The following is a 72,089-nucleotide window of genomic DNA, read 5'->3' on the forward strand; positions in this document are numbered from 1 at the left end:
GTCTGTAGCTGCGCAGTTCGACAGCTCTTCCGAGTGATTCAAAACGCATTGTCCTGTTCTTGTATACATGCTTTTCAAGCAAAATGACATGTAGGACTCCATATTGATTGCTTTTATATCTTTTGGCAACATTTTTGGTCAGTTTCGGGCAGAAATAAGCCAGTTCAAGAAATGTTTACATTTTTATACTCAAATGTATAAGATGACCACACATCCCCCTTAAATACTAGTAGTATACAGAGAGGCTGTTGCTAAACTGAGATGTCTTGAAATAATAATGATAAAATTTGGTGATTGAAACGTTCATATAAATAAAATTCATTAATGAAATTATGCATGCAACTCAAGGAATAAATTGTATTTCATGAAGTATATTGCACTCTTAGAAATCTTTATTTCATTTACCACTGTATTTGTTCCTGTACAAACAATATAATGATGTTGTTTGAATGCATTCAGTTGTAACCATAAAATTGGTAAGGACTTGAAAGTCCGTGCGGTTTGAAACATCCATGTGATCTAACACGTACGATTTTTTTTACAATACGCAGCACTGTAATTGATTTTATTATATGAAACGTGTAATGTATTTGTGATAACTTACAGCTAATGGTCTTTTCTTTGTCAGTTTTCTCATGTTTGGAATTTGTTAATTATTGAAAATTGTTTTTGTGCCAATAAAAAAGTATTTGTATAATGTAGTATTTTGTAGGTCATTGCTACTTTGAAAGAACGAATTCTATAAAAATATGATGGCAATACATCGTCACAAGTTTTCTTCACAAATACTTTTAAACCACTTTTGTAAATGAAGAAGCAAAACAACCTTTGATCTTATTTGATTTTTTCTATGAAAATTTTTTCAAGTTTAAGAAAAAATATGTTGAGGTAATAAATATCTACAATAATAAATATACAGCATCGAAAATACTATTTGTTAAAGTCAATTACATTTTCAATTTAATATAATGGCAGTGAATAATTGATGAAAATCTAATAAGAATGTATATGAAATGTATAAAAAAAAAAATACTAGTGCATTGCCTGTCAGAATAACCATGGCAATAAACTGTTTCTATGAGAACGCATTTGGTATTTTAATTCAAATAATGATAAAATCGCAATTTGAATCTATTCATTCGAAATATTATTTAAATGTCGATTTGCTAAATCATATTGACATTAAAATATAGAATAAAAGTTTACCTTTCCAGAGCATATACGTGTGTAGTCAGTTATATCACTTCAGAGTAACCAGGATTTTTTTTATTTTTTTATGTCGTCGGTGTTATCATGGATACGCCTAGCAACAATGTGTCAGTGTCTTGCAGTTATATACAATTAGAGAATACGCCTCCTGGGACCATTGCATAAAAAAATTGGTTTTGAAGCAATCCATTGTTTACTTTATATTTTCAAACTTTTCTTGATCAATCATTACATTCAGAAAATTCAGTTCATTTTTCATACGACGTTTTTAAATTTGGGAATAATGAAGAAATTGATTTTAAAACCACCAGAAGCGCCAATAAACACACTACATGTATGGGTCAATTTAAGTGTGAAGATTCAATACAAAATATTGAATTGAGATTTTCATGCTGATTAAATTAAGTAAGGAGGAAGCCTAGCAACAATGTGTTGGTGTTTTCCATTAACGAATATCCATGTATACAACAGACATTCAGAAAATATACCCCCTCGGAGCATTTCAATAAAAGACTGGTTTTTAAGGGAATCCGATATTTTGATTTATCTTTTCAAACCTTTCCCAATCATTGTATTCAGGCAGTTTAATTCATTCTTATACAGTAATATAATTATACATTTTTAAAAAGCAATATGAGCTGTATTTTTTTTTAGAATTTTATTTTGCTGCAAAAACCTGCTAGTGTGATAAGTCTGCCTGTAACTTAAACTTTTATGATAAATAAGATTTGAAAAAAATCAACAGATTTTGTCTTTTTTCTTTAAAAAAGATTCAACATGAAAATTGCAGCTCATATTGCTTTAAATTAGAATTTGGAATAATGAAGAAATAAATATCAAATCCTTTAGAAGTGTCACTTAAACATACTATTGGGAAATTTGAATGTGAAGATACAGTACAAAATTTTCATTCTGATTAAATGGAATAGATTATTCGAATTCAGAGGAGACCATGCATTATAAAAGAAACTAAATTTTAAAAAATCATTTTTTGAGTATTTTGAGGTGATCAAATACGGTCAGGTGGGACCAAATATAATCAAGCCCGAAACACAGTTAAGTTCATTATTAAAACACAAACAATGCAAAATCTTGAATTAAGATTTTTATACTGTTTTAATGAAATATATTCTTCGAATGCAGAGAATATGCATAATAAAAGAATAATGTAATTTATGAAACTATGTTATCTTTATGTATAAACAATGTTTACATTCGTTGGAACAATCATCTTACACTGCTTTTCATCGGCTCAACACACCTCCAAAAAAGTTGATCTTTTAAGTTTAATTTGTAACACTTGTTTATACCAGACACAGACTAAAATTGTTGTTAAAAGAAAATAAATGGGTTAAATGTTGTTTTTTAATGAATATTGTGCACAAAAGTACAGAATAATGCCTTTTTATCATTTTTAATTGCTTAGCAGCAGACTTAAACACAATATCTAAAAATCTTAAAAAATAAGAAAGGTGGTCACTGGAGTTCACTTCACTACCACTTGTTGTAAAATCTTGCAAATTTTAGCTGTAGCTTTATTCTAAAAAAATAGCGTACGTTATTCCTAAAATGGGTAACCTAACGTACGTCCTTAGTGCTCAAAATGATACACGATAATGGAATGTAGAGAAGTCCGCTGGCGGTACACAAAGCGTAAGACCAAGAGAGGTTGTACAGGCTGGTAGCATCCTCGTCTTGTGAAGCACTGCCATAAATAATTACGGCAAGTATAATGAGAAAAGCTGAAACAGAGAACAAAACAAAACAGTTATGTCGCTGGTTATGGGTATAAAAAAGGTTTAATTCAAACGTTTTTATGTACCTGATAGGACACCATTATAAACTTCACAATTGACCGCCAAAATCTTATCACATCTTATAATTCCACAAAAAACTCCGCGTAAACAGAGGAACTGTGAAATGAGACTCATGACAAGGAAGGCTCTAGTTGCGTGTAGAAAAGCTGAAAATATAAGTACTCGTGTCTGTATCAATTTCGATATCATTAAAATAAATTCTTCTTTCAAATCAAATTGCTCGTTTTCGTGGTATTTTGTTTTCTTTCAAAAACTAGATTGGAGTTATAAAAAACAGGGTAACATACGCTCTATGTACATAACAGCGTTGATATATCCACAGCAGGTAATCCCTTGAGAGTCGTAACAGAATCTCCACAATCCTTGACTTCTGTATTCATACTCAGACACGACGGTGAACGACTCTAGCCAGTGATCAGAGCAAAATCCGGCCAAGAAAATTCCAATAATCAAAACCTGGAAAACAAATGACCCTTTCAAGTTGCCCGGGGCACATTTCCAGTTTTCAATGTATTTTTTAATTGTATCTTTGACAGCCATCTGAGTCGATTAGACTACACCCATGGGTTTGTCAGACGGGTTTCGGTTTACCATCAGGCCGCAGTAAAAACGTTTATTCAATCAGTCAATTTTGATTTCCTAACCCTATGGTGTCCAATTAGGACCACTTTTCTTGAAAAAAAATTCACAACTTACTGTTGTTTTTGCTCTTATAATTTTCCATTCATATCTGTATTATAAAAAAAACGTTCTCTTACGTAAGAACACGTAAGAAGCACTCAAATGATAATTTTTGTCATGACGCCCATGCCTATGTCGACAACGTCAAGAAAAAAATTCCGAAAGCGATATCGAAGATGAATCAGATGATTACAGCTGTAATGTTTAAGTGTGTGCTAATACCAATAGTGGGGAAACAAAAAAAGTGATTACCCCTTGTTACGCCCGTACAGGCTACCATAGGTAGAACTCTTTTGTCAAGTGAGGTAATTTTATATCTTGTTACATTATTCTGTTTATTTGGCGGTAAGCTTGCACATGGTGCAGCAAAGTCAGGAAAACCCTCATATATTACGAAAATAAGGCACAAGGAGGTAAATACATTTATATTTTGTGTAAAGATCATTTGCTTATTCCAATATTAATTTTCAATACAAGTATATTGAATTCTGTGTAATTGTTTACAGTTTCACGGTGAAGTTTGGTACTGTTTGTGACTGCGGCGGGAATACCCGTATTTTTGTTCTACATTAAACTTCATCAGTCAAAACCAAGTCAACCTTGTTTTATCTACGAGAGGGTCGATCCATAACCGCACATCTCTGCCGTAACAGTGAAACTCCTTCCGAGGAATCGTAAAACGGTGAGTGTGACCTATGGAAGCCTGAAGACGCCATTACCGATGCTGTGATTGAACGTAACTGCGACATGTGATGTTTCTTTGATGATGTGTAACTGTGAACGAAATATTTGCGATTTATAGTGATAACATTGCGATTTATATTGATGATATTGACTGGTTTAAAATTGTATGGCGGCACGTTTGCGTTATAAGGTGACAATTTTTAACATAACATTTTGTGTTTGAATGTGCAAATAACTGGTTAAACTTTATTGCTATAGCAATAATATCTGTGCATATGAACAATCATCAGAACTGTTCTGTAGATCTGAACTGCATTGACACTTTAATGCAACCGTTTATTTTACATGTTTTACAATTTACATGTTTTGTAGTCAGTGTTTATGCATGTGTACATGTATTTACCTCATGTGCTAAGGGAAGGTTCAGATATTTTATTGCAACACTTTATTGCATAATAGCTACAGGTATTTAGCATTCTATTGTTTGTAAGTGCAGTCTTACTCTCTGTGTTACAAATATGTCGGACGACGGGACGCCTTATACAGATGCATTTTCATTTATTTCTCCCGAATCAAGGAACGAAGCGAACACAGATCACGACAAAGAAAATACTGAAGAAACCTCTGAAGGAGCTGCCAAGGACTCTGAACAAGCAAACCAGACCTACACATTAAGGCCGCGTGATCGCAAGATGACCCCGAAAGGTTTAGATTGGCAAGTCGATAAGATATGCTCAGACTTTAAGCTTCATGTTTCAAGATGGCGGAAGTGTGCCTCTTCTATTGAAATTCTTATCTCGGATTCGAGTGATACCAAGCACATTAGACGAGAAAGAGACATTCTTATGAACATTATGACTACTCTAAGTGAAATTTATGATAGGCTGAAACAAACACTTACCAATGAAGAAGATGTGAAGTACAGAGACTTATTAGATCAGTATCAGGGAAGATTAGAGATTACTTCTGGAGATAATCATACATTAATGAGAGACATCTCAAACTGTTTAAGAGAACTAGAGTGTGACTCGGTTTCCAGGGCTTCGAGTAGATCACACAACAGTCGTACATCAAGGTCATCGAGGCATTCCAATACGTCCCGGGGTTCTAGAGAGTCGATAGATACAGTCATAGAGGCAGCGGCCCTGAAGACAAAACTGAAGTATATTGACACGGAGGCAAAACACAAAGCAGACCTTGAAAGGATCAGAGTCCAGAAAGAGCTTGATATAGCCCAGGCTAAGTTAGAAGCACTTGAGACTTTGGAGGATACTGGACCATTCTTATACAGTGACTTTAAACATTCCGTCCCGGAGCTTGACTCCAAGGAGCATGTTAAAAGATTTATTGATACTCAGGTCAGGCCAGAAGAGGATAAGGCCAAGATAGAACCAGTGTCTCAAGCGCCTCCAATTCTGCATAGGAACCTCATGCTGCCTACGTTCACTTCTCCACAAACACGGCAGGAAAATGTTGCCACCAGTAATGCATCAAGAGTTCCGCTAAGCAACGTAGACTTGCAGTCACTTAGTAATCCTACACCGCCTAGTAGTGGTCTTAGACCTACGGAGCAAGGCTTATTAGATCTGGCTACTTCACTAGCGAAGCAAGTTAGTCTAGGTCGTTTACCTCCTCCTGAACCTACAATTTTCCTAGGAGATCCTTTGAAGTACCCTAGCTGGAAGGCATCATTTCAGACACTCATAGAACAACGTCAGATTCCAGCATCAGAAAGGATTCATTACTTAAAGAAGTATCTGGGTGGATCAGTTAAAGATGTTGTAGAAAACTATTTTCTACTGTCGACAGATGATGCATATGAGGAGGCGAAAGGACTATTAGAACAAAGATATGGTAATGCGTTTGTTGTTGCCAATGCATTCCGAGACAAACTGGAGAAATGGCCGAAGGTAGGACCAAGAGATGGTGTTGGGCTGCAGAGATTCGGCGACTTTCTCAAACAGTGCTACACAGCTATGCAGAGCATTGGGAGCTTAAACATCCTCAACGACGAGAGAGAAAACAGACGATTACTAAGCAAACTACCAGACTGGCTAGTAACAAGATGGGGTAGAATTGCCACTCAATACAAAGAAGAGAGGATGGAATTTCCTCCATTTAAGAACTTCATGGACTTCATAGTTAAAGAAGCTAAGATTGCAACAGATCCTATAACCTCGATAGAGTCTGTGAAGAAGTCCGAACTCGCCCATACAGAGCCGAGTAAACCACGACCTGATTTCAAGGCACGACAGCGAGGTACAGCTGACTATGGGAAACGGTCTTTCCTGACAGATGTTGATGAGGATCAGGTTGCAAATGTGAATGTTGCAAATAGGAGTGACAGAAGAAGAAATTGTGTTTTGTGTGAAGGAAATCATGAACTAGATGACTGTAAACAGTTCTTAACGAAGAGTTTGGAAGGAAGAAAACAGTATGCGAAACAGAAAGGTCTTTGTTTTGGATGTTTACATGCGGGTCATTTATCAAGGAAGTGTCGTCAGAGAAAAAGATGCAGAACTTGTTTCAAGTTCCACCCGTCATCCTTACATGGGGACGTATATCAACGAGGACAGCACCAGATGGTGGAGGATATTAAGACAGTAGTGTCAAAGGAGAGTTCATCAGGAACAACACTCATGAATCACTCTGGAGCATCTAGTAAAAGTACCATGATACTTCCAGTGTATGTTTCACATAAAGAGAACCCAGATAGAGAGAGGTTAGTTTATGCACTACTCGACACACAGTCGGATACCACCTTTATTCTAGACAAGACTTCAAAGGCCCTTGGACTTGAAGGAAAACCTGTGAAGCTCATGCTTTCTACCATGTATGCAGAGAATAAAGCTGTAGATAGTTGTAAGATTGGAGGACTTCTTGTGCGTGGTTTCAACAGTGAACATAGGATACCATTACCGGAAACGTACACAAGAGAGATCATGCCTGCCAACAGATCTCATATTCCGACACCGGAAATTGCAAGAAGATGGCCTCACTTGGAGGTTATTGCAGATGAACTTCTACCTCTTGCTGATTGCGAGGTTGGATTACTTATTGGCTACAACTGCGTGAAGGCTTTGACGCCTAGAGATGTTATCGTTCCATCCGTAGACGGACCTTATGGTCAACGCACTGACTTGGGGTGGAGTGTAATAGGCATAGTAGAGAATGACTGTTCAACGGAATGGGATGAGGACCCCATAGGAATTAGTCATCGTATTGTTGCGTGCGATGTGCCTACAGAACTTTGCAGATCTGAAGTTTCAAGACCAGACCATGTTGTATTTTCCTTAAGGAACAAGATAAAGGAAGTAATCAACCCTGAAGAGGTAGTTAGGATGCTTGAAGTGGACTTTAGCGAGAACTCAAATAGTTCTAAACACATTTCCTATGAAGACAGAAAATTTCTGGATGCCATGGAAAAGGGGATTCATAAGCTAGATGGGCATTATGAAATGCCATTACCTTTCCGAGAAGCTATGCCATACCTGAGCAATAATAGAGACATGGCATTACAGCGACTGCAACATTTGCGGAACCGATTTGCAAAGGATGCACAGTATTGCGAGCATTACATTTCCTTCATGAGAGAATTGATTTTGAAGGGTTTTGCAGAGAGAGTACCGGAAAAGGAAATCAACGTTGATAGTGGACAAGCATGGTACATTCCACACCATGGTGTGTATCATCCGCAAAAACCAGGAAAGTTGCGTGTAGTCTTTGATTGCAGTGCGAAGTATATGGGCCAGTCATTAAATGACCATCTGCTACAAGGACCTGATATGATGAATATGCTTGTAGGAGTTTTGTGTCGTTTCCGCAAAGAGCCTGTTGCCTTTGTTTGCGATATTGAGCAGATGTTTCACCAGTTCAAGGTGAATGTGGAGCACAGAAATTATCTACGATTCCTGTGGTGGGATGACGGCAATTTCAGTAAGGATCCTACTACTTACCGGATGACGGTACACCTGTTTGGAGCAGTGTCCTCCCCAGGATGCGCCAACTTTGGCCTGAGACAAGCTGCTACTGATGGAGAACTTCAGTTTGGATCTGATGTTGCGAACTTTATCAAACGAGACTTCTATGTTGATGACGGACTGAAGTCGGTCGCTACTCCAGAGGAAGCCATTAGCCTTATAGAGAGAAGCAAAGAGTTATGCTGTGGAAGTGGTTTGAGATTACACAAATTCCTCTCAAACTCGAAGGAAGTTTTGGAGAGCATTTCAGCTGACGATAGGGCAAAGGGACTAGCAGGTATTGACATACATCAGGACAAACTTCCCATTGAGAGAACTCTAGGTATCCAGTGGTGTATTCAGACAGATGCATTCCAGTTCAAGATTACCCCGAAGGACCGTCCCCTTACTAGACGAGGTGTTCTTTCGACGTTAAGTTCCGTATACGATCCACTTGGATTCATTGCGCCTTTTGTCCTAGTTGGGAAACAAATCTTGCAGGAAATGTGTAGAAACCAAACAGATTGGGATAGTCCTCTACCAGAGAACTTGCGACCCAGATGGAGATGTTGGAGGGATGATCTCGAGAAGCTTGGTTCCTTGGAAATCAAGAGATGTCTGAAACCTGAGAACTTTGGAGATGTCGTAGTGGCCGAACTACACCATTTCTCAGATGCAAGCACTATTGGTTATGGCCAGTGCTCATATCTACGTCTTATAGATGACAAGCAACAAGTACATTGCTCTTTAGTTATGGCCAAATCCAGAGTCACGCCACTGAAGCAAGTTACTGTACCTCGTTTGGAACTTACTGCTGCTCTCGTTTCTGTTAAAGTCAGCTCCCAACTTCTAGAAGAGCTCGAAATTAGCAATGTCGTTGAATGGTTCTGGACAGATAGTACTGTTGTCCTTGGATACATTGCTAATGATTCTCGGCGTTTTCACGTTTTTGTCGCCAACAGACTTCAACAGATTCGTGACCGCACGGAACCCTATCAGTGGAATTACATCAGTTCAGCAGAGAACCCAGCAGACATAGCATCACGTGGAATTACAGCTGCTGAGTTACGAAACAGGAAGGAATGGTTCAGAGGACCCAATTTTCTATGGGAGTCCAGTTTACCATTTTCTGGTCAACCTGTTAGCAAGCCAAGTATATCAGAGGACGATCCTGAGGTTAAGCGTTGCCAGGTGTTTGAGACGAAGGTGGAACCTACTGAATATACGTCACTAATTGACTATTTAGAACGTTGTTCTGATTGGAATCGTGCCAAGAGACTCATAGCAAACTGTCTTAAGTTCAAGAGGTTGCTTAGAAAGATTCCTTGTCAGAAGGCAACAGATGCAGTGCCTTCAAAGGAGCAAGGATTGCCTGTAGCTTTATTAGAGGAAGCAGAATTGGCCATTGTGAGATTAGTCCAGAAAGAGGCCTTTAGTGAAGAATTGAAAATTCTGAACAACACCAAGGGATGTGAAGATGTTAACAGAAAGAAGTCTGTTCGAAAAACATCCTCCCTTTACCGACTCGATCCATTTCTGGATAATAATGATGTTTTACGAGTTGGGGGTCGTTTGCAGAAGGGAGAATTTACGTCTTATGTTAAGCACCCAATCATTTTACCAAGGAAGTCGCATGTTACAAGGCTTATCATCAGACACTTTCATGAACGCAGCAGACACCAAGGACGAAGTATCACAACCAATGAGATTAGATCAAATGGTTATTGGATTATTGGCTGCAGTTCTGCTGTGTACAGTCTCATTTCAAGATGCGTGAAATGTCGTAAACGTCGCAGTCAAACACTGGATCAGAAAATGAGCGACCTACCTGCTGACAGACTTGCAGCAGAGGCACCCTTTACGTACAGTGGGGTAGACTTCTTCGGACCATTCTACATCAAAGAAGGGAGAAAAGAATTGAAGAGATATGGAGTTTTGTTCACATGTATGTCTTCAAGAGCGGTGCATCTAGAGACCGCAAACTCTCTCGACACCAGTTCATTTATCAATGCTCTGCGCAGATTTCTGTCGATACGTGGACCAGTAAAACAATTGAGATCAGATAGAGGTACTAACTTTGTCGGGGCTGAGAGAGAACTCAGAGAATCTCTAGAAGAACTAGACGACAGTCGCCTGAAGCAGTTTCTAACAGCAGAAGGATGTGATTATATCAGTTTTAAAATGAACATTCCGTCAGCGAGTCATATGGGCGGAGTTTGGGAAAGGCAGATCAGGACAGTTCGCAATGTGCTTTCTTCTCTCTTGCAGGACTTTGGATCTCAGTTGGATGATGAGGGTCTTAGAACCCTTTTCTGCGAAGCTATGGCTATTGTCAACAGTCGTCCACTTACCATCTCGAACTTGCATGATCCGTTTGCCCCTGAACCAATCACACCTAACCACCTTCTGACCATGAAGTCTAAGGTTGTCTTACCACCACCTGGTGAGTTCCAGACGCCAGATTTGTATTGCCGTAGGAGATGGCGCCGCATACAATACTTGGCCAATGAATTCTGGACACGTTGGAGAAAGGAATATGTTCAGATTCTTCAGACGCGTACAAAGTGGTCGTCAACAAGAAGGAATATCCAAATTGGAGATGTCGTTATAGTGAAGGATGATAACTTGCCCCGGAATCAGTGGCATCTTGGTCGTGTCATAGATACATATGCAAGCGAGGATGGGTTGGTCCGTAGTGTTAGATTAGCTATCGGAGACAGCAATCTGGACAAGAAAGGCAAGAGGAACGGTCAGCTTTCAACACTTGAAAGACCTATTCACAAGTTAGTCTTGTTGTTGGAGAACGAGACCGGGGAAGACCCCACCGAGGAGCCATATTAGGAACCTATTTGAGTGTTTCTTTATGGACATTTTATTAGTTGTGAGATTGTATATATGTTAAAATTAGTTATTCACTAATTTGGGGAGCCATGTTACGCCCGTACAGGCTACCATAGGTAGAACTCTTTTGTCAAGTGAGGTAATTTTATATCTTGTTACATTATTCTGTTTATTTGGCGGTAAGCACATGGTGCAGCAAAGTCAGGAAAACCCTCATATATTACGAAAATAAGGCACAAGGAGGTAAATACATTTATATTTTGTGTAAAGATCATTTGCTTATTCCAATATTAATTTTCAATACAAGTATATTGAATTCTGTGTAATTGTTTACAGTTTCACGGTGAAGTTTGGTACTGTTTGTGACTGCGGCGGGAATACCCGTATTTTTGTTCTACATTAAACTTCATCAGTCAAAACCAAGTCAACCTTGTTTTATCTACGAGAGGGTCGATCCATAACCGCACATCTCTGCCGTAACACCCCTAACAATGGCTTTTTTCGGAGGGTATAGCGAGATAGTTTTACTACAGGTTATAATGGCTAAAAGAGTATGTACCCTCTCTAGTACCAGTATTTCATTAATCATAATGGTGGTGGGGCGAAATGTAATATAGTCAGTAGAAGCCAATAATCATAAGGCAAAAAAATTCAAAGATGAACAGGTATCGAAACCAAAGGAGTAAGTCCGCACTTTACTGGAGGGGTCGACACTCAAGGTTGCGAAGAAGAATCTTAAACAGAATGCAGACTATCAGAAAAAGTATCATAGCCAATATAAAATTCTTTGAGGAGGGCCAAGAAAAGTGGTTATAAGATGCATTAAAGAAAGTAATGGAGTGCAGTATGTGGTTAAGGCATACGGGTCTTTTTAACATGCAAGTAGAAAGACCCTTATGTCATAACCACAATTATAGACGATATCACTTTCTTGGTAAAATAAATCTAAAAATCAAAGTATTGCGGTGTACCGTGATGACAGACTAAGGCACACCCACGTGTATGCAGTTAGTCTATATCTAAAATTTCGAGACGAGACTTATTGCCACAGATGTATTATTTTTTATGCATTTAGTAATTGGAACCAGCGAAGGGAGGTGATAGGAGTGCACAGTCATGGTCTGCACCAATGGGTATTGGGAGGTGACGGAGTAGACTATATGGCTAATGTTCAAGTGATGACAAAGGCGACGGGCGTTGACATCATATGGCCCTTACTGGGTCAACATCTATATGAACTAGGCCAATGCATCTTGGGAGTGTGATCTTTTTCTGTGTTGTATGAATAGAAAATTCTCGTTTTGTGTTGCTTTTGTATTATTATTCTTTATTAGTCATTTTACTTTAGTGACTTCAAATCGTCGACTATTTTTTGAGTGTATGCTACTCTCTTGTTGATCGCATCAACACTTGGACCCCTTGTTCTTCCATACATATATAATGTAGTTTACCATCCTAAGCCCAAGTTCTAACATAAAGGTACTCTGTAACCTCATAAACAACAAATATTGACAAATGTTATCCTCCAGATATTATATCTGAAGTTTCACCCCTCTCAAAATCATCCTTTCATGAGACTAAAATAATTTTGTTTGATTACCAATGCGTTCCAAGATATTATGACTTTCCTTAAAGAAAACTGTGTCCTCCCAATGGATGTCATTCTTTTGCAGATAGGAAGACATGTAACCTCCGCTTTGACAAAGGATTTGACAAAGGACGAAAACTTAAGAAGCATTTGTTCCGGCTCCTCACTGTGCCATGAAGATTGTGTGTCTTTTCTGCACCACCAGGGATGCCACTTGTAGTAAGCATGCGCACCTTAAGTCATGTGCTGCAACGTTACTATGAAGTTACAGTACCTATCAATGTTCTTCTGGACCATCTCTATTCGGAGAAATGTGTTTGGATTGCCTGTCAGCCTGTCCTATATCGATCCTTAGTGGGTCCAACTAAAGGAAACCAAAAAAACTTAAATAAAGCTTGGATTTTTCTCCTTGACTGGACCAAAAAAAAATGTTTTCAATCTAAAGTGGTCCAGATAAGAGTGGCTGGAGAAATGGGAGACCCAGGCGTTATATTTCAGAGGGGAGTCACCTGTCCAGTACAGCCAAGGGTCCCCGGGACTTATCAACATCCTCTCCGTTTCATTTGTCCCCGACAACATGTTGGCAGTGCTGCAGAAGCTAGATCAGCTCTTCTTACCGCGTAGAAATGTTCAACAGCATATTGCTCGATCCTTAGGCCAGCATATCAATAACGATAGCAGTTATAAATCAACTTTACCATACCACCTAACCCCCTCTGAATTTACGAAACTGTATGTTTAGTATAATACTTACTGAACGATGCACTTTAGTAATCAAAATAAGAATACTGTCGCGAAACACTAACCAGGCTCGTTATTTCATACTATTTTGTAGTTCACTCGCAAAGTTTTCCTAATGCACTCGCCACCAATCGCCTGTTTTCGTATAGTATTTGCAACAAATCGAACCATTCCTATTCATTAGGATGACACTCTGGGAAGACTAGAGAAACAATCGCAGAAACACATAGAATACTCGGGTTAGATCGTTGGATATTTTTAACAGGATGATTTTATAGTCAATTCACGTGTTCAGCATTGCAGTTCTCAAAAAGATCCTAAAGCATTGTTTATATATGGGATATAAACCTTCATCAAACTTTGAACCCGTTGTGAGGCCCAGGAATCGTCCAGGGGCCAAAGTCTAACCAGTTTTAAAGCATCCGCAGTATGTCAAAATAACTGCATATACATTAAGTAAAAATATATATTATAATACATTTTAGTTTTTGTGAATATTTAAAAAGTTTTCCTTTGTAAAATTGGATCCCCAATGTGGTCCCACCTTACTCCTCAAGATTTTAATTTGAAAACATTTGAATCTACATTTTCTGAGATTGCTTTCACTAAAGTTACAGCTTTTCATTTTTTAGGCAAAATGATTTTACCCTATATATATATATATATGATATATTCCTATAGAAATGCCCCCCCCCCCCCAGGTTGTGACCCCGTCTTATCCCCGGGGGTAATGATTTGAACAAATTTGAATCTACACTACCTGAGGATACTTAAACACAAGTTTCATCTTTTCTAGCCAATTAATTTCTGATAATTTTAAAGATTTACTCAATATATTTCTATGTAAAGTTTGCCCCCCCCCCCCCCCAATGTGGCCCCACCATATCCCCGATGGGCTTGATTTTCACAACTTTGAATCAACACTACCTGAGGATGCTTCCGACAAGTGTCAGCTTTCCTGGCTGATTAGTTTCTGAGAAGATTTTTAAGATTTACTCTATTATAATCACCTTATGTAAAAGTTCGAACCCACCCCCCTCATTGTGGCCCTACCCTACCCCCAAGGATCATGATTTTCACCATTTTAAATCTACACTACATGAGGGTGCTTCCACAAAAGTTTCAGCTTATCTGGCCAATTGATTTCTAAGAAGAAGATTTTTAAAGATTTTCTCTATATATTCCTATGTAAATATTCAACCCCCATTGTAGCCCTACCCTACCCCCAGGGGTCATGATTTTTCCAACTTTTAATCTTTACTACCTGAGGATGCTTCCACACAAGTTTCATCTGACAAATTGGTTTCTGAGTAGAAGATTTTTGAAAAGTTATCAAAATCTTTTAACAATTCCTAATTATCTCCCCTTGAAAAAGGGCATGGTCCCTAATTTTCCCAACTTTGGATCCCCTTTGCCTAAGGATGCTTTGTGCCAAGTTTGGTTGAAGTTTGCCCAGTGGTTCTGGAGAATATATGTTGAAAATGTAAAAAATTTACAGACAGTCGGACGGACGACAAACAAAATGTGATCAGAATAGCCCATGGACTTGAACTTTCAGCTCAGGTGAACTAAAAACCGTACAATGGACACGATTGTTATGAACATGCTCAAAAAACTGTTTTGTTTGGCGATCTGATGCGATGAAGAAAGATAGCCGTAGACTATCTCTACGGTGAAGCCCGAATAAGACTTTTGTACGAAAAGATCTCGTTATTACGAGTTAATTATCTCCTTATTACGAGAAAAGATCTCATTTTTACGAGTTAATTATCTCGTTATTAAGAAAAAAGATTTCTTAATACCGAGAAAAGGTCTGTTTGAAATGCCGCGTTTCTTTGTTCTCTTTATGTAAAGTGTATGAACTACTGCAATGTCTTTTATTATTGCTAGCGCCCTCGAATCTTGTAAAAGATAAGCTTCTACACATACTTAGCATAATCATAGTTTAAAAGCGTACACAAAATTTGATATAAAATCGGACCAAGCGGTTTTAAAGATATTTCAGAAGAAGAAGCAACGCAGATTGGTTAATTTAATTGAACTATTTATTAAATAAATAAGAAGGATATAAAATGTAATTTGTTTTCAGATATATATATATATATATATATATATATATATATATATATATATATATATATATATATATATATATATATATATATATATATATTGTGTATATTTATTGTGTATGAACATATAAAACACAATTCAGGTAAATTCTGTTCAGTGTATATACATGATTGAAACTATATAGTCATTTACGACTAGGACTACCTGGTATTTACTTCGGAGTGGGATTATAATATTTAAAAGATGAAAAGTAGAATTACATGAAGTTCTTTCCACTTATTCAGAAAAGATAAAATGTCAAATCCGATCATTTTATGTTAAATTGAATGAATGGCCGTTGTTATTTAGGAGTTCATCAAAATTGAATTAACGTTTCTGGAAAGAAAAGATAAACTGATAGGGTGAAACACTTGACTTGGAGGTCGTTTCAGAAACGTGCCATTTTATATAAATCTTTTCTCGTAATAACAAGATATGTTCTCGTAATTATCAGGTCTTTTCTGGTAATAACGTGATAATTAACTCGTTATAACAAGATCTTTTCTCATAATTACGAGAAAATTCATTCGTAATCTTATTCAGAAAAGATAAAATGTCAAATCCGATCATTTTATGTTAAATTGAATGAATGGCCGTTGTTATTTAGGAGTTCATCAAAATTGAATTAACGTTTCTGGAAAGAAAAGATAAACTGATAGGGTGAAACACTTGACTTGGAGGTCGTTTCAGAAACGTGCCATTTTATATAAATCTTTTCTCGTAATAACAAGATATGTTCTCGTAATTATCAGGTCTTTTCTGGTAATAACGTGATAATTAACTCGTTATAACAAGATCTTTTCTCATAATTACGAGAAAATTCATTCGTAATAACGAGATCTTTTCTCGTAATAACGAGAAAATTAAATCGTAAAAACGAGATCTTTTCCCAGTTATTAATATTACGAAATCGTTTCTCGTTATTACGAGATCTTTTCTCGTATAATAATAATATAATTAACTCGTTTTAACGAGATCTTTCTTCGTAATTACGTTATAAAAATATTTTCATATTGCCCTATTCGTCTTTTGTAATTATGTCCCTCTTAACTTAGAGATGCTTGAAACAAAAAATGGTAACGATTGGCCTCTTAGTTTTCAAGATGTTATAAATGCAAAAATTGTTAAAGGATGACGCACGACGACGAACGAAGACCAATAGCAATAAGTCAACTGAGTGACTCGGGTGACCTAAAATTTAAAGACAGATGATGAAAGCCAATGACAAGTGATCAGAAAAGCGCACTCCAGCTGCTTATTCGGACGATCTGATAAGGGGAAATATACTTTCTATAAACTAAATACCATGCATGCAATATTAGACCTTCCCCCCCCCCCCAAAAGAAAAAAATATTGCAATTAAACCCAACAAGAGGCCCATAGGGCCACGTCGCTCACCTGAGTAACAATGGCTTTATATGGGTGTTCAAAGGATATTGTGCCATATGGCCCCTCGGTAGAAAAACAAAAAAAGAATACCATAAAATAAACTGTATCCAAATTTTACACTTATTCTATGACATTAAACCCTTATGACATACCATTTTTACCAAAAATAAGATCTTATGCAAGATAGAAAACAAAATTTTGGTAGGCCGGTACACTCTTAACTTCCAATTCTCTTTATTCTAGTTCTGCCCCCTCACTTTATAAAACGATCAAATTAAATATGAGAATGTGCACATAGGTACATATTCATCTTCAACTACATTGTACTTGCTAGTTATTGTATTTTATTAAAAAAGATTCCTATATGTGAAAGAGGAAAATTGTACATCAAGGTGCTCAATTAAAAACATTCAAATATTTAATTAGTCTTTTTGCAAAGTTAGACATAGCCATACTCAAAATCTTTTTTTTTTTTGGCTTGTCAAGATTTCTGATAGGGTCTAACCCCCCCCCCCCCTCCCCTCAATGAGCCTCAGACTGCAATGTATTGACAGGCATATCGCTCTATTTTACTAAGGCCCACACTTTATTTTCATCTTTATTCAAGATCATATTTAAAAATGGCTACAAATCAAGATGATTTTCCGCTGTAATTTTTTCTTCAGAATAGCGATAATAGATTTATCCCCGTAACAGAAATGTTTTAAACTGTTTTAAAGAGATCGTTTTAATTTAATTGTGTCTGAAAAACCATCAAAGTTGGTGTAGATTCATCGTATAAGAAGGGGGCCCCAAAAAGTTGTTATAGCATATTATCCTACAAGTATATAACGTTTAGTGAGACATTTCTAGTGATAAATCAAAATTTCAGCGTCAATCGTAGAATTATAGGCAAGATACAGAACTCACAATTCTGCTTGGTTTGAGTCAATTTTTTGTTCACAAGAGTTAATAACATTCAACATAAGATTTTTAAACTTGGTATTTCCTATTCAGAATGAACAAAAGCATGGCCTTAGTTCTGAGAGCAAAGCTCTGTATCTTGCTTATAAATCAAAACTTGACTCAGTTGAAAATGATTAGTAAAGAGAAAATTGTAAATAAACAATTAAAACAAGAAACATGCACTAAAACAAAGAAAGAGCACAATTTATTTTTCATAATATACATTTACCTATATATTTCTAGCAGCAAAAACTAGACTGAAAATGCAGAGCATCTTAACAAAACACGTTGCATTATAATCAACCTAACGTAGAGATCGTACCGAATTACCAATAAAATGTATAGTATTTATAATATGGTATGCTGTTAGTGCATCAGATTATGCTAATTTTGCGCAGGTGAAATATTAACTGTCTGGTTTACCGAAGTCTATATACGGTATTTGATTCAATACATAAAAATCCCAAAATACAGGCAATATTTCCTCTCAAATTAAAAAGCATAAACGAAATTCAAAACAACGTAAAACCACGGTCATGAATGAAATGGTCAACGCATCGAAAGATTGAATCTCAATTGACTTCACGAAATTGGCACAAATATATTTAGCACGTTTCAAGTATTCCTTCGCATGTAAACTGTTGCACAACAAGCAGTTTAATTTGCCATGCGTTAACATTCAAACTTGGCTGCCTTACACAATGAACTTTCGTTTTTGATATGGAATACCGAACCCGAAGACAGAGATTATCTCTTTATTTTTATTTTCGTTAATTACTCAAAATTGAAACAGAGTTCGCCAATAATTTTTGCAATTTATGTTTTCCTTCCATAAGGATTATTTTTGCAAAATTACGTTGAATTTGCTTCAATAGTTCTTGAGAAGAAGATTTTTTTAAATGCACCCCCCTTTTTCTACAGTTTCGAGGTTTTCTCCGTTTTAAATAAAGATCGGTCTTTCATTTCTGCAATTTATAATCACCTTTCTATAGGGATGCTTTGTGCCAAAGAACTATATATGATATTAGTCAAATTTGGCCCCCATAATTCGTTATTTTTTAAGTGATTCAGGTACATTAATTTGTTGTGTTATAATATTTTATAAAAGCGTTGACATAAAATATGTTGTTCACCTATTTATTTGATTTATATGCACTCACTGGCAGTATATGACGTCAGAAGTGACGCTGTTTTCATAATTCAATCAAAATCAGTCAAAAATTGACATTTTTCTTACCTTTTTCCGAGTGGGAAACATAGAGCGACTCTTTGAACAAGAACGAACCTTTTGTCACTTATAAGTACTAGAGAGATACATCTTTGGTAAAAATATTTTGTTTGTTCAAGCAGTCGCTCAATGTTTCCTTAAAGAAAAATTGCTTCAAAACAAGCCGTTTTATGCTTAAAATGCGAAAATGGCGGGAAAAAGTAAACTTTATGATGTCATATTTTTAAATCGTGGGCACTAAAATCAAAATGAAAATTATGAAAAAACTTCAAATGTATATCTGTACAAATAAAACAAAGAATTACAGTAAAATGACAAGGTTCATTTTAGGGGGCCATTTTAGGCTCAAACCACATATAGTCCTTTGGTTGAAATTGGCGAAGTGGTTTTAGAGAAGAATTCGAAGTTTAAAATGTGAAAAGTTTACAGACGGACGGACAGACAGACAGACGGACGACGGACAAAAGGTGATCAGAAAAGCTCACTTGAGCTTTCAGCTCAGGTGAGCTAATAAATATAGAGAGTATGAACAAAGTTCTTCATTTCAAAATACAGACATTTTATATTTAGCTCATTTGAGCTTATCTGATCACTTTTTGTCCGGCACATGTTTGTCTGTCTGTTTTTCCGTCCGTCTGTAAACTTTAACATTTTAACTTCTTCCCCAGAACCACTGGGCTAACTACATTTGATACAAAACATCCGTAAGTAAAAAGTATTCGAGTTTGTTTAAATAGAAGGGGTTTTTTTCTTTCAAAGCGTATTAATTTATAACTATAAAAATATTTTGACATTTTGAAGAAAAATCATTCTCAAAATCTATTAATCTAGAAAAGCTTAAACTTGTCTGGAATCATCCCCAGTTAGTGTATACTCAAGTTTGTTAAAAACATGATCCCCGAAGGAAGAGTGGGGCCACAAATTGGGCTTTAACTTTTGCATTAAAATAGTGAAAAAGCTCGATAAAAAATCTTTTAATAAAACTATTTGGCCAGAAAAGCTGAAATTTATGTAGAAGTATCCTCAAGTAGTGTAAATTCAAATGTTTAAATCATAATCCCAATAAGTAGGGTTGGACTACATAATTATGAGGGTTCAACTTTTCAGTATTGGATTAAATAAATAAATGATAAATCTTAGTAAATTGTTAAAAATTATTTGCACAGAAAAGCTAAACTTTTGTGGCTCTGAGGCCCATGGGCCACATCGCTCACCTGAGCAACACTAGCCATAATAAAATCTACTTTATGAATTCATATATAAAATATCGGGACAAAGAATGAGTAAAATTGACCCTGTTTTAAAATATTTTCAAAATTTTCTACAGATGTTTTTATACTTGGCACCTTTTGTAACTAGATAAATTCATAGTTATATCAAATATTGACGATTGCCTTTTCAAAATGATCTTAAACAACTGTTCATATAAATATAAACCCCATGTGTGGCACAAGAATTATCCTGGTCCACAGTCTTAGCAATTGAGAATTAACAAATGCAAATATGATAATTTTTTTCCTATGTAAAAATTTGACTCCTCTATTATAGTCTCATCCTTTTTTTTTTTTTTTTTTTTTTGATTTTTAGACTTTTCTATATATTTATTACACTACCTGAAGATGTTTCCATTCAAGCAACAGCTTTTCTGCTTGATAAACGTCCAAAAATAAGATATTTCTCTATACATTCCTTTGTAAACATTTGCCCCCCCCCCCCCCCAATGGTGGACCCACTCTGCCCCCGGGGATCATGATTTGAACAAACTAGAATCTACACTACCTCAGAATACTTCCACAGAAGTTACAGCCTTTTCTGGCCAAGTGTTTCTTGAGAAGATCTTTAAAAGCTGTTTCTCTATATATACTTGTGTTCTTATATATAAAATTACCTCCCCCCCCCCCCCCCCCCCCCATTGTGGCATTACTGTACCCCCAGGGATTATGATTTGAACATCTAGAATCTACATAACCTGAGGATGCTTCCACACAAGTTTCAGCTTTTCTGGCTGATTAGCTTTAGAGAAGAAGATTTTAAAAGCTTTTTCTCTATATACATGTATATTCTTATACAAAAATACACCCCCCCCCCCATTGTGGCATCACTGTACCGCTGGGGATTATGATTTACAGCTTTTCTGGTCGATTAAGAGAAAAAGATTTTTGAATATTTTCTCTAAATATTTTACGTAAAAATTCAACCCCCAATCATGATAGGCCCCCCGGGATCATGATTTGAACAAACTTGAATCAACACTACCTCAGGATGCTTCCACACAAGTTAAAAAAAAGTGATCAGAAAAGTTTACTTGAGCTTTTAGCTCAGGTGAGCTAAAAAAGCTTTTCAACAAAAAAGTAAAACAACAAATGGGTTTGATATTTAAGGTATGCAGAAAACAAGAGGCCAATAAGCCTTAACGGTCACCCAAAAACCATGGTCCATACACAAACTTGTCGAGGAGTCTCATATATGCATTTAATTAAGTTTCATTCTGGAGTAAAAAAAATTATAATATTGTAATGACTACCTGCCTGAAATCTTTCAAAAAGGGCTATGAAACCTATAATTTTGGCGAAAAAATTATAAAGATCATGATAGAGTGCATGACCTGATATTGAAAAGGTGCAAGAAAATAGATGAATTAATTTTCCCATATTTTTTCACTTTCAAGATAGGTTTTATGTGTATATGTTTTCATAGATAAACTAAAACAAGGTGGCTAGTAGACATGTTTTATTAAAACAACCTCCCACTCCCCATCCCCAGGGGCAGACAGAAATTCTCCCTATTGGCATTAAAAAAAAACATACCGGTACTAGAGAACAGCTATTTAACATTAGATATTAAAAGTTCTCTTCACATTTGTTCCAATATAAGTACACCATTTAGTATTGATACCAATATCATTTTACATGTACTGTTTATCGATGATTTTGGTTAGCCAATTAATATTTTCCATTACATGTAATGAGTCTAAGTATTTGTATAAAGACTTCAAAAACTTATTTTGTTTCAATAAATAAAATACTTGCATACTTTTTTAAAAAATCATACAACTTCTTCATTACATTATATTTATTGATTAAAAACTCCATTATGGAGAAGCAAGGGAAGATAACTCAATTAATTTCACAATATCTTAACTTGAATACACAGCTTCATTCTTTCTTTTTTCTAAACACACTTGTATGTGAATTACCAGGGTATCTCATTTCTTTCATTGAAATTCCTGAGCAGAATAAAATAACAAGACAAATATACTCCTCCTTTCCCAGCCATAACACTTACCTTACATGTAGGTGGCATGAAATATTATAAAAGATGACAACTTACTGTTTTTTTCTAAATATGCAGTCGGTTTTTATTCAGTGTCAGTAGACCTTTCTTAAACATTCTCTATACATTAACACTAAATGACCATGCTTTTAGCCACACCCCGCATTTAGAATCCCAACCCTATATGAATATTTGTCCCCGCCCTAGATTTAGAACCCCTACCTCGGGGGACATGGAATTTAAAAAATTTGGTAGAGGACTTCCTGGTCTACAAAATTATGAATTCAGTTTTCCCTACAAGTGTGTGGGAGTAGAGAGGATAATCTTTAAACATTATATGCATTAACACTATACATCCATTTTGGCCCCGCCCTAGAGTCAACACCCATTATCTAGGGGACATAAAATTTACAATTTTAATAGATGACTTCCTGGTTAACATAATTATGAAGCAAGTCTTTCTTACAGATGTGTGAGAGTAGAGAAGATTTTTAAACATATGCATTAACACTATATGGCCTATTGCCCCCCCCCCCCCCCCCCCCAGCCTGAACCCCTGACCCACGGGCCATAAATTTCACAATTTAAGAAGAGGAGTTTGTGGACATCACAACCATGCATTCATTTTTTCCCCCACATGTGCGGAAGTAAAATAGATTTTCTAAGACTTAATACATTTTCACCATATGGCTGCACTGACCCCGCCCTAGGGCCTAAACCCTTGTCCCAAAGAAGATTTTCTAAGATCTAATACATTTTTACTACATGTATATGGCCATATTGGTCCACCCTAGATCGTGAACCCCTGACCAAGGGCCATTAATTTCACAATTTTGGTAGAGGGCTTCATGAAAATCATAACCATGCATTTAGTTTTTTCCTTACATGTGTGGGAGTAGAGAAGATTTTTGAAAATTTGCCTTTATTTGCATATTTGGCCCTGCCTGTGGTGCCCTGGGGATGATAGAGCCATGAATTTCACAATTTAGATTCTTCTTACCAAAAATGGTAACAATTAGCCTTGTAGTTTTCAAGAAGAAGTTAAAAATGTAAAATTGTTAACGCACAACGCACAATGACAGCATTAGGTCACCTGAGTGACTCAGGTGATCTAAAAATGAAGATCTTTTTACACAAAAATACACTCTACTAAGTTGTCAAGATAATTTGTACTTGATACCATGAAGTTGATTTCATCCGATTTTGGCTATCGACTCAGGTGAATGACATAGTCCTTGGGCCTCTTGAAGTCATCGGTCAAGGTCAAAACATATTTAAGTTATTATAGATGTACCACCTCTACTATAGCATCCACACTAGATCTTGCTTTGGATTCAATATTTTTAATACATATAATAAAATGTCAAAAATAATTAACATGTTCTAGTACTCATACAAACCAACAAAATTTATCAAATATATAATATCCCTTTAATCCTTTTATACATTAACAAGCAACAATAAACAAGTTCATAAAAGACTCAAGGAAACATTGCATAAATACATGTTCTCATTACAGCACTATCTTATTTTTGCCAAGATTGCTGACCGTCTGTCAGTATTCTGAAACAAAGCTCTGATCATCTGCTTCACTTCTGAGGCTGTGAGTTCATTAGCTAATGGCCCCTTGCCATCAGCCCACCGGTCATTAATCTCAAGGAGACTGGCATTCAGAACCGTGATGATTTCAGTAAATCGCAGCCATTTCGGCACATTGCGCTGAAGTTCAATGGTGACATTCACATCCCCTTCGTCATTGGTTGACTTCATTAAAGGACCAGCCCTTTTTTGAATGAGAGACATAAGTGAGGCCAGCTGTGAGGCATCAGAGGCAGAGATGTCCTCTAAACTCACAACTCTGTCACAGATTTCCACAACCACCATGTTCAGCAAGGTACCTACATTTAAAGAGCATATACTGATACATGTAAAGTGCTAACTAAAATCAAATAAAAGTACTGTGGTTTCATCAATATTGTTGAATACCAATTTTCGTGGATTTCGTTGATCCACGAAATTAAATGTTCATTGAAATGCAATTTCTATTAAGATTTGTATTGATAGGGTCATTGGCCTCGAATTTACGTATCCTTGAAACTGTGATTTTCACTTTATCCATGAAAATTGATACCCTTTAATATAAATGAAACCACAGTAACTGACTACTAGAACATGTATATTTAAAGTTGTTTTATTTATTTTAAAAAGCAAAAAACTTTCAACTTGATTTAACTACCACAGGTTGTCATTTATATTCAGTCAAAAAATCTCTAAATTCAGCAATGGATATCTTGGAAGGTTATTCTTTTAAAGCATGAAAAACATGTTTCTTGGCCCTCTTTTCCATTAATTTTTTTTTCTACTGGACATCGGATTTCAAATGCAGCATTGCCAGTTTTCTATTATTCTTCAACAGTGTTCTAATGCTACATACGTCATTCTTATTGACTTCCTATATTGATTGACATTTCGCTTTTTGGCCACACCTTACCTATTGACTTTCTGTATTGATTGACGGGAAGGATCTCCTGCCAGACTTTTTGAAGATGGCCCAGCTGGTGAAGCACCTGTTTGACTGCTTTCTCTGTACTGGTAGAGTTTGAACCCTCAGACACACTCACAAAACCTGTCAAAAACAAAACATGTGCTTTAAAGGGACTTGGACACAATTTGAGATCAAAAATTTTATTTATAATTTTTAGGTATAAAATGGTTCACCAGTGCATTTTTAATGAGTGGTCAAAATATTGAATGTTAAAAACAAGTTACAAGCGAGATACAGAGGTAAGAATTGGTTGTTATGTAAACAAAGCTAGAGTCTTATGGTTGTTTACAAAAAATGTAAAGTAGATAATTACGATTTCTTAGACAAAATGACTTGTAAAAAACAATTTAAACTAATTCAATATCTTCATAAATACTATTATCAACAAAAGAAAATTACCTTTGATTGAAACTTACACCAATACAACATATAAGTAAACAATAATAATATTCAAACTTTGTTAACAAAACAAAGAATTATGAACTCTGTATCTTGCTCATAACTTGATATCTGACTTTAAAATTTTGACATAGCATTATAAACTTCTATATTTATCATTATAAACGTTGAAAAGATGAATATTCAGTTATTTTACTCTGATGTTTCTTGTCAATAGCTGTCAAATTAAAAGACTTTTTTCTTCAAAATTGTGTAATTTTTGATGTCTTACAAATACTTTAATAAAGTTTAATTTTTAGAGTCTTAGAAATACTTTAATAAAGTTCAAATACCTTATTATTGTTTTGAGACTGCCTATTTAAATTCTCACTAAACTAATGATATGCATGGTAGTAAAATGTATTGAAATATCTTTCGACACCTGTATGATACCCTTCATAATTGAAAAGTTCAGTTACTAGAAGTACAACACTTTAACATCATTTTGCAATCATTCAAAAAAAATTATTTAGCCATAATAATCGGATTCTATCCAATTGAGTCATCAGCAGTCTGTTTATATTACATTTTCAATTAAAAGTGGTTTATCATTTAATATTCAAGGGTACAACAAGATGACTATTAATGCATTTTCTTTTCAATATAGAATCAAAGTGAAATATATGTATAAATGCATTTCCGTCTACCCTTTGCTGCCTGTAGATAGTCCAGCATGATGTCCTTTTGGGAGTTGAGTTGCTGTAACATTGTATCAGTCCCCAGTCGACGAATCTTCGGCATCAGGTCTACAAATGTGGCCTGGACGTCCTCAGGGAGGGACTTGTTGAACTGGTGGCCAATCATAGCAAGGTGATGACACACGTACATACAGTCATTGTTGAATACAGCTACAATATACATGCATTTTTTTTACAGTAATTTAAGACAGACCATTATAGTTTAACACATGTTGGTACCTTTTAAAGAGAGGAGAGAAAAAAAGAACAGAAAAAGCCAGAAGTTTCAGCACTGGTACTCCATTATGAGGGGATTTATATGAACAAAATAAGGGTTTGATCAAAAAAGCATAAACTTTCCTATCACTGACATAAACATTACATATGGAATCTAAAGGTCCTCTGATAGACCTCTACATCTGGTTTTAGCCTGATTTTAATTTGTCTTTGTCAAAAGCATAAGGTGGTAAGCAACTAATTGTTTTATTTTGCCTACCACTCATCTGTGGAAACAGTGATAAAGCCTTCTGATGTGCTGTAGGGTACACACTGCAGAACAGTTCAAACATGTTTCTGGCAGCAAAGAACAGTTGCACTGCACACTCCTGAGAACTGCTGGTAGCTTCTTCCAGTGTTTCATATGCTAGGGTCATCAACTGCTGTGTGCATGCACTGCAAACAGAAGAATTAGACACTATTCAAAAGATGAAAGAAATTTACAAATGAAAACTGTTCATTCATTATCATATAAGATTTACACTTTAAAATACATTGAATGATATAACTACCAAAAATTTGCACTGGCTTATTTTGAACTCTGAGTTTAACTCTAAAATCTGAAGATAGATGAAATATGTTTTCCTTACCTGATCTGACAAGCTGGCAGCTTAAATGTGTCTGAACTACCCTGACCAGAGCTGGCTAGCTCAACTTTCCTGGACTTTCTTTCTGAAGGGCCACCTGCCATTTCCCCTAGAGGATATTCATCTGACACCTTTACCGTATTGTGAAGCTCAGATTTCATCAGTTCTCTGGCTCGAAGCAAGATGTCCTTGGATTTCTTATTGACAAAGAGGACATCTATGTTCTTTACAAACTCTTCCAAAGCATTGTCATCTTCTGGTATAAACTTCAAGTTTACAAGTATGCCTTGAAAGGCCTTGGTTGGTTCAATACAGTTGGCTTCAAATTCTGCCATATCTTTGTTATTGTGAGGAATGGCTGGTGTTAGGCATTCTTTGACAATCAACTCCAACAGTTCTTGTGAAACTTGCCTGCCGACACACGATAGGAAATTCGTTCCATCCTGCACTGTCAAGTCTGAGAAATACTTTTCCAAGACTTGGATGATGGTCATAACATTCATATACATTTGTTTGGGAGGGGGTGGAACTGGGGTCTTTTCATTGTTTACAGTTACTATGACAATATTCTCAGGAGTGTTTTTGACTGTTGCTGTTGAGTTAACAACACAGGGTTTAAACAGGTCAGAAATCAATCTTTTTCCAAAATTTTTTAGGGTAGATTCCAGATCCCCAAGCGTTTCCATTGCTCCTATAATCTCAGACAGCACATTACCTCCGGATGTTAACTCCAGCTGAAACACTTGTCTGGATTTGCTCTGGCTGTTCGCGTCACTGGAGCTCCATGATATCATTTGTTTCCATTTCTCGGTCATTTCAAATATCAACTTCTGTTTCTGTACACAGCACTCAGTCTGCAAGGCCATCAGTACCTCAATGTCATCATATCCCTCCAGGGGTGTACCTAGTAGTACATCGGCCTTCAGTAGGGATGCTGCTGCTTCAGAGTAGCTGTGTCTTTTATTGGCTGAGGCAGCACATTCCAAGTTGTCTTGTATCTGCAACAGCCTTTCCAAAATCACTAGAACACATTTGTGGTTTTCTAAATCCCCTTTCAAATTTGTGAGGACTTCTTTGGATAATGTTAGCTGGTTTTGTACCTAAAACACACACAACAGGATTTTCGAAACCATAAGTTAGAGCTATCAGAAATATTTATTTATTATTATTTTCACTCTACTATAAAACATGTGATCATTTAGTCTGGTACTGTATGCTATAGTAGTACTGGTACTCTAAATGTGTAATACTGGAATTAATTTACAAGTCAATTCCTCCCATTGGCCAATGTCAACTCCATATAAGTAGCAATATTATTTTAATTTTTTTTATCAAATCCATCATTGTTCCTTTAAAATTTTGATCTGTATGTACTTTAGTTACCCTTAATCATTATAATCTATATCCATTTCCCAATAAGCAACACCTACATATATATTTTCTATTGAATTTTCAGAGTATTTGGTAAGCAAGAAGACACAAAAGACAGTTTTTCAGTCTGGGTAGATCCAAACACAGTATTAAATAAATATCCCAGGATTGCAGATTCTTGTGTTAACAAGAGCCCTGTGCATGATGGGTTGAGGAGATTGGACATATGTACGACCCTAACTTAATTTAAAGCTGCATTTCTTAAAATACATACTGATTTTCTCACAATGTAAACAGCTTGTACGTATCCTTGTTTTGATGTGCAGAAGTTCACATTGATTTAAAGTTACAAATTTAAATGACTGATGAAACTCTTTTGTTTTCAGATATACAAAATACTGACCTTTTAACTAAAAAAAACCCACACCAGCTGAATAAACTTTAGACTAACCTTATGTAATGGAGAAAAATGCATATTTATTGGTAACAATTAGGAATGGATGTTGTAGCTGCAAAACTGAAGCAAGCGCAAAAGATACAAATATTACAATTTTAATGGCAACAAATGTCTGAAGCTGTGGAAGAATATGCAAACATGAATTATGAAGGACTGTCCCGAGATTTGATGAAGGCAAATATCAGAGTTATCGACTCAGACTTCTACTGAGGTTACCGCTTTTAAGCCAGGGACATATGTTACGTTTTTAGGCCAAGATACTTACATCGTTTTCTATCTTTTCTTTTGCATCATGTAGATCCCCAGAAACCTTTTCTACGTTTTCAACTAAAGCTGAAGTAGCTTGAAGTTTTTGGGTGAAGAAATCGACGTACTTTCCTCTTGTGACCTCAAAGATTTCAAGTTTCAAATCCTCCATCTTCTTGCCCAAGAGATCCATTTTACCTTGAATCTCCTTTGCTTCAAGTTGTCCTATAATTAAAAGCTACTGTTATAACTGTCAACTACTGAATTAATACGAATTAATCAACGGCATAGTTCCATACTGTCATTAAGTATCTTAATCCTACTGTCGTTAAATATCTCAATGATTTTAATTCAAAAAGAGGAAATTCGAAATAAGGTAAAAAACTTCGTCTACGATCGCACCCTCTACGATTCAACATAATACTTCTTAACATAAACTTGGAACTAAATTCGGCCTTCCTAAGTTTTGAGATATACCTGCACAGGACAAAACCTGGGATACAAAAGACATTTTCTTATCCTCTCTGATTCCCGCGAATTTTTGCAACGTTTACATGGAAGTTTTTAAATCGGGTTTCCTCGGACAAACCGTTTACCTCGAACATAGAGTTAAGAGAGGTCCGAATGGGATTAAATATAGGTAAGTCGTACAAAAAACCATTTGCTAAACCTTGATAAGATCAAGGATGTGAGCAAAGATCACATGTCTACATCTGGTAAATTTGATTTTGATAAAGGTATGTATTAGTAATCGATAAGTCTGTATCATCGGAAAGATCACCAAAAAATGTGACCCAGTACATAGATTATACTGTTGTAACGTTACAGCCTTGACTGCCAAAATGTGCGATGTAAACAAATCAGTGATAAGCTTGACTGAGCACCACTGTCAGGATGTCATGAGAGAGAAAGGCGCGGGGTTGGGGGGGGGGGGGGGGGAGGGGGAGGGAGTGGTAGGTAAGTACTCTATTATGGGTACAATACCTCCGGGTTTTTTTTTTTATTAAGAATTGTTTAAGGGTAATACAATTGAGTTTAAGTTTAATTAACTTCATATAATTATTTAAGTTAAGTTTGTTTTGGAGACAAATATATATTCTGTATTTAATGATATGATCAGCCTTAGTTAAGCACAATATGAATCTCTCAATTCATTATAATTATTTCTATTTATCGTCTACCTATCAAGATCTTGATGTCTGCATTTGATTGCTCTAGGGTCGGGCTTATATATTAAAACTGACCTACAGCTTTAAAAACCTATCCTATATAAAACTCTAACAGACCAATTGTTAAGCTGTTAAGCTGTTCTAGGACACAAAGTTGGAAATCTCTACCACCAAAGACATAATTTGTATAATTCTTGGTGGAAAAGTTCATTTATTAATTCTATCATGCAGATAAGGAATTTTCAACTTGAAATAAAAAAACATATATGGTGCCGATCAGTGGTAAGTTGGTAACTATGGTAGTGAATTAGTTATAATAGAAAATGATACAATAAACTTTTATATAGCATTAAATATGACGTAAGCTCGATATTCTATTTACCGTAGCTGCTACCGCTAGATTAGGGTCTCATGCAAGCTATAGATCTATCTAAGCCCCTCAAATTTGAACAGTATATCAGTCACAATCTTGATCACACCCTTGAATTGAGTAAATTCATATAGTAATAGGGTTTTTATTATAATGATGTGAACACAAGGTGCAATTTTTCATCCGATTTACCATCCAGTTATCTCATCTAATTCAATTTGGACTAAATTTGTACCAATGTGACCACATTATATGTAAATAGTGAAAGCATAATATGAAAATCAATGGTAAATTTGATTGCATCTGATTTTCAATTAGTTATTATAAAGAACAATACATTTTGCAGAACTGCTCTAATGTTGTCATATTTTGTGCAATGTGATTCTGATGGGCATTCTTTCCTTTCAGTTGAAGGTTTTTTTTCCAGATTAAGGCAGATTAGCTTAATTCATTTTCATCTTTCACATAGCAATTGTTGTGATATTTTGCAATACAAAATGTATAAGGTAATTAAATGATAAATTATTCATTATGCACTCATCTTAGATAGTCTAATTCCACATCAGGGCTAAGCCTCTGCAAACCCTTTATCATAGACCTTGAATCTTGTTCTCTGAAATTTCACTGTGACCATTCCTGCACTCATTATGATAAGTGACTCCATTGGTCGTACATGTATTTGATCGATGGGATTTCATTCTTTGCACTGTTAGCCCAATAAAAATGACCACTTTGTTGCAAGACCATAATGAAAACACTGTGAAGCCAGCGTGTTTTATGTTTTTCATGAAGGCTATAGGCCTGTTTACGAGATTTCTCAACAATACCAAACTGACATGTTTAACAAATGTGACCATGAAATCTTCCTATCGGAAACAGAACACCATGTCCTCCAAGAGGAAGGACTCTTATGGCATTCTTTTTCATCTTGCAACATCTGGCCACTCTTTTACTTTATTGACCTCCAATGTCTCTATATTCCTTGTCTGCCACTGTTGATATTTTTAATGACATCATGTAATGTGAGTTTTTAATACTTATTTAAAAAATTCTTTCAATGGCTTTTGTTGCTGATGTAATCAAAAACATGTATAGGCACATGGTACATTGGTACATATGTATGTTTATATGATATTGACCATATTGAAAAATGTTTTGTTGATTTTCAGCAGTCAGAAAGGTTTTTTTTTATGTTTTTAGCTCACCTGAACTGAAAGCTCAATATGAGCTTTTCTGATCACTTTTTTGTCCGGCATCCGTCAGTCTGTCTGTCTGTAAACTTTTTACCTTTTCCACCTCTCCAGAACCATTGGGCTGATTTCAACCAGACAAAGTATCCTTAGATATAGGGGATTCAAATTTTTAGAATAAGGGCCTAGCCTCCTTTCAAAGGGAGATAATTACCGGTAAAAATCATTGAAAATTTGTTGGTATTTTTCAAAAAACATCTTCTCAAAAATCAGTTGGCCAGAAAAGCTTAAACTTGTGTGGAAGCATTCTCAGGTACTGTAGATTCAAATTTGTTCAAATCATGATCCCCGGGGTAGGTTGGGACCACAATTGGGGGGGGGGGGTGTCAAATTTTTCCATAGGAATATGTAAGGAAAAAACTTTAAAAATCATTTTCTAAAACACAATTTGCCTAGAAAAACTGTAAGTTAGTCAGTACCTGATTGTGAGATTAAAATTTGTCAAAATCATAATTGCAAGAGTAGAGTTGGGCCACAATTGAGAGAGGGGGGAGGGGCATCTTCACTAGCCAAGGGTTTCTGATCCGCACTGCTTCTCACAAACCCTTGGCATATCGTGCTATCAAAAGTCGGAATTTATTTTCCTGGATTTTGATTGGGGTTTACTGCAACCGTTCGACCAATCAAAAAATGCAAAACATATCTGATTTTAATTGACAATGTTTTCCTACTGTTTATTCACGAGTATCTCTAACACACATAGCTCAAAACCGTTATTTTTTAGTCTTTCTGTTTGAGCCTTCGTGATGCATGTATCACCAAATAAGAAGAAGTACACTTGATTGTGTATCAACGCGTATCAACAGGGGGGAGGGGCTCCAATTTTACAAAGGAGAACATTGAAATTATTCACAAAAATTCAAATGTTATTATGTATGGTTGTACATATATGCAGACTTTGGCCCCTGTAAATTCTTGAGCCTCACAAGCGGTTCTAAATTTGATATTTATAATCCATGTATAAAGAATTATACAGAATCTAGTATGTGACATTTTTCACATATTTTGTTTAAGACTCCATAAATCTGATTTCATTATGTCTATTGTTGCTCAGGTTAGCAATATGGCCCATTGGCCTCTTGTTTGCTTTAGTCTCTGATTAAGCACTTGTCAGATTACTTGCCCAAGCACTTGATCACATTTTAAACAATTTTGATACATTGCATATACTACATGTAAATTCACCTTGTGCTAACATTGAGTATAAATTGCTTTATTTTTTTCTTTCAAGGATTTCTAGACTCTTTTCAAATAAACATCGTTTAAGCATATCAATGCAAAATCCTTGATATGTATTATATTTTGCAATAGATACTGTAATGAGTTAATTAATTATGCTAGATGTAAATACTTGTCTTTATTAACCAAACTTGGTTAGTGCATCTAGTGAGATAAGCAAAATACCAACCATTTTACAAAGTTGCAAATGAGCTGGAATTTTAAATGACTGCATATCCTATAATGAGTATAAAATTTAAATGGACAATATCTATGTAATTATCTGCTAAGATAAAAGAAGAAACATCCATTATTCAGTTAATGTATTAACTGTTTCTGAACAATACTTTTTAAAGGTTTACCACTCTATAATATTTCGAACCTTAGATTAGTATGTGTAGAAATTTTGAAGGAGATAAGTCGGTGTTTACAAAACGAAAATAGGAAAGTCTAAAACCAGATTTTATAGTCCCACTTTTGTGTGCATACTTTTGCAAGTTGGAAAATAAATGTTTTGTAGGTAAGTGTGACATTTACGAGTATGTCATTCTGATTTCAGTCGTCATGTATTTTTGTTGCAGTGAATGTACAAATCAGATTTAAGCTGATTTTATGATGGATATTGTTGATCAAGTGAGCAATGTGGCCCATAGGCCTCTTGTTTTATTATGGTTTATTCAGGATGATATCAATTTTGTTCAGGGAATTTTTTTTTCCCGAAATTTTTATTTTACTGGTATTGGTTTTTAGTAAAGATACCATGCTAAATTCGATTGTAATTTTGTATTAAAGCGACATTGTTCTTACCATAAAAGTTTATAGTAAACATAATAACAAACCCCTTGTTTGTTGGTACAACACAAAAATTCTAAAAGCCACACGCCATAAACTTTTCATAAAACATGAATTAAATGGTCATATCACTCATGGTAGAAAAAATTTTAAATCGTGAATGTTGTGAAATTCAAAGTACTATAATGTGTTAACTGCATGCAGGTCTGTTGCTCACGGTCTGAACAAATTCGGTTGAACGTCACCTAAGTGTTAGAGTTTTTTTTTTATTCTTTCGTGTTAAATACTGAAATCTGATTGGTTTAGACGCAGTTCATAATCTGTTCTATTACCCTCAGCGTTAGCAACGCACTTAGCAACGGGTAACATTACGAATTATTATACTTTCATGTTAAATACTGAAATCTGATTGGTTTAGACGCAGTTGATAATCCGCTCTATTACCCTCAGCGTTAGCAACACACTTAGCAACAGGTAACACAACGAATTGTTACATGCGCGTAAATTATGCGCGTACGGTTCGCCTTACAATTCACGTCATTTCTATAAAAATTCTCTAAACTTAAGACATTCAGTATAATAAAATAAATAGTGCCTGTTTGGGAGGATAACAGTTGAAACTGACACCCCTCGAAAACCATTGTCAACCTCCGCTTCGCGTCGGCTTACAATGGTTTCCTCGGGGTGTCAATTTCAACTGTTACCTCCCAAACAGGCACTATTTATATACTGTTACCCTCCCAAACAGGCAATATTTATATAATGTGCTTTGAAAAAAGATGCAATTTATAGCTTAATGTCGTCCTTAATTATATATATATTTTTTTTCATACGGAGACCTACAGACCTGTAGCTACATGTACGAAATGTGTGTTGCGTCTTCAGCCTTCTTTCAAAATATATATACAAATCTACGGGAAGAGGGAATGATGACCGCATTTACATCTAATACATAAAAAAATGTTCAAGTACCCAAACTATTGCTAAAGGAAGAAAGGTCAAGATCTAGTAAATGATTCCACACTGTCCTTTTGGTGCTAGAAGGAATTATTCTTTGAGTATTGTGACCTCATAATATTCAAAGAATGATTCCTTATTACTTATATTTATATAATTTTTAGCCACTGTGCGATTAAATGTTTAAATATAAATGGATAAATATAATTATGGATTTTATAGTACAAAATCGATACGTAGTGTTATCACAGGCAAAGCCACTGGAAAATGTAAATATATCCGTATATATGCGCATCACCTTGTCCCGGAATTAGTGCCTTGTCCTGTAACTATAGTTTACTGTATATAAGAGCAGAGCAACAAACTTCGATGGAAATGAGGGGTGCACTTACTTAAGAACTTGTAAAATATATATATATAATTTGAAATCCACTGAAGAGCCGATCAGGCGAAAGCGCTCTGGATTAAATTTGAAAGAAATGGATTATTGTGTTATCGTCTACTGAAAACATTTTTCTATATATATATATATATATATATATATAAAACTTAAATAAATGAAAACACAAAGATCGAGTAAAACATAAGCGCTTTCATTTTCTTCAGATGTTTTACAATACAAGTTTTATATATATTTCACCGACCACTGAGGTTTTTCTTGGATTTATCTATATATATATATATATATTACCTATCACAGATTCTCACAACTATCACAACTATGCAGTTTTGCACCAGACTTGCCACAGGCGAATATCTGTTTAAGTTATGTTTTTGTCTTTATAATATATTTGTTCAATATTATACTTACTGCGACCAACATGTGTAAAGAAGATTGGGGGGGGGGGGGGAATAAGATAGTGCAAATGCCCATTCGGTTTAGTCGTGAAATACAATTTTGAATTTATTTTTTTTTTCAATTAAATCCATTTAAATATATTATAATACAACTTTGCAAAAGCATAATTTCTAACTATATTCAGTTTTTAGAATATTTAACAAACGATGAAAAAAGTTTGCATTAAATTTTGGTGGTATCGAACCCATAACATAAAAACCCTAGATATATACATTTTTGTAAGGTTGGTTTATGTCGGGTGCACTAACCACTTAGCCATTTTAGACACAATATAGTGAGCTGCTTCAATACTATATGTGACTTTTGCCACGAATTTACGGACTTGTATTATTTTTTCAAAACGTTCAATTGTTGGACACAAAATGATATTTTTCATGTACATAGTGGTTCATCTCTCCACATTTTTGTTGACTGAAATCGGTTTGTATGAGAAAAATATGGGGCACAGACCCACTCTATGAAAGAAAATGCCTTGAAGTTCTAAAAAATGACACTACTTGCAGGTTTTTTTTACGTATACGCCTGTTTGAGTCAACATATTCCAAGTATTGAACATATTTATAAGTAACAAATCATTGATATGTTAAATATATTTTGTTTTAAATGATTTTAAAAAAAATCAAATTTATTGATATTTTAATTTTCAGTAGTTTGTCGGATGGTGTATGGGCAATTTACACGCCTTATCCACCAATCTTCTCTGTGTGATTTAAAAGCAGAGGTCTTTAAAAAAGTTTTTAAGAATGCAACTTTTAGATGAGTTTCGTGAAATAATAACCACACCGACCGAGTATTAAATTCTGCTAGGTCCAATTTTAATTTTAAAAATGTACGCTTTTTTACTTAATACTTAGTGCATGTATGTGTATAATAATTGGCATTACAGTAGTTTTCCCGGTCAGTTAAACCATATTTCCATGGGAAAATTATGTAAACAAAATTTGTATAAAACTTGAAACAAAACTTTTCTTATAAATACGGGTTTTAAGGTTGAAAACAGGAAAGATGGTATAGATAAGAAGTACGTATGTAATGATTTAAAGCCATGATAATTACAAGTGGTTATTTCTGGTGTTTATCACGTATACATGTAGTTACCCTCTTTTAGAAACCAATGAACCTATCTAGTTTATATATATAACGTAATATCCGGGATAACCGGAACAAATACGTCCTTGTGTAATTGAAGGGTTACATGTAAGGTCCGATGTTTCCTCAATAACACTACCACATTTGTTACTTGATTGGATATTAAGAAGTATAGTCTGCTGTGCTTTACTCTTCAAGACTTTTACACTGGCATTTGACCACTGGGATTCATTTCTTTCTTGCAGTAAGAATGTTTTTCAGGGACAATATTTGGCTTTGCAATGTATTTTTGTCGCATGTGGATATACCGTAGTTGTGAAACACTCGAACTTTACAGATTTGAATGTTTGTTTTACATCGTTTGTTTTATAGGCCCTCTTCAATTTAAAAATGACAACTTTTTTGAAATGCAAAATACGTCGTAGGAAATCCAGAATAACCGTAGAAGTTCAGTTTGTTGCACTGAAAGAGTTTGGTTGAGAATCTTGTATTAATTATTTATTACCCTTTAAATCAAGGTCTCATTCTGATTAATTTAAATTAATTGATTTATGGTTTTCTCTTTAGGATAACGTGATACAAACGATGCTGTTCCCTGGACCTTATTACGTGATTAAGGGGCTATACTTCGTGTTCTCACAGTACTGTGTTGTCTCTGTGTTCATCACACTCCATATCCTCCTGCTGCCGTTAAGGTTCACCGCCCCTGCACTGTACTGGAAAATTGACGCCCTTCTGTTCAAAGCTTCCCTGGGACTCGTGTCGTCATGGTTTTATACAGAGGGAGTTACTTGTACGTACACTTGTATATGTACCCCGTCATCGATATTAAATTTTTAATATTAAGCTTGTATTTCGTTTTAATTTCAAAATACATCCCCCCCCCCCAAGTTTTAGTTTGTAATTACCAACAAATTGAATATCCTAAATAGATAGGACACTTGATAACGATATTTGACTGTAATCACGAGTAACGGATTTGTTGATTTTCCAGTGAAAGAGTCTGGGGACTCTTTGAAAGACATCTATAGTGATGAGGTCCTTCTTCTATGTAATCATCAATCTACCGCAGACATTGGAGTTATGATGCAGTCAATGTATTCAAAGGGTCCCACGGCCGGTCACTTGATCTGGATAATGGATCACGTGTTCAGACTCACGCACTTCGGTTGGATGTCATGTTTTCATGGTGATTTCTTTCTGGAAAAACCCAGGGTTGTACTTTTTCAATTTTGAAGAAATAATGTAAAAAAAGAAAAAGAAAAAGCAAACGATATTTGAACTACACTGTATTAGTTTTGCATCAAAATACTAGTACTTTAGTCTGTCTTTATTTTTAATTCATGAAGTACTAGTAATTGAAAAGTAATGCATTGTCCATATTACCAATAGAATCCTTCAAACATTTAAATCACCTGAAGATAAAAATTAATTGTAACGACCAACAGTTTATTAAAATATCGTTTATGTCCTTTTAGACTGAAGCAAAACGAAACGAACAGATGCGGAATATGAAAGAGCATATCAGAAGCGCCTACTCAGATGGCATGAAGAAATGGGTTGTGCTCTTTCCGGAGGGTGGATTTTTGTGTAACATGCGTCCATCAAGCCAGAGGTACTGGGGTTCATAAATCAAGCACGCGAGGATTAATTAATTATTTACCTAGAACCAATTCTAGCCAAGTACCTCTTCTCGCACTTGCATTGAAAAGTCATAATTTCACGCGTAGAGCTATGTGGTGGCGGAAGTTAGTACTTGATGAGATTTGGTCCATAAGGCCAGAAGTACAATCGTCTTTCATATCTACACCCTTCTGAAGTTTTGTATCTTATCCAAACTTATTATTATGAAATTTCTTGCATTCTGATATGCGTCTTTAAAATACTAGTATTTGTTGTATTACTAATTTGATATTTAGTAATTATGATAAAATAAAAATATTTTGAACACTCAACACAACCGTACCAATCGCCTATGTTTTGCTCAAATTACTTTAGATTAGCATGTCTCTAGTTACAATCGAAGGGTCTATATCCTACTTAAAGATTATGTGATAAATCTTCGTTACGTGCTCTAAGTGTTTACGTTTAGTAAATACCGTAACATTTTATAGCACCATCTTCAAAATTCTGTAGAGTAGAGAAGATGAATGTCACGCTGTACATTAATTGGAGAAATCTGCCATGTATCTATGTTCTGAATTTGTTTCATACAACGATTTATATGGGTCTTAAAGCATGTTGTGTACATGGTTATTTTTGCCCCGTGTTTTTTCGCCCGTCTACTCTTGCAAACGAGTTTTGTCTCGTCTTGAATTCGTCAAGACACAGGTAGAAATACATGTAAATAGTCTTTCTAATTAACATTGGATTTTCAATTTATTTTTTTAATTCGCCCAGTCTTAAATTTGCCCGCTGACAACGGGGGCAAAAAAGTAAAAAATAAAACGGGGAAAGTATATCCCTGTACATAAAGTAATTAGTTAGAAGTTAATTTTTTCCAGAAAGATGTGTTACTGCATGATGAAGTCTATTGGATGTGTGTTATTTTGGAAGATGCAGTTTTACAATGAAATAAACCTTGATCACGATCGTCGATATTAGGCTTAATTATGTTATATCACAAAAAGTGAATTTTAAAATCATTTGACATTGTTTTTGGACACCTATTATTATGATTTATGCGTAATTGAATGTTTCTTTCATTCTCTTCTAAGGTACGCAAATCAACATGGTTTACCCATACTTAATAATGTCTGCCTGCCTCGATTGGTCGCAACACAAACAATTATTGACGAGTTGACCCCAAAAGAAGGTAGTCACCATTTAGATTTGGAAGATTCGCAATCAATAGCAAGTTTTTATTAACACACATTTCAGAAATTAGTATGAGAAAATCTTTGTAAGATTGTCATTTGAGAAACAAAGTTGTTTTTTTTATTTCATTAATTGATTTAACCAGTAAGTTATATAGGATATTTTGATTTTTTTTCACTGGAATACCGGCATCATTCATGTGTATATAGTCGTCTGTATTAAACTATATCAAACTGTATATCATTGACAAGAAGATACTGTGAAGAAAGAGTGATTTCATTTAGATATCATGTGATGTTTAAAAGATAAATTCTGTGCGGATGTTATAACCTTACACGTGCCTTCTTTTGAATGTACTTTAATAAAGTTTGCATTGATATTTATCAAAACTATTTACTCTTATGCTTTTTTATCCTATGGCTGATCTAGTAAATTTTTTCACTGATTATTGATCATATATTCAACGAAAAGTTTTAAAGAAAGTAAAGATTGAAAAGTTTAATGAAATCTGTTACTGCCAAAAAGAGTTGTGTAATCAAATACCGCACACTGTATTGTAACGTTTGGTCATGAGGTTGTACAGTGTACAGATGTTTTCTAACACGTTTACTTTGTGGTACGTTTTACCAGGTTCCTCCGACTTAAAGAAGTGTCGGAATCTGAAGTGGATCGTGGACACCACCATAGCATACCCGCGGGGTGAGGCACCCAATGGTCTGTACCTTATTTTCTCCAGGGGAAAATTCCCGCCAATTCGCGTCCATTATCGAGTGTTCGATATAAAAAGCGTGCCTCGAGACGAAGAGGGTTTCAAAAACTGGATGTACGACAGGTATATAGAAAAGGAGGCCATGTTGGAACGTTTCTATAAAACCGGTTCCCTTGTGGACAACCTTACTGAATCTATTGACACAGATGTGAAAGGAGCCTTTTTCTCTGTTTTATTCTACTTTGTAATGGCAGTGTGCTTTAGCGTATTTTTATATTTTCCTGTTATATCGTTAGTGAATTTCAAATGGATTTTATTGATTGTTTTAATTTATATGATTTATTTTGCGTATAGTTTTGTGAAAACCTTCTTCTGATGAATAAATGCAGTTGATATCATATCTATCTTTCTTTTTTTATCTGTTGAGTCTTTCCGGTGTACTGGCCTGTGATAAGATCTAGGAAACAATTGGTTACAATTCATTTCTTTTGGTGGTTGAAATGAAATTTTAAAAACAGATTGTTGATAAATTAAAACGTTGTCTACATACATGTAGGTCAAATAAAAGGTGCACTGTGGATTTAAAGTTTTATGGATGAAGGTATTTGTGAAAAAAAAAATCAAGGAAGGGGATAGTGGTTTGTATGGACTGCAAAAGTGTTCTAAAATTCATCATCTGAGCCACGGTCTGGAGGAGTCCCAGCCCCGCCCAGATATGCTGATTAACCAATCAGATGTCGTAATGACGATTACGCACGCTTGTTTATAATGTAAATGTCTATACATCTTATTTATATTAAATATTATATTCGACGCCAGGAAATATCAGGTACGCTGTATTTTTGCACCAAAGAAATATAGATATTTAATTTTTTTAATTATAAAAATTCATTAGTAAGATTATTTTGATATAAAAATACGAAATAATGACCTGGCTCCGGGGCCATAAAAGTTAGACGAGCTCACTTTTGATCTCAGTCTCACTTTTCCACTATATATTCCTTTTGTAAAAGCGAGACTGAGATCAAAAGTGAGCTCATCTCAGTTTTATGGCCCCGGGGCCTGGTCATCAAACCTCATACTAATAAACTAAGATGCTGAATTAGTTTTAAAAAATGAATATTAGAGGGACATGTTTGAGACCAGGAAGAAATGGTTTGTGCAGTAGGCCTACCACATGTACTTGCATCAATCCCATTTTTAAAAGAGTGACAAGTAAAGTTAAAAATCAATCAATACAAAATCACAAAATATGTTTGAAAACGATTTATTTAGCGACAATCACATCAAATATCTTAAGTTTTATGCATTAAGTTAAAACGTACGATACAACTGCAGATGGTGTTTAGTTACGCCACTCCGCATCGCATACGGCTGTCCCTTTGGCTCATCCATTCTTAACATAACTATAAAAGATAAAATCAATTGTCAGTTTAAGATATATATCTTTGCCCACGTTCGCAAAAACGTGCATTTATATATTTTTGATTCGTAGAATGAAGTCAGTATACATAAGCTCATTTCATAAATAATTATAGGAGTGTTAAACTTTAAATCGTAGTTCTCGTTAAAATACGATGACCAATTGTATCTTAGACTAATGATGCAGCTCTGTAGTAATACATGTACATGTATAGCTATGTTAGGATTAATTATAACAGTTGATGATGTCTGACTCAAATTGATTTTGGTGCATGAAACTAAATGTTGATCGTCCTGAGTTTCTAGAGATGCCCTTGAGTCTGAAGAAGATGGCTGCAAAACTATATGTGCGATAGATTTTTTTCCAAAAAATTTAAAGGAGATACGACGTCTCAGATTTACTTATAATGTTAAAGAGATGCAGAGTCAATTAAATATCGTTTATGAATAAATTCTCAAATTATGTATCTACTTATGTGTACATACCTTTTAAAAACAGTTTTGGGTAGAGAAATGGTGTAGTTTTGGATATGCCAAAATATTTGCGATCAATTTTAGCTCACTTTAGGTGAGGGATTAGAAACTAGCTGGTGAACTTGCCGAAGACCGAATTTGTACATTTTGCTTTGAAAATGATATATAAAATGAGATTCTTTGAATTTTAATTACATTCCTTTGTATAATGATTACAGAAGAAACCGTTTTTGGAGAAAGCCAGATTTAATCAATTACTAGAAGGGTCAGATGCGGATGCACTAAACGCACTTATTTCAAATTATCCTCCACAGCTAGGTTCCAAAATGCTGATAATATTTCATCTTTTATTGTTCAGCAAGTAAATACAATTGTACACGATATTATTACCGTAAAATGAAAGTACGGGATATAAAATGACAGGTTTTTAATGAAATATTTATTGGCATATCATTTATTGATGTTAAATGTATTGTTGTCGATACGCAGATATATACTTCAAACTGTGTTGAAGTTTTTTTTTTTTTTAAATTCGATATCTTCGATTAACTTTAAAATGAAATGGAACTTGCATATATCTACGGCAATTTTCATGACAATGACCAAAATAGTTAATTTTTATCAAAAAGACAATGGAATGGGACTGGATAATCAATGTAACATTATGAACAACATTTTCGACACTACATGCAGTAGCATCAGTTCTCTTTTATTGTACAGAGAAATTTATGAAGATTCTCTTACAGAAATTTTCACCTGAAAATTGTGAGGAAATATATGGTGTACATAGCTGTATATACATGATATAGTAGAATTGTACGTACCGGTGCTCCTTCTATGGTAAATATGGGTAGATAAAGATTTGGAATCATAATTATTTTTTACTACATCTGGGAGTACATTTTAATTTAGTAATTTAAACATATTTTATTGAATAATACGAGTAGGATTGGACAACATGCATAACCTATGTATATCCTCTCCTTCTTATATAATAGGTCAAGTTACATAATAAGTATATAGGATATAGTATGTATAATATATAGGGAGTTCATTTGTACATGTATTTAAAATACAGTGCATATAAATTATCGGACAAAATCATTCTGTTTCAAAATTAATCAATTGAAGAAAAATCAATTTATTATTAATCAAGGAAGTTTATTCAACGAACACTGAAACACAGACTACATAATAGACCATGCAGTGTCTACAAGAATGAATTTATACAAAAATATTCAATTCATCAAAACCATATTTTCATCAAGTTATTTTTTTATATAAAAACACACACGCCAAATGTAACGCATATATTTATAAATAGGGTTTTTTTGTTATCTAGATTTAATTTACAATCTTTTTTAAATGTTATTATATGTAATTCTTTAATGTTGAGTATATGATATCAAAACGAGTGATCTTTTCATATACCCTGGTACATTAATATTGGGCATTTGCCAATGGTTTTAATTTTGTTTACAAGTCAATGTCAATAAATATTTTTAAAAATACTATTGTAGGTGTTATTGTTTTAATTAAAAGCCAAGTATTATTAATTAGTTTTTGACATGATTATCTAGTTATGATTTTAAAAAAAGAATAAATATTTTTTTTCCAATTCATATGATATGTTTTTCTATGAGCTACATATGTATGATTAAGATAAAAATCCAATACAAAAGCCTACTTGTAGACCTGTGTATCCCAAATACAGTTTTGTTTCAGTTGATGTATTCATAAGAAATCGTATTATTATCAATTAAAAACAAGTAAGATACCTTATATCGACATGAACGAAGCGCGTTGTTTCTATGTAAACATTGACCTAGAAAATATGCCTAGAAAAGGTAAACAGTGGAACTCTTTTGTGTGAGGTGATCACAAACAGTCTATGGACCAAAAGCCTTTCGGGGTGGAACTTGTGACAAAACTTAGAAAAGTTTCTACAAAAGTGTAACAAGAAGAATGATCACAAAAGGTATCTGTTTGAAAGTCTTTATAAAGTTAAAAGATAGAAGTTGTACTTTTATGTAAAGTCCCATATGACCTGATTTCTTCCCGATAACAAGTTTTCAGTCGTATGAGGACAGAGAATATATTTACGTCGATGTGACCTTCACATTGCCTGGGTAGATATAGCTAAAATATGATACAGGTGTATTGTCACCGACCTGAAAGGAAATGATATAGTTACATTGATGTTTTACTATTTCCCCTTTATTAAGTATGAATGTTGGATCTGCGGACTAATTAACATGATGAACAAGGAACTATGCTGTAGTCCCTATAATTTGATAATGTTTCAGTGAGACTATAAATAAAGTACATGCCATCTTTAAAAAGTACCAAATCAGACAGCACCATATTGTCAAATTTGGGCATAATTTGGAAATGGGCAGAAAACATATATATCAATTTTATCACCATTGTCTTTATCAGATTAAATATACTGTCCAGTGAACTGGTTATAGTGGTTATAAGTGGTTTTGGGAGGGGTGTGTAATTATTTTTCATTTTTGACCAGATACTGCATGTATAGATCAGCAATATACACCATAAAATTGCCACCAGTAATCATAATTTATAATTGTAACGCACTCTATAAACTTGTAAATTCAATGTGTTTCATTTGATTTTTCTATTGTAACAAATATCATGAACAATTTAAACTTACTTTATCCATTCTTGATTGGTTTAACAAATTCATGTCTTTAAGAAATTATGTGTTAACTGCACATATTGTATGCCTGAAATTGATTCTTATATATAATAAAGATTAAACATATTAATATATATAAGCTTTAACATAACATCTATATTTGAACAATGAGTTACGAATCAATACGTTGCGTATGTCCAAAATTTACAATTTGAAATAGAAGTAATATCATTGTTCCCATATATGTAGTTTTGAAAGGATTTTTTTTTCTCAGAGAAAATCTATTACTCTCTGGTTTGTTTTTTTTTTCTATTTGGCAATTGCAAAATTATCCAACTGATGATTTAATCAGATTTCCATATTAGATCAAGCTTATTTCTGGAGCTTTTGTAATACACAATAAAGTATTCAATTGAAATCTGAAATCTGAGATGGGAGTTTCTTACAATACCTGCAGGTTGCATAGAAATATATTTTGAAAGGTATATAGTCATGTGTATAGCCCTGTAGAATGAGATCTGTTTTTTTCTAGGCAGGCTTAATACCCAGTGAAAGACTTCCTTGAAAATTGAGAAGCTTTAAATCCAGGCAAAGTTTTCAGAAATTTAAATGTTTGAAATTAAGTGCACACAAACAAGATGAATCATTAAAAAAAGTCTATTCAGAAAGTCCAATTTGAGTGACTGCATGTTTTCTTGGAATGAAATATTGACTTTCACTGATTCCATGTAAGTAAACCATGTAAAGTACCATTTAGTAATAAATAAAACTTTGTTTTAAGGAACTTCCATTGTTAAAAGACATTTGATAAAGAATTTTATGGTCCACTTGCTACCAGACAAATGAATTTGGTGTTTTAGATTTAAATATAGTAGTTTGTCATTGAAAGCTAGGATTAAGAAGGACATATGGCATGTGTGAAAACAAAGTATTTGATGTGCATATACAAAAACTACTAAAATTCCTTATACACCTGAGTGGATTGATATACTGAGCAATATATAATGTATGGGTGGATGTTTTATCTGGGAAAGAGGGGGTGTTTATATGATCATGACTAGTCCCTTGGCAATTGCGTCCCTGATTAAAATCTTTGGAGCAGTTATATTTCAAAGTAAATCTGTGCCGTATACCATTGACCAAAAATGCATGTATGATGCATATATCGCTTCATTATACCGGTACCAGCCAGGATTCAGATGCTGCATTTCCTACGAATTTTTTTGTGAATAAATGACTTGGCCAGGTTTAAGCTTTGTAAAGCAAGTAAAGGTTATTTATAATAAACAGGATTATGTTTTAAGAGAAGATCTCATTCCCAAGCATACATTACAAAGGCCCTTTTTTGAACAAAAGTACTTTCGTGGGTTTTGAAATTGATATACATAGTACCATCCATGCTGTGATTGCTCGATTTCCAAACAACAAAACTGTTAAAAAAGCAGGTCTACTTCTTCAGAGACAACAAACCCTAAACCTATTAATAAATCAAATGACTGTTGGAGAATTTATTGATATTGCGATGCACTATACCAGCTGTCATGCTTCATGCAGAAACTGATTATGACTTTTAATATATCCAGATGTATAAACGGCTCAGTGGTTTAGGCAGGTCGCCTTTTTATGATACTGTGAGGAAATTACTCTGTTAACCCTCAGTCCTATCCAAATTTTGATGGAGAATGTACTGGTTAAAGTTTTTAAAAGCAGTTCAATTCTCCAAGATATTACTTAACCCTACATTTCACATGGATAACATCGATAACCTCTAGGATGCATAACACCAGTAAGTTCATAAGTTAATTTAACTATATAATTCTAACTGTTAATTAGAAGAACCATTTTAACAAGAGCTTGGACTTTGGGTAGTTGTGACAAACAGCAATGTGACGTAGCCCAGTCTTTTTCATTGTCAGCCACTCAGCCATGGCTCTCTGAAATCAACATGATTTGCCTGGCTTTTGAGTTAAGACTATGCAATTGGTGCATATTTCGCTTGAAACAGCATCATTTTTAACTTGTTTTAATTGAAGCAAGAAATGGGAAGCTACCTTCTACTGAAAGTCCAAGGTCTTTTTAAAATAGTTCTATTTGGTCTTTCTTGACTATACTCCCTGTATGAGTGATGCATACTTTTTAAGCAAAATACCAACCATGCTTCAAATGTTGTTCAAATGATGCGTGATTTAATATTACACTATATTTACATTTTCCAGTGTCTTGCCTGTGATAACACTATGTATCAAATCAAATAAAGCCCGAAGGGCTTTATGATAGATTTGATCACGCCCCAACCGAAATTATCACCTCATAATACTCAAAGAATAATTCCTTATTCTTTAAAAAGTTTTCATTGTTTTTCATAGATAATTTCGGTCAGGGCGTGATCAAATCCAATAAAGCACGAAGGGCTTTATGATAGATTTGATCACGCCCCAACCGAAATTATCAGCTCATAATATTCAAAGAATGATTCCTTATTACTTATACATGTATTTATATAATTTTAAGCCATCGTACGATTAAATATTTAAATATAAATAAGCAAACCCCTCTGGCGCCTCAATTTGGCGTCATTTGTATTATGGGTCATATAGTACAAAATCGATACGTAGTGCTATCACAGGCAAAGACACTGGAAAATGTAAATATAAGATATCAAAAACCTTTTGTTTTGATGTTATATTCCCAACAAACAGTTTAAACCAAACTCTAGAACTAAAACAATTATTCTGATGAAAGGAAAAAGAAATAAGATTCAGACAATCAGTTGTAATTTTGGGGAATCAAAGGAATGTCATCACTTTGGCAGAAACTTGAGCTTTTAGGTTCTGTACATATGTGTTATCCTGTGTTATTTACTCCAGCAAAATGTAGACCAATGGACATTTTAAAATGTACCAGTATATTACACAATAATATATTCAATATTCAAACATGAGATTTGCTAAAGATAACTGTAACACACTTTCTGATGTTAATTAAAGCACATAATTATCTACCGGTATTACCTTAATTGGTATGCTGGTTATTCACCTTACAAACCAAGAATAGTTTACTTATTTGTTTAAAACTTCCCAGTATTTCTTTGGTACACCTTTATAAGTACACTAGTAATTAATTTAACATCTTTGATACAATAAAAGTAAGTTATGTATATATGAGATCTAGCCTTTGACAATAAACTGAATAATGCAGTGAATTTTGAAATTCAACGAACTCTTTGATTTGTTCAGTTGAATAATTTTTTTTCTCTTAGTTCTAACCCAGTGCATAAATAATATATTCATATGGGTTTTTTTTTTTCATTTCATCAGCAAATTTGTCAAAAACTGATCATTTTATCAAGGAAGTTTGTGCAAAAAAAATCTCCATAAAAGCTAATATTTGCATAAAAATTGATGTGCATGATGGGGTTTTATTTAAAAAAAATTGTATGAGGTGCCTGCTTTAAAAAGATCCTTATGACGTATTTGACCTATTAATGTAGTCAGGAGGAAATTTATAGCAAGAGATCAGTAGTCAGGCAAAAATTACAGGTGATATAGATAAAGGAATAAGGATCAGGTCATCTTAATGTGTGTCAAGTTTTATTGTAATGAGATGACTGAATACATGCAGTCAAAACATATATGGCTTTAACACAATGACTGCTACAGCTTTGCAATCAAAACTTAAGGAAAGAAATCTGAAAAATGGGAAGGGGGTATGATTCAACATACATGTACATGTATTTTAAAAAATTGTTCAAATTGTATGCACATGTCAACAGCCACTTTTTTGGATTTAAGAAAATTAAATATGTTAGGAGAAGTACCCATTAATTTGATTTGTAAGATTGCCCCATTGCATTTAATACATATAAAAAGTATGTGTATATATATATAAACAACAGTATAGATGGGTTAGAGTGTTAACTACAAATCTGAAAGCCTTGAGTTTGAATCCAGCTGGGGCTTTTATAAATTTTACAATACCAAATTTTTTTTTAAACATATATTTTTTTGGTCAAATATTGTGAGATTTGAAAATTCTAAAATGGTGAAAGTATTTTGATTTTTGTGTACTTTTATCCACATTAATATCAACAGGTGTCCAATTGGCAAAGAAAAAGATGAATATGCAAGAGATTCTTCTAATCACATGTTTAATCCCATATGATATGTTTAAATCAATATTTCAATCATAGGTTTAATTTGGTTAGATAGCAAGATCATTGAAACAGAATTGTGAGAAATTCATCATGACATTGTAATGGCATTGTAATATATAATTATTACACAAGTGGAATAGTTTAGGTTTTCTTTACACATACATACAACATGTGAATGTATATTCATAACAGTTCTCTTTTTACTATACTTAGAACTCATTTTGTGTACAAATATACCAGCAGTTAAATTACCCTGTAAAAAATTGGATCATTTTTAATTTCAGGAAAATCATTAGAGTAAAAGAAAGAAGTCTTTTGAGCCTGACATTTTATCACATACTTACAGTTGACATATCCTGCAGGGCCCAGATCTCTATTTCACATACAAACACAGGCGTATTAACTGAAGAGCACATCTTAGCCTAGTTAATCAATTGTATTCACATATTGTCCCTCCCTCAGACCCCCTCTCCTTAAAGTTGCGGAGGAGCAAAATTGTACAGGTTTTAGGAACGAATAAACACATTCCCTCTCTCTCAACAACCACAACATTTGTATTAATTAAGTTAGCTTTATTACAAAGTCTTCTGAATAAATGTACAAATTCGTGGAAAAAGCTTTTTCCAGGTAATGCAAGGTGAAGGCCATATAAGGCTTAATGTATTTTCCATAGCTATATTTAGCTGCATGAAAATTTACTTTTAATACTAGAACTGATTTTAAAGTTTATAGTTCAGATATGAATAAATGTCTGTTTAATACACACTGACCATGATTGTACATGCCAATTTGCAATAAAAATTGAAAATTGAATGTGTCAGGTTCTGTACCTGAGTGCAGGTGTACTCAGTGTTAAAGGAAATAATTGGAACACGCATTAGAGATATAAACATGGTCAACAGTATATTGTATTTTAATAAAAATATATTCATTAGGTGATATGTTTTAATTAATGTATTGTGTTTTATTAGTTTATCTCAAGAAAGTAAATCAAAATCACAATACATGTGTGGATCCAGGGGTCTGAGGGATAATTTATCATTTTGTTCAGGCAGAAGATTTTTTTTTTGGGGGGGGGGTGGCTGTGTTTGATAATTTCACTATGTGAATTAAACAAGTTTAAAATCTCAAGGGATTGGGGGGGGGGGGGGCTACTTGACCCCCAAGTTAGAGTTTTTGTAGCAGGTCCTGTCTCTAAGTTATTATTTGTCCTTTCTTCACCAAACTTGCATGGATGATGCATCTGGACCTACATATGAACTTAAAAGACTTGGATGCTGAATCTGAGCCATGAATTTCTGATGCTGAAGGAGGTTAAGGAGCTGGTTAAAGTTTTTGGACCAGGTGCCCTCTGATGATTATATCTTAGTTATAACTGGTCCTATCTTCACCAAACTTGCATTGATTGTGCGTCTAGTGAACCTGATGCCCCCCACAAGCAAGGATGCTGAATCAGAGCCATAGGTTTCAGATGCTGGAGGAGGTTTAGTTTTTTGGAACAGATAACATGGCTAATAGCAGGCGAAGTGAGCTTTTTCGGCAAGCATGTGTGAATAGAAAAATTTGGACTAGTTCACATTCATTCAACAGATTTTTTTGGCCTCAGTTACTCGGACCAGTAATGCCATGTTTTTATTGGACCAGCAGTTCCCTGTAAACATGGTTTTTCATTTTATGCTCTCACGAGAACAACCATGATAAAAATAATAAAAGACTATATGTATTTATACATAAATTGTATCTGACCAGCAATTCACTGTAAATATGGTTTCCCATTTTATGCTCTCACGAAAACAAGCAAGATAAAAATAATTAAAGACTATATGTATTTATACATAAATTGTAAATGTATACAGATCCATTACATAAGATTAAAAGAGTTATCACCCTTTATCATCAATACAATCGAGTGACATCGATATCACAATGGTTTTCTTGCACATAGATCGTCAGAAATTTTCGGTGTCAGTGTGCAAAACACAGTTTTATATGTAACGCTGTAAGGACGTTTTTAGATGAGGGACAAGCAAAACTGACCTGTATAAAAACTACATTGTAAAAACATGTTATATATCTATATATCAATAGAAAGATAAAACTGTGATTTTTGTAAATATTTAACAATAATGCACATGTAACTTAATGCTATAATATATTTGGCACTCAAAACATGAGGAAAAGAGACAAAAAAATGCCTCTAATTGCAGTACACCCATGCATTTAAGGCTCCCCCTAGCTAACAGCAGAATGCATATAAATCGGCCATTTTAATTTCAGTGCATTTTCAAGAGCAAGTCCTTAGACATCGTTTTATAGTATTTTCAGGGTACTTTCGCTAGCTTTGTAAAGAGCTATTTTCCCCGCTAAAATATTCTTGAAATTCTGCATTCGTAAAATCCGGATGTTTTGGGAGTTACCTCCCTTTATTTAAGAGTCTCACTATATTATTATTTAAAAATTTTCTACATACTTTTTTCATGTACACGAAAGATAAACTTCTATATTATGCAATTGAGGATAAAAAAAATTAATTTTCATGTATACCACATAAAAATAGCAGGAAAATCCCTGCCCATCATGCTTTTTCCCAGAGAAAAAACCCCTGATTTTATACGAAACTGTGTTTAGCTACCTCAGTAAATTTTGACCCACAATGCAATTCCAAGCATTGCAAATGGAGTTCTCACATTCTTGTGAGAATCAAAGTAAAACTTTTGAGAACCAGACTAAATGTGTAATTGCAAGAATGTCATGCTTTTTAGGTCAATAAAACATTCTGCTATGCATAGTTTTAATTATCAGGGGAGTTTTTAAAAAGCCAGACGACACAAAACCGATGTGACCTCTGACCTCACAATCATGGTTAAATAAGGGGAAATAACTCTAAATGTAATAACTGTAAGTTGAATAACCAAAGTCTGAAATCCTTTCAAAATCATGATCCTGAAAAAGCTAACGAATGAGATCATTTCTTCAGAGATATGAAACAATTGTAACTTGCAATCATTTAAATGTTCACATTAAAGAAATTTTAAGAGGATTAGGGTGATTTCCACAAATATCGGGTAATTTGCTGACCCTTAATTTTAAAGGGGGGGGGGGGGGGCATACAACACTTTAAAACCTAATATGCCAAGGTGAACTGACGTTACAATAACTTTTAATAAGGAAAAAACTCTGAATTGAAAATTATGTTTTTATAATATTCAACAATATTTTATCCAAATTAAATCAACTAGTTCTACAATCATAAATCAATGAAAACTCGAAGTATCGCTTATATACTGTAGTGTTAAAATTATGGATAATAAACAGAAGATATATTGAATTTAATTTGTATTCAAATTCATTTACTTCTTTTGCATCTTTTTGTAAAATACTATTAATTTCATAATTAATTTTTTATAATGATACATATATACATATTTAATCATAGGCTGCACTCGCCACAATTGACTCACCGTAAAACATATTAGATAATTAAAAGTTCTATTTCAAACTTGCATGGTTGATTAATCGAAAAAATTAAATAAATGAATTACAGATGTAGCTTCAGATAAGGAGCCTGATCTCCTTCAGCAAGGATGCTAAAAACAGAACTCCTACCTTACTCAAATTTACTTGATAGATGTTTTGTTGTTAACTGATATAACATGATATCTGTAATATAGTATAATATGATACACTTTTGTATTATAAGATACAATATTGTATTATATGAAATATTGTTATATCATATTGTATTGCATCATATGATACAATACCATATTATGTATCATATATGACACAATGTCATACAAAAATATCAACAATATCAGGATTTATATCATGGTACCATAGCATAAGATATTATATCATTGGTTACAATATTGTGATGTATTATGTGATATGATATTGTATCACATGATACTTATAATGTTATATTTATGAAATTGTTTTATGTGATGAAATACAATATTTAATATATAACACAATACAATACCACTCAGGCTATTTTATTTTATGATACAATATCATATCTTGATACAATGTCATATATAACAATATCATATTGTTTATTTATATTACAGTACATGTATTATATTGTATCATATGATATATTGTATATAACAACAGTATTATATTTGCCAGCAATAGTTATACAACTGGTAATAATCATTATCAGGGCTCAAGTCAACATTTAGGCATGTCTTAGTGTTGAACCCACTCGGATGAGTAAAAGTTTGGTCTGGTCTACATGGTCTAGTTTATTTTGTGTCAAGGTAGCCCGACTGGTCATGTAAAAAATCATGACTTTCAACTTTATAACACAGATATATTTTTAAGGATTTCTTTCAATATAAAATATAAATTAGTGATCATGTTCACTATATGTTTGTGTCCCTATCCATATCACCTCTGATTAATGTACCGTGGCATTCTACAGAATCTTCTTCACCAGTCTGAGGAAAAATAATTGAAGGAGTGAAAGAAAGTAAAGCAATTTATTTTTAACATTTGTTTTATTATAAATATCTACAAGTGTTTACAATTTTTGAGACATAAGTTTATAATACTGACGCATCACTATTCTTTGTCGATATTATACAATTGGTCCTTGATCTTCTCAACAATTGTTGCGTAGTACCAGATTCATGCTTTTGTTTTTTATACACGTGTGCTTTGTTAAAGAAATTATTTTTATTCTTGAATTTCTAAAAAAAAAATTTTAATTTACCAAATATCTCGTGCATTGTACACACCTGTGTATATTGGGTGAAAACATCAGAGAAATACGCACCGGGAAATTGACAATTCAAAGATGTATATTTTTCAACTTGCGGAAAAGTGCATTTACCAGTAATTATGATTGTGAATCAAAAGCAACAGCAGAACAATGAATTGATAATTAATCAAAAACTTATTAATAAATAAGAAGTTAACATTTACAATAAATATGATCAAATTGAACAAGATTAAAAAATCACCAAATGTGTAGGCCTATGAAACAAACACAGGAAGCAGAAAAAATATGTAATTTCAATCATAACTATTTGTAAATCTCCCTAAGCCTGGTTTGCATGCTTCACTGGAGTTTGAAAAATGAAATATGCAATGCATACTGCAGAGAAAGTCAACAGGTGATTGATTATGTAATAGGACATAAACTGTTAAGAACAATTTCTTGGTTGATGTAAGGAACACAGGTGGATAATTCTGATGGATTACTGAATTATGAAATATTTTCAAAGCCAAAAGTTAAGTATAAGTTATAAACCAACAAAATCGACATTTCACACAAATTAAGCGGTACATAGAAACATTCTCTGAAAAAAGGGGTTGTTTTTTGCTAAATAGAAGACATTTGCTCTTTTCAAGGTTAATGTTGAGCCCTGATTATGTTATTGTATATGATATGTATGATATGATTCAAATTTTTACATCACCTGAGCCACGTACAGGCTGAGTCGAGAGTTTTTCTGATCAAAATTTTTCTGTTGTGAGTTGTTGGTGTACTTGTCGTTCATAGTTTTATCTTCTCCAAAACCACTGGGCAAATTTCAACCAAACTTAGCACAAAGCATTTTTTGGGTAAGGTAATTCAATTTTATTCAAATGAAGGGCCAGACCCTCTTTAAAAAGGAAATAATTTAAAATATTCAAAAATCTTCTTCTCACAAACCATTTGGTTAGAAAAGTTAGAACTTCTGTGGAAGCATCTTCAGGTAGTGTGAATTCATATTTGTTCAAATCATGATCCCAGGGGGAAGGATTGGTGTTGCAATTGGGGTAAGATTTTTACATAGGAATATAAAGAGAAAAAACTTATGAAATCATTTCAAAATCCATTTGGCCAGAAAAACTTTAAGGTGGAATAACATCATCACAAAATGGCTGACTGCTGATTGAAACAACATTTCGTTTTATTAAAAGGATTTTATGGACTGAAACATGTAACTTACTCCATAGCCAAGTTGATAAAGTGTCGGACTTGTGATCCGTACATCCCGAGTTCGAATACCGCCGGAGCTTTTGTTGTTACTTACTGGAATAATTATTTTAGATATTCATTTTTTATCCCCTAACTGCAAATTTTTCGCTTATTTGACTTTTGTACAGTTTATTTATCATTATATCTTTCATTATCATAAAGTTTCCTGTTAATTTGAGTGAATTTATCCAGGTGTGTTATTCCACCTTAACTTGTTTGAAAGCATTCTAAGGAAGTTTAGATTCTAGCTGCAGGTCTGTAGCTCCCGGTCTGAAAAATTTGATTGGACGACCTGGGAGCTATAGTGCCACCCATTAAAAAATATGTACATTTATTGCACACAAAAACAAGCGCTACTTTTGGGCTGATTAATCTTATTTGTATGCAAATTCTATGAAAACAATTAGTACATTTACCACTAAATTCTTCGTGCAATTTACTACTGATATCTTCTCTTTACTTGACTCTGATAGCCTTTAAAACACCATCACCAGACCCGTAAATTGAGGTGGTGCAGTTTGTTTACATGTAAAATGGTGACCCTCGACATTGATGTAAATTTAACATACTTTTTTTTCGGAGGTTAGTTGCATGTTCCGGAGAAATTCTGAGGCAATAAGTGACGATATCAGTGGTAAATTGAAATCAGCGTCCGGACGTGGTTAAGGTTTTTGCTGCAGGTCCTGTATCTAAGTTATTACTTGTCCTGTTTTCACCAAGCTTGCATGGATGATGCATCTCTACCTACCTCTGGACTTAAAAGACTTGGATGCTGAATCTGGGCCATGAATTTGAGATGCTGGAGGAGATTAGAGTTTTGGGGGCATGTTAAAGTTTATTGAGCAGGTGCCCGCTGATGATTATATATATCTTGGTTATTACTGGTCCTAACCTCGCCAAGGCTTGAATGCTGAATCTAATAAACAATAGGTTTCGGATGCTGGAGGAGGTTAAGGTTTTGAGAGCTGGTTAAAAATTTTAAAGCAGGTGCCCTCTGATGATTATATCGATATCTTAGTTACTACTGGTCTTAACTTCACCAAAATTGCATGGATGATGCGTCCTATTATACTAATGCACCTGACAAGCTTGAGTGCTGAATCTGAGCGTTTGGTTTCGGATGCTGGATGAGGTTTAGTTTTTTGGAACAGGTCACATGTTTAATAAATAATAGTATTATTTCAAACTTCATAGTTGATTTAACTATAATATGAATGAATCGCAGAGTTATCTTCAGATGCAGAGACTGATCTCCATTATCAAAGATGCTTAAAAAAACTACCTCACTTAAACTTGCTTGATAGATTTGTTTGTTGTTAAATGATATAACATTATTCCTATGATATATTATTGTATGATATAATACTCTTTTGTTTTATGTTATATGGTATTGTAATATTTGATATTGAAGCATATGATATGAAATTGTATAATATTGTATCATATTTTATGTATTATGATATTGGATTATGTGATCAAAAACAATAATGTTTAACATGATACAATAATGTGTCATATTATATGATACAACATCATATCTTGATACAATGTCATATCATATGTTAAAAAATCATATTGTATCATTATAAATTACACTATTATATTGTATCATATGATTTATATATATTGTATAGTAGGATGCAATATATTTTGTAATAATATTATTGATAAACATTGTATCTTACAATTCTTTATGAAATGAACATATTATATACAATATTGTCTCAAAACAGTATCCATGAATATCCATTGGCAAGATCATTAACTATGATTTTCATATAATTTGATAAAGGTGATGCTCCGTTTAGGTGATGCCTCGTCTCGGTGAGCTTTGTAATTTGTGATTACATAAGTTTACCACAATGCACTGGCTCTAGTTTTCTGTGACCCTGATGGAGAATCTATACAGTAATTGTGGATATGGCATACTATAAAACATGGTCTAGCCTCAAAATTGACATGGCCTCACTTTTGGCCTTGTCCCAAACTTGTTTAATTCAGTCTGAGTATGTACGTACTCAGTATAAAAAGATCTCTTCCATAACACTACACATGCATTCTATATACAATTGTACACTTATATTAATAGCATTTTGCTGAAAGTTATCACCATTATCACAGTTATCAAATGACATTATACACTTAACTACTTGAGAATAAAGAAAACAGACTGGATCATAATCTTATAGAATAAATTACTATTAAAATAATAAAAAATTTGAGGGGGCCAATTTTGGAGGCCAAGCCAAATTTTAGACCAAAAATGAGGCCATGCCAGGCCAGGTCAAATTTTAGAGTATGCCTTACGGATATATTAAAACATACAAGGAAAAACTATCAGATGAAATCTTATCTGATGAATGCATCTACCTGCACAACTGTTATTATGACTGTCCCATAGAGCTTGTAAAAGCATATTGTCATTTAAGAAGACTATTAAATGAATAACAGCTTAGTATTTTGATAATCAAGAAAATGAGAATGCTTAGTTTTTATTTGAAATTATCAATTTCAGTGATTATACCTGGTAGGGTGGAGTAAGCTGTTAATTTAAATATAATAAAACACCCTGTGGTAAATAGTTGTCATTTGATTGATGATAAAAGTTTGATTTTTCAATTTCAGTGCACTCAATGAGGCAGCAAGATGAATGATTTCTTCACTGACTCTTCACTAACCTTAAATGGCTTGTTTAAGCCTGAAACAGTACGAAAGTTTGGGAGGGAACTTTTGCCATCTTTTTCTGAGGTAATGAGACCCATGGAAAAACCCTTCCCTTTCACCAGGCCAGAATCCCCGTGTTCTCCCCTGGATCTTCACATGAGTCCAAAACGGAATCCACCAGATGATTCAATAACTCCTGAACCAGCTCAGAAAAAGCAAACTCATACTGATGACCAGGGTCATCAAACCTGCAGTGACCAAAATTCAATGAAGAATTCAAAAGGAGATCAAGACGGAATGGATCGTTTTTCTCTGACACCTCAGCAGTTGGAGGAGAGGGCTCAAGAGTTTCTTAGATTCTCTGAGTTTGGATCAAAGAGGAAACTATTTCATATACCTGTTTATTTGCCAGAGCAAATGGGGATGAATGTGAGTGTGTCTGAGAGAATGATGGGAAATTCAGATAGAATGCTAGGAAATGTGTCTGATAGGGAGGTTTTGCAGGGTTATTATAAAGAAATGCTGATACAGAAAGACACGGAACCCCAATGCAAGCAGGCCAGAGTAGCAGCTCTGTCTAATTCTACTATGGCAGGCCAACTAGTGGAAGAAGAAACTCGCAAACCAGAATCATGTGAGTTCAGATAATGATAATTAATGCAATTATACTTGTATATTATCATCATGAAATAATTGTAACTATTCACACAGGACTTTTCCACATAATCAGATTAAAAAACTTGGTCATATTTGGTTTAGGAATTCTTTTATGCTTGACATTAGGTTTGCATTTTCCGCTTAATTAATTATGCTGAAAGTTCACAATTATGATGATTTACTGTATACAGTAAAACACGCTTATAACAAAGTGCCAGGGACAGATGATTTGACTTCGTTATAAACATAATTCATTATATCTGTCAAGTTTACAACATGCAATAAAGTCACGGGGAATGAAAATCACTTAACTGAAAGCATCAATTAATTATAAGTGTGTTCACTGTAACCATGTTTTACTGTATACCTATCACCCAAGATTTGTTAAACAAAAAGATAATAGGTATCATTAGATGAAAACAACTTACAGATAAAAAGACTGATGTGTAATTTGATTCATATGTTTTAGACTCTCCCACCTCCTCTCCATCAGAGAATGGTGCCCCTGACAGTCCTACCTCAAAACATACAAGCAGCCCACCATCAAATAGTGAGGTCAGCAACTCGCAGCCCAGCAGCCCACAGCCCAACACCCAGGTAGGGCCCGAGCAGGGATCTTACCCCTGCTCACACTGTGATAAGAGTTTTGCCTACATGGGAAATCTCAAACGACATATCAAAATGCATCATGGGGAATACAGACCATTCAAATGCAGTTTATGTGTGAAACGTTTCTGGGGCAACGACAGTTTAGAGCAGCATGTTAAACGGGTCCATTCCCGATTTCGTCCATACGAATGTGCCCACTGTGATAAGAAATACTCAGTTTGCTATGATCTCCAGAAGCACGTGAGAAGTGTTCACGGGAAAGATATTGACTGGAACATGGAGGTTCCGGGTGTTCACTCAGATGGAACGGGAACCAATCCGGGCCTCGGAATTCACAAAGTGACGGGAATCAAGACGCAAGCTCTCAGTCAACTGAACCATAAGTGCAAATTCTGTGGGCGCGGCTTCGCAACTTTCAATGGGCTCGGAGTTCATTTAAAAATGCACTTCAGGTGCCGAGTGTGCCTCAAGGGGTTCAACACAGAATCTTCCTTGCGAATCCATTTGCAGAAAGCGCATGACATTACAGGGGAGCAAGAATATGTGCTATGATATGCCTTAAAATATTTTTCGCTGTAGCAAGATATTATGGCTGCTGCATGGGCTTTGATAATCACATGGTTTATAGTCCCATATTGTATAACCTAATTGTCTTCCAGAAGAGAGAATTCCATTTGTTATGTCTTGTGTACACTTTTTTGGCATTATATGTACTATGATAACATTCCTTGAGTTTTTCCATATTGTTCATGAAGTGTTTGTTTATGTATTTATTTTAAAAATCTTGAATCTGTTAAGTTTAGTAATTGTTTGTTTGACAAGTTTGATTTTTTTGTTACCAGTTTTAAAGATATTGAGTGGTAAAATGCATGTATTTTTAAAGGTATACATTTCTTTTTTTGTAAGTGCTTTTGTATTTTAATGTTTCCATTGTTCAAAGTGCTTATGTTCCAGTACTCATAAGATGCATTTCACCTGTGACAATTAGTTTAATTAATGCAATATAAGAGATATTCCAACTCAATAGAAGAGTAATTGGGTATACATGTACACATATATATATTCAGGGATCTTACTCAAATTGTCAAGAATACTTTATCATTGATAATTCAGAAAGAAAAGAGTATCCCAAATTCAGAATTGAAAAAAAACCCATTGATATTGAAAAAACTTAAAACTAGTGATAAGTATAAAAATGTACTTTATATTCTGATCGCATTCTTAAGTTGAATTTTGCACATGTTTGCATGTGTGTGTGTGTGTGTAAAATATTCCATTCCATCAGCGAAAACAGACATGCTAGATGATAAGGGTGATGTTAAATGATTCATTTACCATTTCTTCTATTTTGTTTTTGTCCGAAATTTATGATAGTGCATTGCCATACATGTGTATACTTTTGTATATATTTTCAATGAAACATTCCTGAAGTATATTTAGATATATTTTATTACATAATTGCCAGTTGATGTGCCATATGATATATTATAGTGTTGACACTTGTGAATTGACATATTTACCCATGGGTTATTCCCATGATAGATTCCGATATAGAGGCTCAAGACAAAAGCATAACTTTGTTACACAAAATTGTTACAATGTGCTTGATAAAGTTATTCAGCATGTATTTGTGCATGTATGTTTGGTTGTTCATATGAATTCTATGCAATGGATGGAGTTATTTGATTAATCCTTAATACCAGTCAATGATGGCCGATCCTCCAATTCATTTGTATTTTCCTTTACAACGGAGATTGGAAAATGATAAAAGTTCATAAAATTCCAGATGATAACATACTAAATTGTTATTGATTTGATTTTTTATTCAGAGTGTTGGCGACATCTTTAACAACACTTTGAAATTTTTTGGGCTGAGGACTGGCAAGCCTTAATGGCATTCAAAATAAATTATTGAATATAGTGTTACTACATTTAATATAATGTACTTTAAATGGTGGATATTAAAAAAGGGGTAAAAGTTTGCAAAATTCATGTTATAAAATGTAATTGCTTGAAAAGAAATTTAGGAAATAATAACACCAACTTTTTTAAATTGATATTTGGTTATTGTCTGCATGCATGTAAAATTCCTCTTTTGTATTTGATCCAATCTAGACTTCTTTTTTGTTCATTTTCTGCGTGTCTTATTTCCTTTGGTTTGCCATAAAGGTCAAAGTTGGAGACTTATGCAATAAGGTCATGATCATTTATATCCAACTTAGTGTGCTTTATTCAGAGAATGGTTGTTGTTTTTTTTTTACATCGGCTTTACATCATTAAGTGGTATTATGCAATGCAAATTTGGCTTTGTATTAAGTTTAATTATGATTCCCCATTGTATGTAAACAAACTTTGGCCCATTCTTAATTAATGTTGTTTAATTTTATTTCCTTACTAAAATTCGATGTTGCACAATTTATGAACCATAGAGCTTGCATACATTATTTGGTTGATGTGATATTTTTAAACTTGTAATATTTTTATGACATTAAGGGAGTTGAAACTTGAAGGTTGTTTTATTAACATGTACATACATTGTGATTTTTTTCCCCTTGTTTATCATTACATGCTTGCAAAACTAAATTATCATAATGATATTGTACATCTATATGTCAAAACAGTTCTGATATTAATTTTAATGCTGTTAACTTTTTAAATTTTTAAAGCAGATTTTTTTTTGATTGTGTCTTGTGAGCTCACTCTGTTTAAGATTAAAGCCAATTTGGTGGCACTTGAATGTACTATAATTTATTCATATATATTTATTTTAATTTTTTTATCTGCTTAATATTAAAAAATAACACGTTATCATTTGTTTGTAACAAAAATCAGGTAATGTAAGCGAATAACTCGGTGAGCTTGTTAAGGAAAATCAGTTATACATGTAACAATAATAAAATGAGGTGCTACATTATCATTTTTAAGCTAGATTTTGAAAATGTGCAAGTATGAGTATATTTAGTTATAATTAAAATTCTATAAACCCAGAAATTATGATATGAGTGTTGTATGGTTAACTCAGATAATTTGACCTTCTTATGGACAGGTGTTGACCCCTTTTGAAGTATTTACATGGTAGTTTGTCTTCAAGATAAAGATACAGGTATATTTACTAGTAATGTTCTGTTAATTGATTTTGAAGTAAATTTTCAAAAATTGAAGTAATTATAAATTGACCATCCAATCCTATCTCAGTCAGTTCTTTATTCTATGATACAACTATCTTATAGGATTTACAATTTAAATAAACAACAATTACCTATTAATACTTAAATAGCAATCACTTAATTGTAATGAAATGTATTCATATTGATTTTTATAAGTTTATTTTCAAACTACAGATATGTAAGCCAGAAAGAAACTTGCTGGACAGTCTATAAATATGTAGTTCCTTATTTTCACTGTTACGACATATTTTTTAAATCCATTTCTAATGCTTTGTTACTAAAACTGGCAGAGTTTTAATACTGCAGTTTTCTTTTAGAAATGTCTGTTTTGTTAAATGGGGCATTATATTGATGTTTACTTGTGTAGTTGTTTTTCAAGCATTTATTTAAACTAATAATTGATTTGGCTTGGATTGCCTCACATGTGAAAGCTCATATTGCTTAATTTTTTTAAAATTAGATATTCTCTGTGTGTTTTATTTTTCTTCAGATATTTAAATGAATATTCATGAGTTTGAAGTTTCTGTGTGAAAATGTTGAATTTTTTTTTTTAGGGAAAATACCTGTTAGTGATAGCTGGACTATATTTTGGTAATTTTTGTGGCAATAAATTTACATTTACATGAATGTTCAGGCCAGGCTGTGAAAGGGTTTTCATTTCATTCCCAAAATAAATTCTGTCCTTCCCTTTGGGCATATTTACTATGAAATGAGAATGATTGTATATAGATACAAAATGCACTTAGCAGTATATATTCATTTCATTGATCACAGAACACTTTCTACATCAATTTTCTTTCCTAAAATTGAGTTTAAAACTTATCTACATTTTACATAGCTATATATATATATTCTTTTGAAGAAAAAAAAACAACTTTTGCATGCTTAAGCCATCAGTCAAACTGATAACAGTAGTTGGTTTTAATTGAAACATATCCAGACTATCAAAAATTTCAGTCAAATGGGGAAAATGCACAAACAACATTTTATTTCAGGCAATAGAAGAATGTAAAACATTCAGGATTATCAAGTGTATTAATGTTCTTGAAATTATTGAGGATTTTTGAAACATGTATAGAAGAATACAAATATTGCTATCTGAATTCAGTGTGAATAATAAAATGGATATAAGATTCTGTTTGATTGGGTTTTTATTTTTTCGTAAAGCATAGTTTTTTCAACAATTATGATTTATAACAGCAGCAGTGAGTGACAGATGGTTTTATTTTCCTGGTGGGAGTAAGGAGGGAAATATTAAATCGTGGAATGCAATGGCTGCTTCATAGTGCTGCTTTGTAGATTGGAAGATAGAAAAACACCATAAATAAAATTCAGATGTTATTAAGGTAAAAGCACACACAGTTTCACAAGAGACATTATCTAATTTCTATAGTAAACATATTGAACATCTCTCTCTCTCTCTCTCTCTCTCTCTCTCGTCCTTCTATCCGTCTCACAAGGGGTTTAAAGATAGTTGTAGGATTAAATTCCAAATATATAAACAGTTGTTGATTCAGGTAACTCCGATGAAAGTTGAAAAAACGAACTGATTTCAACTTAATAGACTTAAAATTTCATCAATAGTTAGAAAAAATATACGTCATCACACTTTTTGAGATGCCAGATAAACATAAACTAAAGCATATTTTAGCATAAAAAACCGTATTTTTGGGGGGGGGTTAAAAGTAAAATCTTGTAGGCAGAAATTTGTTTTTCTTGTTTAATTTTATTGTCAACTTTATCAGAAAACTAAAACTACAAAAATATTTTAAAATTAATTGTTGGGATAAGAAAAACTATAGCATTTTATTTTAGACATACAACTGAGAGAAAAGTAAGAAAAAGAGTTATTTCCCCTTAGCATAGATAAAGTGTATAAAAATTGGAAATTTAGGATAAAATTAAGCTGCGAAAATATTTTGAACTTGACAGTATTTCTAATTACATCCATGTGATTATATTCACGTAAAATAAATAAAACTATCTTGCACAAATTTTAAAGAATTTAAAATTTTGCAAAAAAGTATGATACAACAGAACACTAGATCTACTTTTTAAAGATCTTGTAGAGAACTGCAATGCTCAATATGTGATATGACTGTAAAAGTATCCTGTTACGAAGGGGCTCGAAGATAAAGATAAAAATTATTTATGCAATAGAATTATCTCTCTCTCTCTCTCTCTCTCTCTCTCTCTCTCTCTCGTCCGTAGATTGTGGTCTACGAGATCCACTTCTAACCAGTTAGATAAAAACGACTGGTCCGCATATAAAAAAAAAAAAACATTACTTTAACTTAAAATGCATTGATCAACTTTTTAATATTTAACTTCAAATCAAAAATTTATACTTTATTATTAATGTGTGCATCATTTACTGTTTTCGATTTTAAATTAATATAAATTGTGTATTTTTAATGTTGATTCTTCTATGATTGTTTTGTGATCGATCAAAACCTTAAGTGCACGGACTGCACGAAATGCACGGACTGACTTCAAACTTCGAGGAAATGATCTAGCCTACTAAAATATGTATATATATATATCTTGTAATGCATCTAATCGACAATGACGACAATTAACCAACTTCAATTTTAAATGAAATATTAAAAAAATTAATCAGATACTAAGGGATATATTAATAAACATTTTTAAAAAGCTTTCTTTGATGTTTCATTTTATGAAGGTGGCGAAATATAGTGGAAAAAATGTACATTTATATGTATTTTTTCTGCAATGCTCACTACCTTTATACTACAAAAACATGCACCAAAGAGAGCATTTTATTGCTTAAATTAGCTTAATAATTCATTTGAAAATCTTTAAAAGTTAAAGAAATGCGTAGACAGATGTTTTAAACTAGTTAGAATTGGATCGTTTGCACTTCAAACTTAAGATTGAATAACACACCTGGAAAAAGTCACTCAAATTAACAGGAATTTTTTTGATAATGAAAGATATAATGATAAATTAACTGTACAAATGTCAAATAAGCGAAATATTTGCAGTTTGGGGATAAAAAATGAATATCTAAAATAATTATTCCAGTAAGTAATAACAAATGCCCCTGCGGGTTTCATACTCGGGATGTACGGATCACAAGTCCGACACTTTATCCACTCGGCTATGGAGTGAGTTACAGATGTTATTCCATAAAATCCTTTCAATAAAACGAAATGTCGTTTCGATCGGCGGTCAGCCATTTTGTGATGATGTATTATTTCACATTAATTGCTAGTTTCAGTATAATTTTTTTTTTAAATAGAAGAGCAAAAATACGTTTTATTGAGTGTGAAAATCAAGAAAGTAACGCTTTAAAAAATTGTTTAGATATTATTATCTTAAAAACCCAGACACCTGAAAATTTAGAGCACTTATGTCATCTTCAAGTCATGCTCCAATTGGGCAGCATTTATTAGATCAGAATTGTATAGTATTGGTCTTGGTGAATTATGGGAACACCAAGAATACCTTGTGTTCCAAAAACATTTTCCAATTATAAAGAAAAGAATAATAGATGTTCATTGTCAGGAATTGTATGCTGTTATCAATAACTCTCCAAAATGTTATATTTTTTCACATTTGATAGATAATTTTTGCATGCAGTCTTATTTACTTAAACCCATACCTAAGAAATTTAGAAGATGTATTACAAAGTATAGATTAGAATCTCATTCATTAGCAGTTGAGTCTGGAAGGTATAAAAACATTGCCAGAAATGAAAGAAAATGTATTTTTTGTAATCACAACGACATTGAAGATGTTTTTCACTTTGTGTTAAAATGCCCACTTTACAATTCACTAAGATCAAGATACATTAAGAATTATTATGTTAAAAAACCATCTGTGTTCAAACTTGTTCAGTTATTAAGTTCAAACAATACCAAAGAGTTATGTAACCTTGGTAAATATCTTCACTATGCAACTATGTTCAGAAATTCATTGCTCTAGTTAAAATTATACAATTTTTTTTTCTATTACAATTGGTAAATAATAATTTTAGTATTATATATATTTATTGTATCTCACAATATCTTATATGATGTAAACATATATGAAAGCTGTATGTTGTTCTCCATAGCGAGAGTGCACGCTCTGCAGAGACTCTGAAGCCTACTGGCTTCGCATTTTGCGTGCCTCGCATATGTTTATAATATACAATTATTTAATGCTTGAGCAGTCGATAGACCCGAATATTTTTCCCGAGGTGCAGGGAACAGCTCAGTATGATCTATTGCCCGAGGCCAACGGCCGAGGGCAATAGATCATACTGAGCTGTTCTCTGCACCAAGGGAAAAACATTCGGGTGTATTGACTGTTCAAGCATTTAATAATTGTTTTATTACCTAATTCCGTTTTTAGTATTTTGAGTTTACAATTATAAATTACAGATCGAAGGTTTTCATATCATGAAGATAAATTTTAAGAACAATTGTAAAATAAACATAATAAAGTAATCTTTTAATCTTATAGAAGTTTCACTTTTTCTAAAATACGTTGCCGGTCCAATAGATCGCAGTCTATTGACCGGCGGTCCAATAGATCACAGTCTATTGACCGGCGGTCTAATAGATCGCAGTCTATTGACCGGCAGTTCAACAGATCACTTGCAAATCTGAATACACATACAAAATAGACGAAAATATTTAATTTGTAATAAAACAACAAAATCCCTTTGATTAGGTAATAATATACAATTATTTAATGCTTTAGCAGTCAATAGACCAGAATATTTTCCCGAGGTGCAGGGAACAGCTCAGTATGATCTATTGCCCGAGGCCAACGGCCGAGGGCAATAGATCATACTGAGCTGTTCCTTGCACCAAGGGAAAATATTCTGGTCTATTGACTGTTCAAGCGTTAAATAATTGTTTTATTACCTAATTCCTTTTTTAGTTTTCGGGGTTTACAATTTGCATATTGCAGATGATTTTCGAGCCATTATGCAATATACTAAGATTTTTTTTTTCATCTTTTACATGCACAAAACCTGTTGCATGCATTACAACATCTCAATTTAATAGTTTACACAAAGAAGGGGGAATCTTCAACCTATTAGATTTTAAATACATGTAGTCTTTTACCTTATATTAGGCTTTAAAACTATTGATTATTTGATACTCCATTTTGATAACATTGAATTTGGTTTCACCAAGTACTAAAAACAGCGTCTATGTAAAGGAATATACATTCTATGAGAACTATTGAAAGGATGTAACATTAACATACCAGCGTTCTGAAATACGTTGCCGGTCCAATAGATCGCAGTCTATTGACCGGCGGTCAATAGATCGCAGTCTATTGACCGGCGGTCCAATAGATCGAAGACTATTGACCGGCGGTCTAATAGATCGCAGTCTATTGACCGGCAGTTCAAAATAGACGCAAATATTTAATATGTAATAAAACAACAAAATCCCTTTGATTAGGTAATAAATGTTATTATGTTTAATGCTGATGAGCTTATTGCTCAAAGTGGAAATAAATAATATGTAATTCTTATGAAAATGTGTACATTAATTAGAAAAATATTTAATTTGGTCGGTCATCCTACGTAACAATTTAAAAAAAAAAATTCATTGTTGACTTTTTTCTGTTTCTCTTTTGTAAATCCTGCTTTTCTTACACTTTGGTATATAATTCGTCTGCACATCATGTATCATTATATGTTATGAGTGAAAATAAATGAACTTGAACTTGCTACAAGATTGTTACCATAAAAACGATTTTTCCCCAAAAGACAATGAATTACATGATGGGGGGTTTGTCATACCTCAGTCATTACATATACACACATTATATATAAAAGGGTAATCAATGTCTTTTTTTTAAAGGGTGAATTGTCTGCTTCATTAAATCAAGCATTGCGTTAACAATTTGGAAGACAATACAAACTTAATAAGCACTGTTATAACTTAAGAGAGAGTCATCAACCAAAGTTATACAGCATATAAAGGTACGTGCACATCTGGTGCACATTTGATGTAATTCATAGTTGAATGCACCATTAAATTGCAAATATATACGTCGTACATATACATGTCGTATAGGCCATTATACATGTAATTATGTAACATTTGTATTGCGATTATACGCCCCCTTTATCAGACATCAAGAGACGACATCAGTCTGCCGACTGGAATAATCAATATTTGCCGGGAACTTTACATGCTATTTATCTTACAGACTGAATGCACCACTGCAACTGCACCGATCAGATATACTAATATTAGAAATATTTCATATTTACATGAACTTTATTATCAACTTCTGATCCAAAGTACATCTTACCATTGAGCGAGATTAATCATAAAGCCATATAATTTTAGTGAAAATAACACAATGACGACATTTACTACGTGTGTTATGATTATCTTTGCATATATTTAAACAATAAAATGCTTTTTATGGTGATCCATGTGATGGAAGGCCGGTGGGTTTGCTCAATAATTCTATACACAAAATATTTTCAACACATTATGATGTGCATCTAACTTTCTCGCTTCTCTCGCTAGCTGCAGGTCTGTAGCTCCAAGTGTAGATCTGAAAAAAAAGTCGGATAGACGACCTGGGACTCAATTCGTCCATCCTATTATTTTTTAAGACCGAGAGCTACAGCCCTGGAGCTACTCGCCTATAGATATCATTCTTGTCATTGCCTCAGTTAAGACATGTATGTACTGTGTACAAATGCTCTACCTACTAACCTACTAAATTTTCAAGTTCTAAGATGCACGATATAACTTGATTTTTAACATGTACAAGAATAAAGAAACATATTTATCAACGTTTTATTTACAAAATATTGTACATTATAAAAAAAATTATTACATAAAATAAAATGAATACTATATTGGCGTTCACCAAGATCACATCACTCCAAATTTGTATGTAGTTGTTTGTAGATACGTCTCGGACGGGGCTAATAACGTCGTTGGAAAATTTGGCTAAAATAAAACATAAATATTTTAAAAATAAACTTCAAGTCTTGTAGTCTTTAATACTTGGCTGAAAAAAGAATGATAGCATTAATTGATTCGATTTCGAAACTCACTTTGTTCGGACTGTCCGGATAATGTTGGGCCTCCAGACAAAAGGCGCCAAATTTCTCGTAAGCTGCCCCGCCTTTTCCGGTTTCGTTTAAGTAAAAAGATGTATAGAACTGAACCCCTGGCTCTGTACTGTACATTTCTAGAAATCGACCAGATGAAGGATGCTCCACTCTTTAAAAAAAGTTAAGCATAACCAAAATGGGATCATATTTTCTAACATTACTTCCTATCAAGTTTCATTCATACACATTTTCATCTGTACAGAATTCTTTTTAGAGTTTTTCCTCGAAGTTATGGGACACCTCAATTTTGAAATGAAGATGTAATTTTTTAGACTCGTAAGAAATTTTTAAGATAATTTATGTTTGCATGTGGTCACAAATTGTATAATTTGAGAGCATATAATACACTGCATATGATGCACTCTCACCCACATTGAAATATAAAAGTGTCTCATTATTCCCATACGAAGGAAATGAAAGTACAACTATAGATACCTAGCCATGTATTTCTGCCAGCCAGTTTTTCCAAAGCAGTAATTGTGGTCATACCCGACCCCACCTGGCACAGAATGGATTACCTCCCCTATGTTCGTTTTGGTGCGCAAGTCCCATGCCGTTCCTTGGACATCGGAAATATCCCCTGCATGGTCACGAGAATTAAATGAATTAAAATCAAAGATATTCAGGAAAGAATTGACAAAATTGATCTGTATATGTATGAAGGGATACCCATTGGAATGGAGGTAGAATCAACTGGTGTGTATTTATCCGCATTTATCGTCACATTGTGATCGAAAATAGTTCCTGATCCCTGGAATTAATAACAAAAACAATAAAAAAAATATGTCATATTCATGAGCAATTCCAGGGTGTTTTTTTTTTTAATTTTAGCTCACCTGTCCAGCTAAGTTAAAGTAGGCGTGGTTTGTGAGATTGATGACGGTTTTCGCTGAGGTCGTCGCTGAGTACCTTATAACGAGCTCGTTGTCCTCCGTCAGTTGATATCTCACAGTGACCTTGACCTCACCGGGGTAATTTTCCTCTCCGTCAGCGCTAACGTAGGTCAATTCCAAAACGTCACCCACCACTTTGGAATCCCATAACCTCTGTAAAACGAATGAGAAAATGTCTTACTAAAAATCAAATTTACATTGTTGTTTTTTGTAGTTGTAAATTTCCGCAAATGTTGGTGGGAACCAAAATCACAAAGTTCTCACTTTATCAAATCCGACTTTTCCTCCATGAAGAGCGTTAGGGCCATTGTTAATGTCTAACTGGTAGGTTTTACCGTCAATGGTAAATCTGCCATTGGCTATCCTGTTGGCATAGCGCCCGATCAAAGCCCCGAAATACGGACCGTTTGTTGCATATCCTGTAAAACACGAAACTCATGGCTATAGTTTCAAACTCCAAACGTTGTATAAAAAATAAATTAGGTCTTTCTTTACGTGTGCATTTATTTTCTTTTAGATTATTTCTTAAAATGATTTAGTCTACACTAAAATTTATTCAAACTATAATAAATGATATACGTGTTTGAATTACCTTTCATGTCGTCAAATCCAAGGCAAATATCACCATTCTTTCCATTTTTATCCGGTACTAAAATGTTTGTGATAATTCCTCCATAATTCAGAATCTTTATGACAGTACCTTCATTGTTCTTTAAGGTATACCTAAAATTGTGAAATATTTAGGTTTATATATATATATATATATATATATATATATATATATATATATATATATATATATATATATATATATATATACACACACACACGCAATGATATATTATTATCATACATTTGACACGTACTTTAATTAATTAGTGTTTTGGCGGTGTGGTGCGAGGTTGATAAAATTTTTGAGCATATTACCGGTAAGTAAGTTGATTACATAAAATAGCTAAAATTACAGTTTTTTCTTGGCATTCGATTGAAACTATGAGCGTTTATGGTAAAAAAAAAATGGGAATATCATCTAATGCCTCATTGGGGCTACCTTATGAAACTAAAACTGTGCACTTTCCGGGTTCGCTAATGGGTAGCACACTTGCATGATAAATGTTAAATTGCCCATACAGCTGTAACTTCTTACGTACATGTACTTGGACAAAAACGAGCTTACAGTGTTGGGTTTTTTTTGTGACAGAGCACAAACTACTGGTACAGAGCGAAGAATATTCAGATGGGGAAGTATACATATATATATACACAATTGTTCTGCTTTCTTACTGTGTTACTTCTTTTCCTTCGTGCGTTCCGAAAGAAGAGCTTGTGATCATTGTTGGCGATGATTGATTATCTTTAATGAAAAAAAAAATCTACATCATTATAGAACATGTAAATAAATAAAAACTAATATTAAAAGTACCGTTATCAAAATGCATCGACAAAAATCTTGGTATCCAGCAGAAAGGTGCTCTAAGACAGGAATACCCACTCAAATTGTAGTAAACATTGATATAAGATTATAAGATACAGGAGGGGGGGGGGGGACAAAAAGGTGGTCTCAGGTAAGAACGACCACCTCTTGAATCATCCACGTAGTTATTTTTAGATCGATCGCTTACCTTCACCGTCTTCATGCTTAACGGCAAGATATATCACCACGCTGATTAGGACAATGATTAACAAGGTCAAAAAGGCGAACACAACACAGAAATTCCTATTCGCCGCTTGAAGATCATTTCGTCTGTTGTTTTGCATCACGATGGTGTCTCTATTTCAGTGTTTGTTGACATATGTAATGAGCCTTGGCTCAGCCAATAAACAGCATGACGGCCTCTCCCGAACCCCCGACTATTATTGTGTGTGTGTATGCGCACACGCATTTCAAATGTTTAACCTACCTGTGTGTTTTACCTCAGTGATCATGCAGAAAAACTCGACCCAACCTAATTGAATGCTGGACAAATTCGGTGTTTTCACAGATGGCGGATCCCAATGTTATTGACATGCGTGTT

At 33.9% G+C, this 72,089-nt stretch overlaps 5 protein-coding genes and 2 long non-coding RNA genes across 17 annotated transcripts in view; 3 read left to right on the plus strand and 4 right to left on the minus strand.

Annotated features, from left to right (window-relative positions):
* Positions 1–2,450: 2,450 nt before the first annotated feature.
* Positions 2,451–3,738, minus strand: LOC136276233 (uncharacterized). Its single transcript, XR_010714685.1, has 3 exons — positions 3,314–3,738; positions 3,032–3,172; positions 2,451–2,951 (listed from the first exon to the last, which is right to left on the minus strand). It is a non-coding gene; the product is annotated as an uncharacterized lncRNA (long non-coding RNA).
* Positions 3,739–3,963: 225 nt separating this feature from the next.
* Positions 3,964–11,634, plus strand: LOC117690028 (uncharacterized). 2 transcript variants are annotated; one of them, XM_066087688.1, is made up of 2 exons: positions 3,964–4,012; positions 4,214–11,634. In XM_066087688.1, the coding sequence occupies exon 2, from the start codon at positions 4,910–4,912 to the stop codon at positions 11,189–11,191; it is 6,282 nt and encodes a 2,093-aa protein (XP_065943760.1). In that variant the 5' UTR covers positions 3,964–4,012; positions 4,214–4,909; the 3' UTR covers positions 11,192–11,634. The 2 variants fall into 2 exon arrangements, with proteins under 2 accessions (XP_065943760.1, XP_034328700.2); XM_034472809.2 differs by lacking the exon at positions 3,964–4,012 and adding an exon at positions 4,024–4,120.
* Positions 11,635–23,871: 12,237 nt separating this feature from the next.
* On the minus strand, positions 23,872–29,698 carry LOC105317570 (centromere/kinetochore protein zw10 homolog). Its single transcript, XM_011414250.4, has 7 exons — positions 29,542–29,698; positions 29,084–29,289; positions 26,994–28,090; positions 26,624–26,799; positions 26,098–26,298; positions 24,959–25,093; positions 23,872–24,365 (listed from the first exon to the last, which is right to left on the minus strand). The coding sequence occupies exons 1-7, from the start codon at positions 29,573–29,575 to the stop codon at positions 23,989–23,991; spliced, it is 2,226 nt and encodes a 741-aa protein (XP_011412552.3). The 5' UTR covers positions 29,576–29,698; the 3' UTR covers positions 23,872–23,988.
* Positions 29,699–29,702: 4 nt separating this feature from the next.
* Positions 29,703–40,692, plus strand: LOC105339961 (acyl-CoA:lysophosphatidylglycerol acyltransferase 1). Of its 5 annotated transcripts, XM_066089266.1 has the most exons (7): positions 29,742–29,801; positions 30,465–30,515; positions 37,336–37,561; positions 37,763–37,983; positions 38,247–38,383; positions 39,486–39,583; positions 40,216–40,692. In XM_066089266.1, the coding sequence occupies exons 3-7, from the start codon at positions 37,354–37,356 to the stop codon at positions 40,668–40,670; spliced, it is 1,119 nt and encodes a 372-aa protein (XP_065945338.1). In that variant the 5' UTR covers positions 29,742–29,801; positions 30,465–30,515; positions 37,336–37,353; the 3' UTR covers positions 40,671–40,692. The 5 variants fall into 5 exon arrangements, with proteins under 5 accessions (XP_065945339.1, XP_034324282.2, XP_065945338.1 ...); XM_066089267.1 differs by lacking the exon at positions 30,465–30,515 and having other exon boundaries at positions 29,703–29,801; positions 39,486–39,621; XM_034468391.2 differs by lacking the exon at positions 30,465–30,515 and having other exon boundaries at positions 29,703–29,801.
* Positions 40,693–43,967: 3,275 nt separating this feature from the next.
* LOC105343231 (zinc finger protein 449) lies at positions 43,968–60,164 on the plus strand. Of its 2 annotated transcripts, XM_066089265.1 has the most exons (4): positions 43,968–44,168; positions 45,382–45,577; positions 57,599–58,271; positions 58,764–60,164. In XM_066089265.1, exons 3-4 carry the CDS (start codon positions 57,620–57,622, stop codon positions 59,453–59,455), a joined length of 1,344 nt encoding a protein of 447 aa, XP_065945337.1. In that variant the 5' UTR covers positions 43,968–44,168; positions 45,382–45,577; positions 57,599–57,619; the 3' UTR covers positions 59,456–60,164. The 2 variants fall into 2 exon arrangements, with proteins under 2 accessions (XP_065945337.1, XP_011448806.3); XM_011450504.4 differs by lacking the exon at positions 45,382–45,577 and having other exon boundaries at positions 43,969–44,168.
* On the minus strand, positions 44,462–49,579 carry LOC109620586 (uncharacterized). The gene is made up of 2 exons (XR_010715218.1): positions 49,347–49,579; positions 44,462–49,255 (listed from the first exon to the last, which is right to left on the minus strand). It is a non-coding gene; the product is annotated as an uncharacterized lncRNA (long non-coding RNA).
* An 8,141-nt stretch (positions 60,165–68,305) lies between the features above and the next one.
* Positions 68,306–72,089, minus strand: part of LOC105343230 (galactose mutarotase) — a 4,209-nt gene continuing 425 nt past the window's right edge. For 2 of the 5 annotated variants that reach the window (XM_011450503.4, XM_011450502.4), the window contains exons 2-9: positions 71,359–71,428; positions 70,667–70,797; positions 70,339–70,493; positions 70,018–70,227; positions 69,851–69,932; positions 69,617–69,761; positions 69,122–69,290; positions 68,843–69,014 (exon numbers count right to left, since the gene is read on the minus strand). In XM_011450503.4, the coding sequence (XP_011448805.3) occupies positions 68,937–69,014; positions 69,122–69,290; positions 69,617–69,761; positions 69,851–69,932; positions 70,018–70,227; positions 70,339–70,493; positions 70,667–70,797; positions 71,359–71,408 (1,020 nt within the window). In that variant the 5' untranslated portion in view covers positions 71,409–71,428 and the 3' untranslated portion in view covers positions 68,843–68,936. Of the gene's footprint in view, positions 68,611–68,842; positions 69,015–69,121; positions 69,291–69,616; positions 69,762–69,850; positions 69,933–70,017; positions 70,228–70,338; positions 70,494–70,666; positions 70,798–71,358; positions 71,429–71,696; positions 71,945–71,975 lie in introns of those variants that run through there. The other 3 variants (XM_066088688.1, XM_011450500.4, XM_011450498.4) reach the window with 3 other exon arrangements.

Source organism: Magallana gigas, chromosome 6 (genome assembly GCF_963853765.1).
Source record: "Magallana gigas chromosome 6, xbMagGiga1.1, whole genome shotgun sequence".
Lineage (NCBI taxonomy): Eukaryota > Metazoa > Mollusca > Bivalvia > Ostreida > Ostreidae > Magallana > Magallana gigas.

Coding starts and splice junctions, on each gene's coding strand:
- LOC117690028 (XM_066087688.1), top strand. CDS start 4,910: ATGTCGGACGACGGGACGCCTTATACAGATGCATTTTCATTTATTTCT.
- LOC105343231 (XM_066089265.1), top strand. CDS start 57,620: ATGAATGATTTCTTCACTGACTCTTCACTAACCTTAAATGGCTTGTTT. Junction 58,272..58,763: donor AACTCGCAAACCAGAATCAT/GTGAGTTCAGAT, acceptor CATATGTTTTAG/ACTCTCCCACCTCCTCTCCA.
- LOC105317570 (XM_011414250.4), bottom strand. CDS start 29,575: ATGTCTTTTGTATCCCAGGTTTTGTCCTGTGCAG. Junction 25,094..26,097: donor CTATCTACAGGCAGCAAAGG/GTAGACGGAAAT, acceptor TGTTTTTGACAG/GTTTTGTGAGTGTGTCTGAG. Junction 24,366..24,958: donor TCAATACAGAAAGTCAATAG/GTAAGGTGTGGC, acceptor CTTTAAATGTAG/GTACCTTGCTGAACATGGTG.
- LOC105339961 (XM_034468391.2), top strand. CDS start 37,354: ATGCTGTTCCCTGGACCTTATTACGTGATTAAGGGGCTATACTTCGTG. Junction 37,984..38,246: donor TCTTTCTGGAAAAACCCAGG/GTTGTACTTTTT, acceptor ATGTCCTTTTAG/ACTGAAGCAAAACGAAACGA. Junction 38,384..39,485: donor ATGCGTCCATCAAGCCAGAG/GTACTGGGGTTC, acceptor TTCTCTTCTAAG/GTACGCAAATCAACATGGTT.